The sequence below is a fragment of the Cebidichthys violaceus genome, unplaced genomic scaffold, assembly GCF_023349555.1.
Source record: "Cebidichthys violaceus isolate CVI_PGR_0920_01 unplaced genomic scaffold, fCebVio1.0.p SCAF_15, whole genome shotgun sequence".
NCBI lineage: Eukaryota > Metazoa > Chordata > Actinopteri > Perciformes > Stichaeidae > Cebidichthys > Cebidichthys violaceus.
The window spans coordinates 4306963-4379051 of NW_027176318.1; the positions used below are offsets into that span (position 1 = coordinate 4306963).

At 43.5% G+C, this 72089-nt stretch overlaps 1 protein-coding gene across 5 annotated transcripts; it reads left to right on the forward strand.

Moving 5' to 3' along the window:
* Positions 1 to 26169: 26169 nt before the first annotated feature.
* Positions 26170 to 44077, forward strand: pfkpa (phosphofructokinase, platelet a). Of its 5 annotated transcripts, XM_068709645.1 has the most exons (23): positions 26170 to 26431; positions 28991 to 29064; positions 29792 to 29869; positions 30146 to 30335; positions 30756 to 30921; positions 31153 to 31197; positions 31297 to 31405; positions 32208 to 32303; positions 33010 to 33102; positions 33974 to 34099; positions 34800 to 34864; positions 35176 to 35245; positions 36134 to 36280; positions 37516 to 37586; positions 37687 to 37774; positions 38631 to 38783; positions 39939 to 40091; positions 41048 to 41212; positions 41346 to 41407; positions 41519 to 41630; positions 42120 to 42219; positions 43093 to 43198; positions 43508 to 44077. In XM_068709645.1, the coding sequence occupies exons 1-23, from the start codon at positions 26338 to 26340 to the stop codon at positions 43662 to 43664; spliced, it is 2520 nt and encodes an 839-aa protein (XP_068565746.1). In that variant the 5' UTR covers positions 26170 to 26337; the 3' UTR covers positions 43665 to 44077. The 5 variants fall into 5 exon arrangements, with proteins under 5 accessions (XP_068565746.1, XP_068565743.1, XP_068565742.1 ...); XM_068709642.1 differs by lacking the exon at positions 39939 to 40091; XM_068709641.1 differs by lacking the exons at positions 32208 to 32303; positions 39939 to 40091 and adding an exon at positions 31669 to 31764 and having other exon boundaries at positions 26171 to 26431.
* Positions 44078 to 72089: the final 28012 nt, after the last annotated feature.

The window sequence follows — 72089 nt, forward strand, 5'->3', positions numbered from 1 at the left end:
GTTCAACGTTGTGAATTTAAACTGAAACCAAATGTTTTGGTTAAGGAAAAGATCAGGGTTAGGGTTTAAAAAAGTTTGTTATGCAACGTAAGTTACTTGACATAAGGATAAGGATGTTTATTGTCATTATAAGCGTATGATACCTAAGTTAAGTACGTTACATAAGTAAACTTTGGTTAGTACGGTATAATAAGTCAGCGTTTGTCAGCGGTTTGGTTAAAATACTTAGAAACAAAGAACAAAGCAAATTCAGTCTGACGATCACGTCAACCAAACCGCGTCTGGTTTCCCGTACGTTACATAAGTAAACTTTGGTTCGTACGGTAAAATAAGTCAGCGTTGATGTTTGGTTTCAAAACGGGACACAAACGGTGGTCTCCTGGGTGAAAGTCCTGTGTCAGTTTGATCCATCCCTCCTGCATACATGGACGGTTGTCACTCTTTAAACTACGTCACCTGACTTCCTCCTTTGCTCCATTAATGTTTACTAAAGTCATTAGAGGTCGCCGCCTAAACACAAATATAGGTCATAATAAGCTGCTCGCATAGACGACGGTGTGGTCTGGGTTTATTACAAAGTGACAAAGTTCTGTTGACCTGTGTTGTTTAGTTGTGGAACCATTTCAGAACTTATAAGAATCATATAATGCATGATTAAATGTTCAGCTCATTATTTACCCAACCAATCAAGTGTGATTATGACAGTGTGATGCATGGGGGAAACGTCGAACTTTGATCAACACACAATATAACTTTACCAATTAGTGATGTTCCCTTGTAAGACTTTTATTTTGATACATTCTAGATGTCTAAAGAGGCACAAAACACCAAAAACAAAGTCCCATAAAAACCAGTTAGTGGTGGTTTAAGTTTTGTATAGTATTGTCAGATATAAAGGGAAATACAGGGATGAATGCAGCTGACCCTCCATTGTCTCTGGACGCAAGACTCCAGTGCTGTTGAGGGCCAGTACAGGGGGCCGATCCCTCTCCTTTATGGCCCACTACGGCACAGGCAGATGTGCTGTTAAGTAGCTCTCAATGATTGTTAGTGGAGCCCTAACTTCTCCCTGGTGCTGAGCTATTGATTTTGCATTAGATAAACATGAATCTTGTAAATAAGAGGTGAGCAGGGATCCATTGACCCTCCCATTGTGCTCTGAGAGAGACAGAGGGAGAGATGGAGGGGGAGAGAGGGAGAGAGAGAGAGCTTTAAACATTAGCCGACACAATGAACAGAGCTTCGTTTGAAGCGTAATTATCTTTCCCACTGAAGTGCAGTGAGGGGACAAATGGGAGCGCCAGAGGTGACATAGATTCTCTACTGGTGGACTACAAAAGGTCAAACCTCCGAGCTAAAAGACTAGTGAGGGAAAAAATACACAGTTACGATGACCAACAAATACAATTTTGGTTGAAATGAAACCTCCCCCGAGATGGAAATATTGATTAAGGCTTTTGCCAAAGATCAAGGTCAGAGACTACGTTTGTATCTATTTGAGTGGCCTTTACAGTTTAAGTAGCAGGAATCAGCATTGCATATGGAGATTGTCAATGCATGACAGAACGGCTGTGTTTACTGTTCGCCATCCTCTATAAGCAGATACTCATAGGATGGAGAATAGGTCCTCTGGGCTTTGTTGAATGAATTATAAATCTTTCAGTCTCCCCAGAATGTCAATATATACAAGTTATGGTCCTGATCCGATCCAGTACTCTAAATCTAGTGATATGGACATAAAACAATAGCTTGGTGCTATGACTCTTGGCTTACTACCACAGATTTTCATCAGGGCTTTAATGATACCAATAATGTTCTGAACGCTGCGAGGACAGAAATTCATTTCAGAAAAGAGTAAAAAGAAAAAGAAAAAAAGAAGCCTTGGTGGCGTTTCATCCATCTGTTGAAGCGGCTTTTCTCCGTAGCGAGGAATTTATGAAAAAGTCTCTAACAAGTCTGATTTATGTTTATAGGCTTCTAAACAGACAGGTAGTCAGTGGAGCTCGGGGGAGCGCTAAACAGAAGTACATAAAAACAATGGCGAAGGGATTGGATCAGCTCAGCTGAAACACATTTGTCCTGGGGGAAAAAGCCTCTTCGGCAGCAAAAAAAGGAGCGGCGGCAGGCAGAGACAGTATATCTGGGAAATGGAATCCTTTGACCGTTTATTAATCAATAAACACATTGGGTTGCATCAAAGCATGACGCATTTTGCTCTGTTTTTTAATGTCACTGATTAATTTCACCGTGGTCTTGCGTTGCTGCAGAGGGCTGACAGCTAACAAATTGAGCGTATAAGCCTGTGTGTGGTTGAATCTGGTGTAGTAAATACTTCACCGCCGCACAGGACATGGATCTGAGTGGGCGCCACATTATCGGCCTTCTGCATTCCTCATTCTAGAACGCAGTTATGATTTGAATTCCAGTTGCGTGGATGGTGCACAAAACAAGTGGACTGGTTTTTCTGAGCTCAGTTTCTACAGAGTGCAGAATAAATGCCCATATATGTCGTCGTCCCGCGTGTTGACATCCAAAGCCCCCTCTATCTCCTGAATCTCCCGGTCGAGGCATGTAAGTTGGAGGCTGGATGAGATTGAAAGTGAAAGCCTTCCAGTTTTATTTAACCCCGTCCCTCTGATTCAATATGAAGCCTGCCTGTGTGCACATGATAACTGAGAGCAAAAAGGTTGACATCAATAGGACTGACTTGACTGTCTCTGCTTGTGTGTGTACCAGTCTGTCTACATGCATGCATACGGAGGGGGGGTGCATGACTGCAATTACACATGAGCGTCCAAGTGTGTGTATGTATAATATGTGTGTGTGTGTGTGTGTGGGTGGGTGGGTGTGACAGCAACACCCCAGACAGACGGGGCTGCTGGCACCGAGCCGGCCTGTCAGTGAGTGATTAGCGAAACCTGCTACACTAATAATCCTCCTGTAATAGTTTTCTCAGAAGATGGCCCATTTGATTATTGGAATTCATTGGGGCCTTTAATTACATGCGCCAGGCATTTCCAGGCTAATTTGCACCTCCGTCCCGTTTAGCATTTCAAAGTGGCAAATTGTTCTCGGCACCTTATTAGACATCTCCGATTCCTGGCGCAGTATTCTCTGCACCCTTAGCCGCGTCAACACGGAAGTATTTTAAAGAAAGTTGAAATAAAATAAGGGATTCGCTGCATGACGTATACTTAAGCAAATATACATTGGACTACAACCTCAATAAATTCATTGAATGAGTGGATTATTTACTATTTTTTTAATCCATATGCACAGATGGGTTAGAAGTTATCTGGCTAGTATTATATTTCTCCGTGTTATATTCCAGGTATTCCTCAAAAATCTTGTCTTTGATCCACCAATGGTCGACCTTTTCATCGAATGCATTATAACATAATTTGTCCTTCATTGCCTATTAAAATACTTGGCAATGAAAGGTAATAACATCAAAGCAACAGTCTGGACAATGTCAGAGAGGTTCAAGTTTATGCTAATTGATGGGATATTAAAGCAAACGCAGACGCTCTTTATTTTTGTTCAGCTGTATTGCTTTTGTTGCCAGATGAAAGGAACTCCCATTCTTATGAAAATCTAATAACATTCATCTCCAAGGGAGTTATTGAATTTTGATGTTCTCCCTATGAGTGCCATTTATATAACTTAGCAGGAAATCAAAAGCCGTTTGACAATCCGAGGAATCAAACTGTGCTTTACAGGCTTATCATCGTCATCTGCTCTTGAAATTTTTCTAAAAGTCTGCGATTGTTTCTTCATTTCCTCTTCCTTCTTTTTTTTCCAATCTCAAAAGCCCCCGAGGCATACTTTTGTTATGTGTTTTTTTCCCCCCATCCCGTTTCTTAGACCTTTTTTCTCTAATTGTTGTACCACTGCTATTACAGACATGAATTACTCCTTTTCCTCCCTTCTGGCCGTAGATGCTTGAAATGATTCCTCTGCCTGCCTACACTGATAATGTGAAGGAGCCTATCTGATGCTGCTTGCTGAGGAAGCATGATTAGATCTAAGCTATAAAGTCACTTTAGTCTTTTCTAAAATAGCCACGAGGCAAAAAGTTCTCACCAGAGAAAAATGCAATCTACCAGACAAAATGGTCAAACAATCCTCGAGTCTTCCATGATCTCTGAAACATGGAGATATTTTTCAAGCAATGTAGCTTTTGCTACTTGGAAAGGACCAATTACTTCATCATACATTAACAGAAACAGTTCTTATCAGTCAGAGTCCAACAATTTTAACGTGGAGAACTGGATGTTCAATTGACCCTTCGCTAAGCCCCGCCCCCCAACTGCCACTCCGCCAATGTAGAAAATCGGAAACGATTGCATGACAGTCTATACGGAGCAGAACCGGTTAGTTGTCCGACCCTGGATTAGAGCTGGCTGAAGCTATGCTATGATTGGCCGTACTGCGTTCAGGGGCGGGACTTAGCCAATCATCAGCTGACTAGTTTAACAAGTAACTTGCGCCGCAAAACCACTCGGCCTACTGAAATACGCCTAATAAAGCTTTTTCACAGCAGTCATTTGGTCTTAATAACAGTGCTACAAAAAGCACAGGTTTAATCAACAACATTGAAGGCTCCATTTAATCCACCAGTTCCATGAAGCCATGACTAGTTAGCTAACCAAGACATCTACGGACTAGCATGACTAGTTTAAAAAATGGTAGATCCCCAGCACTGACTTCTTTTAGTAGGCCTATTTGCATCAAGCCTGTGGGGAAACATACTGTACTTTTAGCAACCACTTTAATGGTTTAGCTTCTTACGTATCCGTATTCAAGTCAGCCAATTTACTTCAAGTTTCTTCTTAGTTTTTAGCTTGTTGTTGTTACTGTTAATGCGCCAGGTGCATCTCATTGACTAATTCACTGAATGCCAACTGATTGCAACCACTTGACTGACATTAAACATGCTGAAAAGGGGCTTGGTAGATTGAGAGCCTGCTTTGGCTCATTGTTGTGGCATTCAGAACCACAGATTTCCCTGTTTGGTTCATTCACACAGCTCTCGTTGACCCCTTCTCCGAAGTTAGCCACTAGCTGGTTAAACATTAGCAACTAAAGAGCCAGATATCTTTTTCTCTGGAGTCGGTTGAGACCAAAAGGAAGGTGAATATTGGCCTTTCATTGCTCACAGTTAGTCTCTTACCAATGAATGTGCCATTTAGTAAAAGGAGAAAGTCAAAATGATGAGACTTTTAAGCAGTGGGTCGTGATGATACAGCAAGCATACAGCCACTCATGCTAGCAACTGCACTGTGATTTTCCAGTGACTCGACTTTCAAAACAGGCAAAATCTTTATCTTCACATTTAGCAGCACAGAGCTACACTTTAGCTTTGGCTAAGTTCCAGTTTGTATTTCTGCGAGTGGACACGGTGCGTCTATGTTGAGGCCGTGGGGGGTGGGGGGGAGGTGGAGCAGCCAGACTTTGACTTCTGGTTCAAGGTTAATGCCTGTTGGCTCACCTCTGGACACACACGGCTGTGATTGATGCATGCTCAGTCGCCATGCTCGAGGGATTAACACTACCCGAATAACAGCAGCGTTTACATTCGGTGACCTCTTGCATCACCTTCCCACTCATGGATTACCGTCACCGGCGTGCCCATTCGTGTTGCGCTTTGTTTTCCGATTCGAGAATACAAATTTCCTAAGAAGATGAGGATTGAGAGAGTCTGTGAAAAATGAGAACAAGGGACTGTTTTAAGGGCAACAACTTAAGTTTCTTCTGTCTCTTAACAAACAGTTTAATGTAATACATAAGACTGTAAAACTGTAGATATGTGACTTCAGAATTCAAAATTAGTATGAGATCTTAGTTAGGCCGAATGCAAACTATGACAGATAGACATGTGTTCTCGCTTATTGATCTGTTGAAAGAAATACTGATTCCAGAAAGAGTCACTCGTGTCATGCTGCATTTCTACCACCTTAGAACGCGTGTGAAAAGCAAACTGGGCCCATGGGTGAGGGACGCGCTGCATGTGCACTGCACCACACGAGAGTCGATCAGAGGCCATCTGGTCAGGGCAATGCAACAGCTCTGCCCGCGGCAAACTACACTAGCAAGTCATTTATAAGTGTCGCAGGTGGTCCCCCGTGTCCTCAAACACTGTAATGAGTAATGAGGGTTAGTCCATCGAGGATCTGTCTTCCAGCAGGGGCTGCAAATGCAAGGACACCACATCCACCAGGAGGTAGTAGCTTGATAATGCAGTATGTGAATATGACCAGCAGGCTATGCATTAATGGACACCGTGACCTTCATTTATATGATTTATAATGCATGTCGCCAGAGACGTTTTTTTAATGTTATTGACGATGAAAAGCTGATAAGTAATCATCTGCAACATGTTCATATAAATCAATGTTTGTCTTGCCAACTTAACCATTTTGTTATTGCACGATATCCTTTCAGATGACCAGGACAGTCTTAAACCAGTTTGTTTGTTTTGTTAATTTTTATTTTGCACTTCTTCGTATAAAAAGATGCCTTACACCAGTTTCACACCAAAAACGCGAGGGCTCATAGTTTTGCATCAAGTCCAACACACACTATGATTTTGTCGTCCTGGCTGTTGTAGTGCCAGGCCTGGTGCTCAGTGCCCCTAATGTCAACAAAAAGAAATACAATTAACAACAACAAAATAATCAAATGAAATGTTTGTAATTCTTTTAATCCATCACTTACTGCAGAACTATTTTATCTATCTTCCAAGTAATGTATGTTGGTCTTTTCTGTACAAACGCATGTCTGTCCGTTCGTGATTGTGATATCGGGCCGTATAAATAAAATCGACTTGACTTGACAGTAATGTCACACAGCAGACATTTGTATTGCGTTCATCATGCTTGTGTGTTTGTTTATTTGCCTGGTTTTTGTTGATTTTGTTGTGGTTTGCAATTCATTTGAGTTGTTATTAATATTTACTTTGTTTCACCTTTAACTTGCCATCTCCTCACATTGTATTTGAACGTTAACTCCACTGCTGCATGGCAGGCGTACGGCCAAGAAAGGAATGTCGGAGACAGGGAGCACATTGTGACGCATTAACAGGCATCAGGAGAAAAACTGTATAGTGCTGCTACACCGCCGGAAGGAGGAACTGCAGAATGGACGTCGTTTCCCTCAAAATTACCTGCACATGGACACAGTGTGATGGAGAAGAGGGTTGTGTAGTGAACGGAGGGATGGGAGAAAGTTACCTTTGCAAGGCCGCTGGATTCTCGCCATGACACAAGATCACGAGAGAATTGTAGGATCTCATATATATTGTCAGGCTTCAAGTAATGCGTTTATGGCAAGACAGGAGGACGCTACTGGCACCTATGGCCTTGGTTTAAGTGTGTGAGTGTGTGAGAAGACACAGAGAGGCAACTGTTTGTTCTAAACAACAATGGCGGCTCCTTAAATTGTTAGCATCAGCATCAGTTATATCAGAAGAAGAGAGAAGAAAGGCTTTTCTTGTTGGTAAAGATGGTTTCCATGCTTCTCCTGATTGGCTTAGACAAGACTTGTATTGACAGATGGTCCATCCAATCACCTGCCAAGTATTTTCTTGAAAGTGCCTGCCCCTTTCAAAACAGTTTCCAATGATGGCTTCTCAGATGGCTCTGTGTAACAAACCATCTGGCGGGTCAGGTGAGGAAGAAGGTGGGGGAGCGACTCCACACCTGTCTGCTGACCTTCAGAATGTAAAACGTTGTGTGAGGCACTACAATGCTAAACAGCAACTAAGTACGTAGAGTCAAACAAACTCCAGGAATTCCAAAAATTTGAGCCAAAAAAAATGAACTACAGTCAAATTCCTGAGCCCAAGACGAATCACTACGGCTTTCTCAATTGTTCAAGAGCACAGCCTCACATTGAAAATAAAGAAACACGTGCGAATTTAGTATGACCACAGCATTTCCCATATAAAGTGAGTTGGAAACACTTTTTGGAATAAACGGGTGAAGAAATGCTGCTAATGCGAGCGCAAGTGTGTAAGTGATAGTTCATGGATGAACTGAGAAAGAAAGAAAAAATATAGAAGCTTTTAGAAACTTGGGTGTGATCTACATAAAAAAATCCCTTTGACTGACAGCTGATCTCTGGCAGGTTCAGTGCAGACACACCACAGCGTCCTTGGCTGCTTAACTCCAAAGATGGAGCCAGAAGAGGAGAGAAACATTAACACAGAAATATGTTTTTGATTACTACAACTTCAAGGCCACATAACCACTCAAAAAAAAAAAATCAATTGACAAAAGAAAACCCCTCAGTGCCGCTGCTTTCTGCTAGTGTGCAGAAAGTTCTGCAGCACAGATCATGGCAGCGACTGTAATGGGAGATCACGGTGTCCTTTCCTGCTCTGCCACAGTCTCCCACTCTCCTATATCTGAGGACCTAAAGACTGCTGTCCCAGGCTAATAATTGCTGACACACCAAAGCCAACATAGCCCAGCGAGCCTTTAATAGTTTTCATTTTTCTTCCTTACAGGATGGCCTCTGAGGTGCCATCATGAATGATCAGCACGCAGCGCTGCAGCTCCCTGTGCAGGCTGCAGCTCTCTGTCTCTCACACACACACACACACACACACACACACACACACACACACACACACACACACACACACACACACACACACGCACACTCTCTCTCTCTCTCTCTCTCTCTCTCTCTGATCTTATAGCCGGCCCAGACATCTCTCAGCTCTCTGGCCATTACTCCCTCTGTGTCTTCCTCACCTCTCATCTTCCTCCCCATTCAGAAAATTTATATAGGATTTCTTCTTTGCCCACACCTTTCATCACATGGCCTATTTTCATCATCACAGGGCCCATTTCACAACATTAACTCTCTTTTTTCTTACCAAAACCATCAAAACATGAATTCCTAAACTATTTCCGGGGTACGATTCATCAGGTCCTGACAGAGGATGCTGCACCAACATAAAGACTGGATAGTTTACTGGTGTGTTACACTGACTGTTATTTAGTCCAAGAGACCGCAAAAGTGTGATGGGCAATGATTGGAATGGAATCACTGAAGAACTAAGAGCCCACAAGGCTAAAATAGTCTGTGAGGAATCGGGTCTCTTACATTCGGCCTTGCAACCCCGTTAGCGTAGCGGCATGCATGGGTGGAGAAGAAGCGGAGCATGGAGTCTCAGCCGAAGCAGATATTTCCCACATCGCTACTGAGGAGGAGACCTGCAACGCCTCACCATTTGATGTTAGTCCTGTTATTGCTCTAACTCGAGTCATAGCAAGTTATCAGGATCATCTATATCCATATTGTGGGACGTATGCTGTGCAAACAGCAGATTAAAACACAACCGCATTTATTTTCACAGAAACATTCTTGAGTCCAAAGTCAAGTTCTCTCGATGAAAAGACAACTTTTGTCTTTGTCTTGAATGTGTCCTCTGAATTTGAAATTTTCCGGAAAGGGCCGGAAATCAAATTTCTCTGATATCTGATTAGATGCAGGAATATTCCATATACCGTATTTTCAATGTTTTCTCATCACTGATTCAAACTCACAAGTACTATAAATGTAGTTGTATCTTTGAGTAGATAAGATGTTGTTGCACTAGCTGGGTGCAGCTCTCTAGAACACTAAGGTCAAAATCACCCCCCTCCCCCCTCAACAAATACAATTTTTGCAATTTTGTTGCCAGTGGTCACTAGAAGCTGATTCAAAAATGTTTGTGGGAGTCAGTGATATAACACCCACACTGTAAAGCATCATACAGGAATTCAAATAATCAGTTACTCTTATCAATAACTTTATTTAAATACCTTCGTGCACATTTCATACCTTCTTGCTGAAATCGATGTTTTAAGGTAGTATCCACTTGCGTCCCTAACCCCATGCACTTCTAATTTGATCTGACAAGGTCACTGATGGCAGCTTCGAATGTTGTTGTTACTAACCTGGTTCAAAAATGGTTTGTTTTCTCAACTCATGAGCCAAATTTGAACAAAGAATATATTTTTTTAGGGAACAAACTTTCCCACAAAAGTTAGATTCTCAATAGGTAATTTTTCACTTCTTCTGTGTCATCTTGTTGTTGGTTTTGGAAGTTATTACTCCGTTAAGAGGATACTGGGACTTAAAGAGCGGCATGTTTAGGAGCATGTCTGATTGACTGACAGTCTCTCAAACTGAACCTCAGTCGTCGCTGTCGCTCGCTGCGGCTCGGCTCCCCCCAACATCTGCCACCTAAATTTGGATTTTCAAATCTAATCTCCTGGCTATGAAGCTTCCGTTTAGAGGATGATGAATGTTGCAACAAGATATGTTTCTATAGTTTAGATCCCACCTGCTTTTGCCCAAATTCCTGCCCCTTAAAACCAGAGAGGAAGAAGTAGATGTAAAAAAGAAGTAAATGTGAACAAAAACAATGCTCATGTGGTCTTTGCATGCCTTCCGTTTGCCTTCATTGCTCTTTGTTTATCTGCTTCCCTCCACACTTGTTGTCTCTGATCTGCTTTAATAAAAAAAAAAGTTTCATGTTGCAGCTTTAAACTAAACAATTCTGCTCTGATCCTCTCTGACTCACTCTCACTATCAATCAAACATCTGACTGTCAGCCGTGAGAAGCGTTTGATTGTGTATGATGACAATTTGCATCTTGTTTGTCACGATCGCTTCACATCAGTAATCTACCCTCCAACCCTCCCAGAGCTACGCACTGTGGCTGGCATATTTCCCCCATCAGCCCCGGTTCTGCTGCCTCTCCTTTCGGGGCTTCCTGATCTCGCACTGCCGCCGCCGCTGGCTCTGTTCTGCTTGTGTGCTGGGGCCCCAGCTGTCAAACTTAGAGGGGGTGCGACCAGGAGACAAAACGCCACTCTTTCTTAACACTGGATGTTGGGCTTGTTTTGTTTTTTTAGCCGCTAGGCTTCATGTCTTGTTGGACACAACAGGAATCAACACAAATGTCACTTTTTGGGGACATTTGGGACATAATCTGAAGGATAACACTGAGATTAGTTTGATTTTATGACATATTGGGTTTATCTCGGTGCTTAAAATAACCACAATGGCAGCTCATTTAGGCCTCTATTTCATCCGTCTGCTGTAAGCCCACGAGAAGTCGGGCACATGCTCTGCCAGGCGGGGTTGAACTAATGGGACGGGCAGTGATGCACCTATGATAATTGCTCCACTGAAGTTTTGACGTCACTCTACGTCCTCACCAAACCCATCTCGGAGAATACTGGGGCGTTGCGCGCCGGAGCGCATACTCGTTCGTGATTGATCGCTCTGCTCATAATTTCCTAATTTCCAATTCACTGGGGGACTTAACTGGAAGTAGCCATTTTTCCTGAGCACCGACCAGCTTCCTTTTATTTCCGCACAGGGCTAAATGGGGGAGAATCTTCCAGCCCATTAAGCAGACTTTCTGTGTCATAAAAGTTTGGTGGCAGAGTCTCTCTCTTTCTCTCTCTCTCCCTCTCTCTCAGAAGCAGCAGCAGCAGCATGGAAAAGTCTGTTTGATCCGCAGGCTGCAGGTTAATAGAAATCAGCCTGCTCATCAGCAATAGTGGATTGAACTTAACCACCCACCTCCACCCTGTCAATTCAGATTTGGAAAAAACCCACTAACACTGGCCGTGGTCTCATTTCCCTCTGTCAGGTAATCAGTATTTCCCTATAATCCTTTTAAGGGGTAAAATTACAATGACCCGTCTCTGGTTCCTGAATCAGGACGGGGAGCGTCACGTGTAAACCCCTAAAAATACAGAAACATAATGTGCTGTGTTGCTGATATAGCTACAGATATTAGCCAATCGCATTAAACTAATGGCAGCAGTTTGCTGTGATTTAAAGAACAGACACATGAAGATACACGGCGCAGCACAATTACGGTTCTGGATGGGTAATGCAACATTTTTATCAAATTCTCTAAAGTCACAGATGTTCACGTTGTTATGTCTGATTTGCTGTTTTCCTGCTAAACTTTTACTGCAAGTCCTGCAATGACACTCACAGTACATGTAGACTGATGGATAAACTTTGTCCCTGTATATGCTGTGATTTTTGCGGCGGAACGGCAGGAACTTTATTAAGCCGTTAATAAAGGCTCGTTGGCTTTTTCACACACATTTAGATAAATTCACAACAATGCTTATACGATGTTGTTGAATCATATCGTATTTAAGGAATAATAATTAAAGTTAAAAAAAGAGGGGAGGGCTCCGATTTGTTTTCTCTGGTGACCAGTCTGGAGTGAGCAGGCAATTAGCTTAGCTTAGCATAAAGAATGGAAGCGGGGGGGCGACAGCTAGTCTGGCTGCCTACCAGCAGCTCCAAATTTTAACAAATTAACACTCATTAAGTTTTCAGGATACAGTTTCAAACAAAACATTAAACATGTACCGTGTTAATTACTGAGCTTTGGAAACAAAGCTAGGCAAGCTGTTACCCCAGTCTTTTAGTCTTTATGCTAAGCTAACCTATTTCCCTCCTGGCTCAGGCTTCACTCTTAACATGCAGACAACACAACAAAGTGAATATGCGCATGTCAAACTACTTCTTCACGCTGTATTCAAAGGGATGTAATTAAGGCGGTTTTCACGGAGTGCGCGGCCTTTTCATGCTCAAGACAGAACTCCCGCTCATGACTGGTTTCTCTTGGATGACTACTCATATTTGATATACCACATTCTTTGTAACCGATGTGAACAAGCAATATTTTGTCAAAAGGTACAGAGAGCCATTTGCAAAAGGTGTCACATTCCTTTTCGTGCCCACGCTTCCCCTGCTTCTTTGAGGACTTTTCAATCACGCTTTATGCTCTCAACTTGCCACTGAATTTAGGAGCCTTCCCCCCCCAGTACCAGTCAAGTCTTCTGTTTGTCTGTCTTTCTTTGGGATTCGACACAAAATCCGACGTCGCTCATTTGCATGTCCCAGAATCTGACTTGTGCCACACATTCCTGTGATTCAGGAGTTTGCCCCGCCGCGTGCATCTTTTTGTTGTTCGCAGCGACAAGGAAACATCAGACCCACGAGCACGAGGGGGAAACTGGGAGGCGGTCTTGTATGTGGTGTCAGTTTATCTGAGACCTCCCTGCTCTCTGACCGGCCAATCATTTGCTGAGAAAAAACATCAAGCTTATCAGCTGCGATTATCAGTCTCTAACTTGGTTTAATGTGTTGGCTGACATGAGTGATGGAGCGATGCTGTAGTCTGAATAAAGAGGGGATGCGATTACTGACCTTAACACCATTAACCGATTAATTGAAATAAATGGAGAGATGATTTTAGGATGGGGAAGGGAGCAGAAGGACTACTGTATGTTTGCATGTTATAATCAGGTGTTGATTGCAGAACTAGCTGCTGATTGAAGTCTCTCAATCAGCAACTCCATAAGCAGTCAGGTATGGGAACTTATAAATCATTATTTAATCATTAATTAATAGTGATGAGGAAGAGATGTGACTCCACTGTATCCCATTTTAGATACAAGGGTGAAAAACAAAAAAACAAGAGTGACTGTCTACAAAAGCAGGTTAAAAATATCTACAGAGGGTTTGGAATCTGTTATTCAGTGACGCCGAAGCCAAAACTGGAGCGGAAGAATTTGAACTTTTTTTGTCTTTCTTTCTCTTTTTCCTGTTTAAGGTGTTGTTGACACTGAAGAAAACTTGGCCGATGTCAAAGAGGAGGGGAAACTTGTTTGCTTTACAGAGCAAATTCACTTTGAAGGGAAAGGGGAGCCTGTAGCGGCCCCCAACATAATGGATTGTTGTGTTTGAATCGATCTCCTTGGCATTTTTCTTATTCATCGCCTTTTCTCCTGTGTCAAATTTTCAAACCAGCCTCATTGAACAGAAGAGTGGTTTCATGGATGTGAGGTAAGCAAATGGAATTGTCCTCCTGTCCAATAAAAATAATCCAAAATCCCAAATGTCATTATCTCATTAGTGTTTAGGGAAAATTTACCACCTTTTATGTTGATCTCCAATCAGTGTCGATGGTTATTGTAGTCGATTGAAGCAATATATTCCTCAGTGTGTGCTATATTGACCCAGAGAGCTGAGTTTGCAGCGGGCAAAAACAAAGTCCTTTCATATCTACGTAGGGAGCAGGTCGTCTTCCATGGAGTCTGCCATCTTGCACCACCATGTTTCTACAGCAGCCCAGAACTGAAACTGGCTCTAGCGAGAGCCTTTTGCATTTTACGATATCTGAAAGGTAGGGATGCGTTCAGAAACCCAGGATTAAACAGGCCCTGGTGCTAAATAATGAAAGATTGCAGTATTGATGAGCCCTGACATTACTGTTGCTTTTTATTGGTACTTTTGAATGTTTTTATGTAATTTATTATCACGCTGCAGCACGCATCTGCTCTGTTCTCTCGGTCGGGCTGAGCGCCTCAAAGTCCACACACATACAAACACAGACACACACAAACACGAAGCGCGAGCAGATTGGCCGCTCTGGGGCAGTGAACCAAGAGAAGTGAGGGATACTCGAGTTGACTGCAACTACGCTTGTTGCAATTCAATATTTGCGAGTAAAAAGCCAATACTTTATCAATACATCTGTGAACATGTAAAAGAAAGTGAAAGCCACCGCCGCAAAGCACAACGTGAAAGCTTTTTTTGTAAACTTCTCTACTGGCTGAGACAAAGCAGTCAGGAGGACAGAGGACAGGACGAATGACTGATACTGACGGATGTCTGTGTTCTTCATTCTTTATAAAGTTCACTCAGAAATGTTATTTATTTTATTGCCATTTTACATTTGTTTCCAGTGAGATATGAATGACTTCATATAGTGACTTTGCCATAGTTCTTCGACATGCTTTGAGCCTGAGCTGAAGGGTATTTAGTTGGTTGCAACCTGCCACAAACCACTAGATGCCACTAAAACTTACACACTGTCCATTTAAGACATTTAACCCCAAATTGCTCCCAAAGGTGTGCATACGGTGTGTGAATGTATGTGAATGTTAGACACATTCCTAATAGGCAGGTGGCCCCTTGCATGGTAACACCTGCCAGCCATCAGTGTATAAACGGGTGTGAGCGGGTGAATGACATGTAGTGACATGTAGTGTGTTTGAGTGGTCGACAGTTGACTGTATACACTGCATCCAACATGAGGTTTTGCATTAGTAATGTAATAACCATAATGACGGGAGATTCTGCATTGTACTGTAAATGTGCAGCAGGCACACAGCGGGGATTTCACATCATCACATCACTGTTAACAGTGTCAGTTCCTCCTGCGCTATGAGTCCAAACGTTTGCTGTGGAAAAGGTCTATATCTAATACATATACAGCTAGAAGTGTGCCACCACGTCTAAAACTGTAGCTCCTGGGAACAGAAGTGCTTTATGGACAAACCTAATGAAAACATGCAGATGGTTATGATACAAATAAAAAATATACGCAAACACAAACAGTGACATGTGATAAAATCATCACTATTATAGCTGAGCACATGACATCAAGTACAGCTGGAAACCTCTGCTGCTCACTGTACAACACAGCCTTTACACACAGCTGGGTGGAATAATAACGGTAATGTTGCAGTATTAGAATTATTGTCATGAATTGTTTCCTGTCATATTTTGAGAAACAAATGAACAATGTGAATTATAAACCACATTCTAAAGCAGTAAAAAGCTAATACAGCAACGTCCGTATGACTTTTTCCTCTTTTCTTCATTTTCATGCAGCGTCAGCACAAAGTGCTTGTAGGCAAAATAAAAGAAGCTTATAGTTTGTATATATATATATATATATATATATATATATATATATATATATATATATATATATATATATATATATATATATATACACACATTTTATACAATCAGCCACATAAACACAAAAGTCTCACTGCAGTATTGATACATGTTCTCAGTGTTTTCTGGGTCAGTGTTTAACCCCAAAAGCAGATGGCTGTATCTGCTGTTTTGAATATTTCGAGAGTTGGATTGCTTTTTTTGAATTATATAAGCGTTGGAACTTGAACCTAGATAAATGCCAGCTGTGGAAAAAACAACAACAACACTTTCCACATCTGGAATATAGTGTGTGTGTGTGTGTGTGTGTGTGTGTGTGTGTGTGTGTGTGTGTGTGAGAGAGAGAATGACACGTTGTAGGGAAGTAGACAGGAACACCAGGTGCTGACAAGCAGAGAACTGTGATTGTTCCAGAAGCTTCTCCAAACAAGAAGTCGCGGCAGATGCTGGAGGATGACAGAGCGGTCTGGGTGAGCAGTGACAGACTTCAGCGCGCGTCAAGACCCAGCTGCAGCGCACTGCGCCCGACGTCGAGTCTGCAAGCTGTGCTGAATCTGCACCGACCGACAGAGACGCCTTCCTGGAATTAAAGACCCCCGCCTAAAAATGTTCAGGTGTAGAAAAATTCTGTCTGATGTGTTTTTTTCCTCTATATATGATAAGTTAAATTACCTTGCTAAAATTCAGAAATCCAGAAATTCACGAGTAAATAAAAAGTATTTCCGACACAAGATGTCTCCTACTTCTCCATTGTCAGTGTTTTTGGACCCAAGGTGTTACGTTTCCACATCACACTTGTGTAAGTTGCATACAGGAACTTGGTTGGCATCCAACGTTGTGATATTTGTGTTCACATTGTCATTCTTCTAATTAGGGTTCTAATCAAGTTTTACACCGAATTAACAGACTTTTAAACATGTAAAAGCCTCACGCCTGTGACAAACATTTAGCATCTTTTAAGAAAAAAAAAAAAAAACGCCTATTAGAGAGAATCAGTGCCATCAATGAGGTTATACTACTCTCTAGTGGTCACCTGACAGCAATGCAGGAGTCTGGGTATAAAATGAACTCAAAGCCTTTATGCCTTTTCACATACTTTCTTTCCTCCTTGTATTCCCCAAATTATAATGTTTTAAAAATAATTCTATTTTTAAATACACCTGAGCTCTACAGACAACAGTGCCTGTTCTCAAATGTATTTTTCTCACCCACGGAATGAAAATACTACTGATATTGTACAAATAAAAGAAACAATCTGAACGTTCCGTGCGTCTTTCCTTGAAGGAAACTAGGCTGCATCCGGCAGCCTGGCCCATTATCTTGTCCTAATAGCTTGCTCAATGGTGCAGTGCGTTATGCGGGTTCACTGGTCAACCAAGACACACGCCATTAGCCCGAGCAAACGTTGCCTCGCAGTGCCACACAAAGCACACCTTATTTGTATCACATTAGCTCTTTCATGTGGTATTGCATATTATATCAACAGCTGCAATTTATCAAACTATTTCGGCGCTGATTTGCTCCACTGCCAGCAACCACCACAGCACCCAGCAGCAGAAACCGCCATCGCCACCACCCGTCTCTGACTCCTTTCCTCTATTCCTCCATGAGAAGCTGCAACGGCAAATAAATTAAACATGTGTCATTGAGCATGCTAAATGGCTTGCAACACATAATCATCTAAATAATTATGAGGCTGCCATTAAAGTGAGCTAGATGGATGACACATGAGGCGTTATGGAGAAACTGGAGGTAATGGTGCAGGATTTGATATGGGAGAAAGAAGAGATGGTGGAGGGAAAAATACAAAAAATAAAGGAAATGCAGTTTTTCCTTCTGTCAGTCTTGTCCTCATGCCGGTAAAAAAAAAAAAACAGACTCAAAGTGCTGAGGGACAATGGGGTGATTAGCCCAATCAGAAGACGCAGTGAAGGATTGTGGGTAGGCTACGGCATGGCTCACAGCCGTCTTTTTGTCCTCCCACATTTCATTAATCAGCAACCTGAGGCCTCACGGAATCAGCTCAGCAGATTGGCAGCTCACTCATTTGTTCCCACGTGGCAATCAGGGAGGAAAATAAATCAGTTCGCAACCTTTATGCCATTACCTGACATTATAAACCATCTCTTTATATTCGCTTTCTTACTTTTCTCATCTTTTTTTCCTTTTGTTCTCCACTGTGAGTTGCTGTTGAAAATGCATGTTCCTGACACCAAGTGTGACCTCTATAAACTCTCAGAGAAGGTGGGTTTTTTTTTGGTCTATTGGTAACAATACAGTCAATTTAATCTGCCAGTTAAAGATAGAAATAAATAAAACATAATTAATGCTTATGTTTTGATTTATCAGAGTGGTTAAATACACATGTGCAGCATTTATCATCCGCTGTATAACAGAGTCCGCCACCAAGCATCTCCACATACACTATTTTAATGAGCCTCATGTATCAGCCTAAATGATGCAGCACGTCAGCAGACACGCACGGCAGGCACAATGATATTCTGTTCATGGAGGATATTGTTCACGGCTCCCTACTTTTTACACACCATTACCTCACAGAGTCCGTCCACTGTGTACTTTACATGATCCCACTTTAATGTGCAAGACAGAAATAAACTGTAATCTAAACTGAAGAATATGAGACACACAAACGGGGTTGTGCAATTGAGTGCAAGGGTTACAGAAATGCTTACTGTGCTTTGTGTAGGGTGCAATAATTGTATTTTATTAGCAGCATAACTGTTTTGGGTAACGCTTTAAAAATCGCGATTGCACTTTGCGGTTTGATTATTTACTACATATGGGGTATCATTAAAAGTGCAAACATTGAGGTAAAGGGGAGAAGTGGTGAGGTACAGAAGGACCAAATGTGTGTTGCATGATCAACGAATAAAAAAAAAAAAAAAGATTGATTCATTGAATTAGTTCACAAATGCGTTGTCCCATCGACAAACAAAATACCAACTAGTTTCAACAAATGTGTGACAATTTTACAAATAAATACACTCAGACATCAAGCTTTTTTACGCATTCATGTGGAATTGCAAAGTGGGACAGGTCTATTTCCCAAAACGTATCCTTACAGACAGCTCTTACCAACCTGATATCACTTTAATAATTAATCTAAATTGTCTGTAAACATTACATTATATAGTTCAGGATAGGAATACTTTTTTTTGAGAGTATCACAAAAACCATGCCGGCCACATTTTGGTGGCAGACTTTTTCCTCTGTGGTTGCAGTGAGACTACAGGCAAAAAGCGGATGGGAATCGTAAAATGCATGTTTGAACATTGTATTGTATTTGTGGGTCATGAAACATGTCACAGCATACGTCACCAGTATTGAGAAGTATTCTGTCCAAAGACAAGAGGTGAGGGAATAACACTCTGTGTTAAAATGTGTTGCTGAGGAACCAAACATTAGGCTAAGCCTGGCGCTAAAATGTATGTTTTCAAAATGATAATTAAATACTGCGGAACAATTATGGAGTTTTGAGCCATCTGACGCTCAAAGCTGATGTCGGAGAAGAACCCTGAGCAGCTTTTTTGTCCTGCCACCTTGTGAGATCATACAATGGAGCTGAAAAACATGCAAACTCACAGTGAGAAACAAACTTCATTGTGCATGAGCAATATTCTCTAACAAACCACAATAATTTATCATTTATTTCATTAACGTGCTTCCGTTTTTCAATTGATGAGCGGTTAGACTTTGCAATTCATTTGCATTAACTATGCAGTTCATCCATGAGGCAGCAGTTCATCTCCTGGGACGAAGACAGATTGAGCTCCCTCCTTTTAGGACACAACATCTGCTAAAACTTATCCCAACAGAAAGGGCCAATCTGAGTGACAACCTCCAGCCAATAAGCAAACAATCAATGTGAGCCTATATTGCACAAACTCGCTCAAATTGGGACCTGATTTCCCCGAGGACACTGCTAGCAACTGAGCAATGCAATAAGGGATGAGGTTTTTGGTGTAAAATTGCAAGCAGGAAATGTAATTTGACAGAGATGAGGTCCACCGTTAAGGGATGGAAGACTGCTGGGATTTGAGATAATGTCATGAGTGACCTCTGCTGGTAGGGAAAGGTTACTGTACAACCAGCCTTGTGGGTTTCACTAATGCCTCATAATGTATTAGGATTGAATGTTGTATTGTTATTTTTGTTGTTGGTATATAGTATTGGGTATCACCTATCAGCTGATAAGCATTGTTCAGCTTTCATACAGAATAATGGAGGGTCTTCTCTTCCCTATGCTCCATGGTTGGTAATAGTACAGACATTCCATGGTCCCCAGAGGATAAATTCTATACTGACTTTGGTGATCCCCTGACTTTTCCTCGTGCCACAATGAGGTTGACACATTTGTGGTTAAGCCTGAAATATGGCGATAACTATTGAATGGATTGCCATGAAAATTAAATTTCATACATACATTCATGGTCCTCAGAGGGTAAAGTCTACAGACGTCGGTGATCCCTACCTTTTTCCTAGAGCCACAGTGAGGTTGACATCTGTGGTTAGCTCTGAAATATCTCGATATCTATTAAATGGATTGCCATGAAAATGAAATATAGAACAGACATAATGGTCCAAAGAGAAAATCATTTATTTTTTTTTGATCACTTGACTTTTTCTCGTGCCACAATGAGGTCTCGACAACGATCAATGGACTGCCTTGAAATTCATGATGCCCTTAGAATGAATTGTTATAACTATGGTGATCCCCGACTCTTCCCCTTGCATCATCATCAAGTCAAACATTTAGGTTTAATTAGTTTTTTATGACCAATTATTTCCATCAGCCTTGGTTGGCTGCAAATAATATTAATCCCCACCACCACTGAATGGGTGCGGTGATTGATAGGCTTCTTCTACATATTAAGGATATCACTCTTAGTGAAACAATGAATTCAACAATAACTTCTTTGAATGAAAAAAGTCAATTTTGAAGATGAATATCAGCAGAGAGCATCGACTATTAGCAATTGGCTTAAAAGCATTATTTAGAATCTCATATTGGTTGAGGCTTATACATTCAAAACTCATTATCAGCTGTCCTATGCTTGACAACACACATTTGTGTAAATACTTTTTTTTAATGTTTTGTAATCATTTTTCACTAAAGTATGTGAGGTTTAGTTTTCTGTGGGAGCGCTCCCTTTACAAATTGTGTTCATGTTCAATGTGCATTTTACATCAACTGATACAACGACACTGAATTCACATCCTGCAGTTAGGCACAACTTTACATTTTCTGTTATTAACACCCAGACAGGTAATAATAAATGACATAGAAAAAGTGCTGTGAAGTTGCAACAAGAAAATAGTTTAAAATAAAAAGGCAAAGAGTTCATCCTACTCAAATCTCAGCCACAGCTTTACACTTTGAGAAGTGCAGAGCACAAACACCTCAGCAGTGGCTGCTTAGCAACAACAATGGAGTCCAAAAAAAGGTTTCCCCTCTAAACACAGCCACATATAGATGCAATAACTCAAACTCAAGATTTTCATGCAAGTGTGTGGAAGTGCGAAAACACATCCTTTCACAGAATCTACAGCTTTATACCTGTATAGCTGTGCCTGTGTATATATAGGCTGCCGCAGTGTCTCAACTCAGATGTCACATTTGCACCCTTTTGCAGCTCATGGTCTCTCAACGCACCATTAAATCTCTCCAACACCAGACATAGACGTGAACACATTCTTCTCCCTTCGATGCGGCTTATTCAACCGTCCTCTTCACATTCGGTGTCATTTCCATGGCGGGCTTCTAGGATGAGGTTAACACGGTGGAACAGGCAGAGACTAAGGCTTGGCTTCCCGTGTGAGACAGCTCTACACGGATCTATTTACTGTACAGGTACAGTGTGAAAACAATGCTGGTGGCGACTCACCAGCCAGCAGAGCTCTCTCTCTCTGGGCTGTTAACAACTCTGTAGATGAGAGATAATAGTGGTGTTTCTCACACTCTTCTCTGACTGGGGTTTAATAAGAAGCTTAGAAATTCTACCTGTCACTTAATGCTGAAATGGATATTCACAGTATAATCCTGTCAAACTTGCATGCAATATGTTGCCGCTGCGTAAATCTGAATAACAAAATGACATCAATTTGTAACATGGAGAAAAACTTCTCCGTTCTCAGATGACATACTGTACCAAGGCGGATGACATAATTTAACAGATAGAGCTTTAATGTTGTGTGAAGCAAAAAGCTGAGAGGCCAAAAAAAAAAAAAGTTGACGAGCACAGATGAAATGCAAAATGAAGAGGCTCTACTCGAGTTTCCAGCTGGCAGCGTCGACTCTGAAGTTTCCAGCAAAGCCGTCCTCTCAGCAACCCCATGGAGTGAAACCATATAATTGCTGCGAACGCGTGGGGGGGGGGGGGGGGGTGAGGCTCACAAATGTAAAGGAAGCAATTGCCTCTCCCAGAGGTAAGAGATAAAATAAACGAACACAAGCAAGAGTAAAGTTTCATTTAAGGATAATGGATAACTTAACAAATCTTTTTGCAGATTTTTGTTATATGACAATGCACAAATGTTTGACACAAATTAATTAGATATTCCAGATGACTGACAAAGCCAGCTATAATTCACTAGGTCCTCTGTCCAATCAAAGCATGCTGGACAGACTGTTTCCAGGTCATCAGACAAGGGGAAACAAAGTTATAGCATTCAAACAAAAGGATAACTTTGAAATGACTTGATTTTCCAAATTATGAGTCTAAAGAAACAGTGAATGATTTTACCACTGATCTAATTGACTAGTGGAGCGCCCTGTTCATAACATGCCAGGTTCAGAAAGGGCTGAATGCTTGACCTGTGGTGTTGCTGCTTGCAGCTTTCTGGAGAACAACTCAATACAAACAACTTCACAATCAACACTGCTCTTCCTTGGGTCCTCGGCACCGACACTATTTCAGCATTAATTCTAATACATCTTGACTACTACATGGTCACACCGTTTAGTAATGAATGGAACACAACAGCATTTGCACTGTGTTTCAAGGCAAAAACATGAGACGCTACTTTTGCTTAAAAGAAAGTTGGAAAAGAGGCTATATGAGGAGTGCTGGTAACCAGCTGTCCGAGGGGCATTATTTTAAGAACATTTGTGGGAAGTTGTTCATTATGAACTACTGAGGTGTCTTTCCCGGGAGTGACCTGGTTGACGCGTTGGTTGTAAGCCTACGTGGCCATACTTTATCATTTGATGTGCGTTGCGTTAAGTACAACATCTGCAGACTCGTTCTTCATTTGTAGAATGACAATCCTTTTATTTGCTTTGTCGTGCATGAGCGTGAACCAAGTCCATTCGTTTCCACCGGCAATCAAGCACACCATTCGGAGTACAACAACAAACTCTTACCGCCATAGCTGTCAGAATTTGTATTTCCGGGTTCAAACACCTGACAACAACTGTGATCTATGTACCTGTTTACCTGAGCCCAGGATGTTAGCACAGCACCACCCAGTGTCTACAAAGGAATCACATTTACATGTCTGCTTATTACAACGCCATAACTGTTTCTTCCAGCAACATATGCAGAGAGTTCATATCTTTATTCTTTGTAGTTTACCTGGTTTCCGCACAAGGCAGCAGATGCCAGAACGTTTGCAGAACGTTGTTTTCAGAACGTTGACAAAACGTTCGCGGGAGGTTATTTTCGGAACGGTTGCGAAACGTTGTTTTCCTAACTTTCACAGAACCTTGGCAGGACATGTTTCAAGTGTGGGGTGTAGTGGGGATGACGACGTACGTGTAAATCAACACCCATATGAAAAAAAACATAATAATCAATAATATATGCTGATTGTACACGTTTTCTTTGATGATTCTGTGGCCTTTATTAAAAAAAATAGGTTGTATATGTCAATGAACATTCATATGTCTCAATGATTATTTAGGAAACATATACATAAACAACAGTAGTGTGGGTGGGATGGCTCTCAGCAGCAGGATCAGCACCTCGGAGTGCGCCGCTCACTGCTACAAAAACATACAACAGCGGAATTAAAGACAACAACAATGTCTTTATTTCATTAACAATAGCAAGGGTATTTGTTTTATTTTATTGTTGTACAGCTTGCCAAGTTGGTGCAGAGCTTATTCTGCTGACTTTCTTTTAATAAAATACATTTCTTGGAACTTGGATCATAGCGTTTGTGTTTTGTTCCACGGCAATTTAAAATCATATGATCCTGAAGTTGTTTTATATGGCTGGAATTCTGGAATATTCAGGGTTACATTGACCTAAAAAAAATAACAGTCTGCTCCACAGGCCAAGGGGAGGCGGACTCTGTGTTTGCATCAAGGATGGTTAGTGCACCAAAACAGTCAAAGTTGAAGGAGAAAAATGTGTAATGATGTGTATAAAAAATAAATAATGAACAGCTGTTAAACAGTAACTTAAAGAAAAGATATTCAGCAGAAATATCTGAAAGCATGAGCGCCAAAATAAATAAAAAAGTAAAATGCCCCCTGGTGGAATATTGATGAAAACACAGAGCTTTATTTTCTTGCTTTTAATTCTGGGTTTGATGTTTATGCATTTGCTGCAGAGCACTGATTGTAAACATGTGCAACACCAAGCATGCCTACCGACACAGTAAGGTAAGGTAATGGTAAGGTGTAGTGTGTTGATGTGGCGTATATGTGCATATGAGATTACACGTACAGGCAGGTTGTGGCGCATGTTGCACTAAATCAGGTGTAGCGTATATTATGCGCAAGTGTCCTGCTGCATAAATAACCTTTATTAGTAAATATTATCAACCCCACAAGATCCATTTGTTAACAGATTAAATCTTCGTTGCAACATGAGACTAATAGCAAAAATCTAGCGTTAAATGCTACATGAGGCAAAAATACGATGTTCTAAAAAACGGGGTGTTTGTTGTCAAAACTAAGATTCCCATCATGCCCTGGGTCTTGGAGGCAATGAAGAGCAACTGCGACGTCCTTTTTTGTTTCACTTTTAGTACATAGTATAGCTGCCCAGTACATACTGTTTCATGCAGTATGCATTCAATTTGGACATACAACGCCCTCATAACATAACATGGCACCTTTAACTTTGCCCCCACAGGATTGTGGGTCAGAATAGCCAGAAAAGCATGCTGGCTTGCATACTGTAAAATGTGACTAGGTGAAGTAGAACATCCTGATATGTTTGTCATACTAGATTTGACATACTATGTAGTATATACTTCATAAAGGTAGCTGCAGTATGTACTAAAAGTAAAAATAAAAAAAAGTGTGCGATTTGGAATGCAGCCATAGACTGTATGGTTAGAATGCAGATGCATAGTTGGCGAGATATGTGAAGGGATAACCTGCATACTCACAAACAGACGTACAGACAGACAGACATACAGATAGACAGAGATTCCTTGCGGTATAGATAAGTAAAAAAAAAAAAAGCTATGTCATGTCTTTATGTGCCCATGATACTATTTCAGTTTAAATCTAGACAAGCGCATTTTGCCTTTGGTTGGATGCACCCAAGTGTAATGACTTTGTGCCTGTAATTTGTTCTTCCTGCCACTTGATGGCGACAGAGAAACAACATCTTAATTTAATACAGATATCTGTATTAATATCTGTGATATGCTACAGACTGAAATAAGATCTGTGATATGCTACAGACTGGAATAAGATATGTGAAGAGGATACACCCTCTGATACTCGTGGACAACAGCATCAGCAAACAGTGCAAAAAGAAAAGGGATAAAAGAGGGATAAAATAATAAACATCCCACAGTAGAAACACAGAGATACAGATATGTAGAACAAACTTTTTAAAATGACTACTAGTCAACATGTTCAAGGCAAATTATATTGAGTAACTATAACATCACTAATAAAACCAACAGCAATATTACTGCTACTACTATTACTACTACTAAAACTCTTTTTAAAGGTCACTATAAACACTTTACACACTTATTACATGGATTAATGGTTAAAGGTTTATGGCAGGCTGTGATAATTACTCTACTCCAGCTCTACTGGTAAAAGGAACGGGTAAATAATTGATAATAATGTACACACTGCATTATAATAAAGTTCCATTTAAGTTCTTGCAATGTGATGTGGCCTGCTTCCGGCTGCTTCCAGTAAACGCATTTTGTACTACTTAAGAGTAACTGAGTGAAAAAAACGGAGTTCAGGTGTGTTTACCCCCTCAACAAAATCCCTGAGAACAGGGATCCAAATTGGCATCCGCCTACTCTCTGTCCCGCCCATATATCATCTACGTTTCCTCCCATTGGTTTTAAATCTAAGAAAGGCTTCTTAAACCGAGATCTGGTTGGCTTACGGCAATGTCAATCACTCTTCCCACGGTCAGCCTATGCAAATCGACGAATAGATGCGGAACGGGGAGAAGGAGAGCGCAACGGGCATCAATAGGTAGAGGCAGGGGGCGGACGAGTGTTGCCCTTCATCATTTTAGCACATTTGTATACTGTTGCGGTCCCGTTGCACTGTTCTGTCGGTCGGACCGGGATACACACGGAACCGCTGTGAAAATGGCGCAGCCACAAAGCAAGAAGATATTCTTTGAGAACCTGTCGGGAGCGGGGAAAGCCATCGCGGTGCTCACGAGCGGAGGGGATGCTCAAGGTAAACGGTTGAGTGACACTTTCAAATGACACAGATATGCATCATTGTGTCAGTGTGGACCCGTAGAGGGCGAAAATACACGCATTCAACTGTGTGATGCTGTACTGTCAGCGAGGCGGTGAGGCGTTTCAGGAAAAAGCTTTGCTTCATGTAAAATGTAAAGTGCGGAAATATAGTAACGACCATTCACTCCGAAAGCCCGCCGGTTAGCATGCTAACACGACACATCCTGCTAACCCCATGGAGGCTAACGTTAACTCGCTAACAGCATCACCCTCTGCCGTGGATTTGGCATGTTTGTCGCTCAGCACCGGTAGCGGGCAGTTAAGAGAGCCGTCAAGGTCGAGCCGTGTCGTCTTTCACTATTCACGTACCATTGCAATATAACTGACGAGTTAATGTCATCATTTATATTAACTCAAGTCTAATAAACTTGGATGAAGCAGAACGCCATAAAAGTGCCGGTCACTGCATTGCGGGTGGTGTTGGTTTGAGATGTGACAAGGGGGGTCGAAGCTTAAAATAACATTGTCAACATGTATATTATGAGTGAGATGAGACTTGAGTCTGTGGTTAGTTAGCAGCTACATTGAGGGTCAGCGGCGGAATGCCTGTATCCTGTGTACGTGATGAGCTGCATAGCCTTCATCGCTGCTACGTCTCTCCCAACGGCGCATGCGTCATGGAGGAAACCCTGGTCACGTGCTCACCGGCTCGTCTCTTCATGTGTCTGAGACAGTGGCTACGCGTCTATCAGCACGATGCAAAGCGCTGCATTTCTATAGTCATTAAGTGCCATTATTTAGGCGTTAAACGGTAGTTTATTAAACACAAAATTGCTCCTGAAACTTGAGAACCAATATTGCTTTTCACTTCAAGCCCTGATAGGAATTTATTTGAAGGCATACATGTTATTACATAAGAGCTGCCTCTTATGCCTATGATTATGTAATGGAATAAACTTAATTAAAACCTTCAGAATGCTGACCTTTTTAGATATCTAACGTAGTTAAACACCTAAGACATCGACATAAATCAATCTTAAAGTGGGTTGTCTAAAATAAAAAAGAATACATATCTTATTATTGTATTGATGTGACTGTTAAACTATGGAAAACCACCTGTTATGTTGGATAGTTGACGTACAACCACTTTGACTACCTAGATATTCTAGTGCTTTTTCATAGCAGACATTTTGATGTGTCATAGTAGGAAAAGCACAGGTGTTACTAATGATAATAACGATGGCTTTGTTCTGTTCAAGTGTCCCGGTAAGTCATGACCGCGAACCAAGCAAGCACAATACGAACCAAAGCAGCTAATTGGAATTCAGACATAACACATTTATTATTTACACCTGTGCTCTGCCTACTGCGACCTGTCTAAAGGTCCTTGAAGAAAAAGGCCTGCAGGGAGGTCAACCTGGAGATGTTGATTTAGCCCACACTTAACTTTATTCATCTTCAACAAGAACAGCAGTGCAGTTTTCTGCACTTTACAACAGTTGCCAACCAAGTTTTGTGCATTCTAGCTCTCCCCTGGCTCAGGAGAAATGAGTTGATCTTCGGTGGGTGGCATAATCTTTACATTTCATCTCAGATCTCACTCGCACTCTTTCTCTGTCTGGTTCTCAGTCTCTAAACCTTTTCGGTCCTCCAGGCTGTTCATTTGAACATAGTTATGTAATGAGACAGTAGGTCATGGGCTGTTGCACTGGACAGCATGGTCCCTTTCTAATTGTTACGGGTGCTTTGTTGGTTCTGTGACAGTAGGAATGTAGGAGAAAACACATTTTTGAAGGGTTTTTACTCCCCAGTATATTCACCATATACATTTCACTGTCCTTTCACCTTCATTGCTGTCTTCTCCGCTGCTCCACTGGCCTTAAACCTTTGTGTTGCTTAGTAACAGCACTGCTTGGCTGGCATTAGATCTGCGGCGTTCACTGGTTTGTGCAGAGAAAAGGGAACTCAACCCTTTCTTCTGTTGTTTACACCTCCCACAGTCAGCCAAGTTCCTGTGCTGTGGGTAGAGCATTACCCAGCATTCTCACTGTCAGTGTTTAAGCTAACCTGTCATTGACATTCAAGTCACAGAGCAGCGTCTTATTGGTTTGCAGAGTTCACTTGGGTTAACCACAAATAACTGGGAGGCTGTGTAGGAGGAGCTGGGAAACAGTCTGACCAAAAATGGCAGTGTGCTGTGCTGTAGTGAGAGAGAAAAAAATGTGGCCCAAGCCACAGATAACAGTATAAACACAGCTTAGCTGCACTTAAATACGCTGACACACTGTCTTTCACATTTAAGACACATAAATGCTTAGAGAGGAGGAATTAAAGTTGTACTGCTGCAGTTCTTTGTGACAGAGATGAAATATATATCCAGCAACTGTTAAACAGCCGTGCAAATCAGGATTTTACAATGATTTGCTACAGTTTGACTGTGTTTTCCCCCCTCTTTTCAGTTTATCTCTTGACTCTGCTCATCACTGCAGTGTTGTACCAAGTTGTTTAATTTTTAGGATTACTTTTTGATACTCTATATTTTTTTTTTTTTCAGGGATGAATGCTGCCGTACGTGCCGTGGTTCGAATGGGGTTATATGTGGGAGCAAAAGTTTATTTCATTCATGAGGTGAGCCCATACTTTGTGATGATCATTGTCAAAGGCCCTTTCTGCTCCTGCTCATAGTTCACTGAATGCTATAGAAGTGGGCCCCAAGTAGGGAAATATAACATCACCTACACACTTTAAATGTTTTCTTGCATATCGTTTATGCATAACACATGAAGTAAAATGTGTAATTATTTAACTTTTAAAAAACAGAGCAGAGGTATGACAAAATACATTTTTTAGCAACTCATTTACAGCGATATCTGAAGCAGTGACAAGTGTTTCAGATCAATGCATTTCACGACAGGACGACTGCACTTTGGTTGCACGTTGACAACGCTAGGATCCCGGTCTCCATCTGTGGCCACAGGGAAGTTTGTTTTCACACAGCAGATGTCAGAGGAGCTTTGGCTAGGGCCTGTGCTCTGCTCGCTCAACCTGTCTGTGATCCCTGCACATCTGTGTATGTCATGGACCCCCTCGCTCAGAGTCTTGTTACGTAACTAACATGAGGCTTTAGCAGATGTGTGAAACTCCCCTCCCACTCAGGTACCACAGTACTCTGTGTGGTGACGAACACACTTTAAACCACATATATTCAATTCTTCAGTTTCCCAATTACAAATTTGTACTTTTCTATGGTGTCGCATTAGCTCCACATCACTCCAGCTGTTAATTGTTTGGATTATTGTTTGGTAATCTCTTGTATTTATTTCCTAAGAAGCCTCATCTTTTTTTTTCTTATCAGGGTTATCAGGGTATGGTGGACGGTGGGGAGAACATAGAGGAAGCCTCATGGGAAAGTGTCTCCAGCATGCTACAAGTGGTGAGTAATTATCACCACGCATCTAATGCATTTACTGTACGGGCTCCAGAAGCAGCTCTCTCATATGTGGACTTGTTTGACGGCTAATGAATATTTGCTCACAGAGAACAGGTTATTCAAGAGGAAATTGCAAGCCATGTAGCTAAAAGATAAGGCTGTTTTATGGTCATCCCCTAACATCCCCGGTGTGTGTGTTCCACCAAGCACCATGATACACCAAGTACACGGAACAAAGAGTATCGGAGCTGAAGAGATGTCCACGTTTCTCGTCATTAGGGTGGGACCGTTATCGGCAGCGCCCGCTGTAAGGAGTTCCGCAGCCACGAGGGACGCCTGAAGGCCGCCCACAACCTGGTGCAGCAAGGCATCACCAACCTGTGCGTGATCGGTGGAGATGGCAGTCTGACGGGGGCCAACCTCTTCAGGGAGGAATGGAGCGGCCTGCTGACGGAGTTGGTGGAGCAAGGTACCGAAGAAAGACCAACCCCCTCTCTGCTTTGCACTCATACCCTGTTGCTCCGGCTTATTCTGGCTGTTGTGAAAAAAAGCTTTCTATATGAAACCCCGCCTCTTAATTTTGTTTGATTTGCACACAATGCTCCATCTCATGCCATCTTCTAAGAAGTTCCAACTGTTTATACACCTTAGGTCGGGCTCTGCTGTAAGTCGAAATATGTGAGGCCTTTCTTCAAGCTAGCAGTTGCTCTTCATTAACATTTGTTAAGAGGCCTTCAATTTTTGTTAAAGTGGAGTTAAATAACTCTAGGTTTTTCCCCAAGCTCAGCAGTTCCCATTGCGCCGTTATATTTTGACAACAAGCTGTGGGCTTAACCTGAACGACGGTAGAAACACCACCGGTTCAACCCTAACGTCCTGATCCTCTCAGGCTTGATCGAGGCTGATGCCGTCCAGAAGTATTCGGCCCTGCACATCGTGGGGATGGTCGGCTCCATTGACAACGACTTCTGTGGGACCGACATGACAATCGGCACAGACTCCGCTCTGCACAGGATCATCGAAGTGGTGGATGCAATTATGACAACTGCACAGAGGTGAGGGGGAGATAGAGCAACTACATTTGTTTATTTATTTATATTTGTTGTATTTAGTAATTGGTAGTACATCCTAATCTAGCAAATATAAGTTTGAGCCAATTTAAAGTCCTAAATATTGTAACTACTGTGAGCATCCCATTGCCCTAGCTTGAATATATAATATTTCACTACTTGACATACATTGGTCTAGTGATGTTATATTCATCTTTTTCTGTTCTGATCTTTCAGTCACCAGAGAACATTTGTGTTGGAGGTCATGGGCAGACATTGTGGGTAAGAAAGCGTTTGATAAACAAAAAGATAATACTTGAGGCAGAGGCGTTACCTCCTCTACTTATATTCACAGTGTTCTGTCTGTGTGTTTCCCTCTAGCTACCTGGCCTTGGTGAGCGCCCTGGCTTGTGGTGCAGACTGGGTTTTGATACCTGAGATGCCTCCAGAGGACGGCTGGGAGGACAAGATGTGTCAAAAACTGTCTGCGGTAACACAATCTTATTTGTTCCCCAGACAACCCAACAACCTTTTTCTACCAGTGTCGATTGCTATATAATGCTCCCTTGTTATCTTGTTTTCCATGACGATGCTGATATTAATTTGCACAATTTGTCTTTTCTTCTACAAGGAGTGAATCCTGACTTTTTTTTTAATCAGAGAAGACTGATGTGAAGGGAAGTGTTTAGTGTCAGTCGTCTGGTGTCTCACTGTGTTTATTTCTGTTTTGGAAACCAATGTTCTATGATTCAGACCCGTTCCAGGGGCACAAGGCTGAACATAATCATAGTTGCAGAGGGAGCCATTGACAGGCATGGGAAGCCCATAACTTCTGGTATAGTCAAGGATGTGAGTACCTGAGTTCAAAGAAAGGGGAAACCAGAAGCACGGAACCCGCCTGATGGACATCCACAAATAGCCTAAATGATCTGTATAATGGTTTACTTGCAGTTTGTCTGCCATGATCATTGGCATCAGAATATCTAACAGGCTGCTCATGGGAGTGGGGGATAAAAAAAATCCATCTTGCTCCTAATGAGAGAATCATGATGCTGCGTGCCAAGTCTACAATAACGCAGTGATGGCCAGCAGCAACCTTTGCAGGATATTGCCGATTACAAAGTGCAAACACAAGCTGCCACGACAATCTTTCATCAGGGAATAATATCTTCTGGGCTCCCCCCCCCCCCGGCTGTCGCCGTCGTCCGGCCCCCGTGCTTCTGAAAGCCCATGTCGCAGCCACAGTCTCAGTTTTTCTGTCATGTTGTTTCTCCACCACCCCCTCCCTGTAGAACCGAGCAGGGATGAAAAGGCTGAATATCATAATTGTAGCCGAAGGGGCGATTGATCGTAGCAACAGGCCCATTACCACTGACACTATCAAGGATGTAAGTACAGAGCTGTGTGTACAAACAAAAAGTGTGGCAAGTGCCTGCTTGGACTGCCTCCTGTGTGACCTCTACTACTGTACTGCTGCCCTGGTGTGGCTTTGACTCTGTCGCTGTGTTTCTGGAGTGCTCTGTCAGACACGCCCGCTAGTTTGGTAAGATGGCTGTCACCACACTACTACTGCTGCGGATAACCTCACTAAACCTCACACATTTGTGAAGTCAATACTTTTTCATTTGATATTTTTTGTAGATTTGCTCGTAGAGATAATCACCCTGCACTAACCGTTCTTCGTTTGAAGGCAAATATTTTTGAGCATTTTTTGTTTTCTTGTACAGTACCTGAGTGTCCCCATTATATTGAGCACCCTCCCGTATTTGGGATCTTTAGTTATAAGCTAAGAGCTCCCCCGCAAACATGACTGAAAAATTAGAATGGCTTGCTTGTGCTTTGCTGTTTCCCCTTCTCTTCAGCTTTTCTACCGTGTTTGTGTTTCAGTGTGTGAAGTGCCTGTTCCTGTACTTATGAATGTTTGTCATTTGTTTCCATACAGAATTTCACATTTAGCCGTATTACTGATATGCATGAGATGCATTTGTATCATTTCACATGGGCCATCCATCCAAGTCAAATTTACAGAAGTATTTCTTGTTCGAAGTATTTTGCCACAGTATTTGCTAAGACCTGCACACTGTATACTCCTAGCTCGTCGTCAAATGCTTGGGCTTCGACACGCGAGTGACAATCCTGGGGCACGTGCAGAGAGGAGGGACCCCCTCTGCTTTTGACCGCATCCTGGTAGGCCACCACTTTATGATCATCCAGTCATGATTTTAGTCATTTTTCATGTGCTGGTTAGCTTCTGAAATATCAGGAATATTATATTTATTATTATGAATTTATTATTCTTAATAATATTTGGGTTTTGGACTGTTGGTGGAATAAAATGTCTATTATCTATATAGATCATCTTAGGCTTTGGGAAGTTTTAACGGGAATATGTCATCTTCTGATATTTTATAGACTAATCATTAGTTTATTATACCCAAATTATAGAACCATACTATTTGTCAGATGGGATTCATCTGTCTTTATTTGGTAACAATTTACATGGTCGACCTTTTACAAGTTGTACTATTTTCTAATATAAATTCTCTATATAAGTGTCAACACTTTTAACCTATTGTACATGCTATTGTACATTGCTGCATGCTCTATTTGAGGTATTTTGGTAGGACCAGTTCAGCTGCCTCGAGCATTTCCTGTTTAATCCTGTGTGTGTCTGAGGAGAAATGGCTCCAGGTTTTAGGTTAAGCACATTATCAGATTTATGGCTCAGCACATGTAGCATTGCATGACAAACAGCGAGGGACATGTCTCTTCATGTTTACAACAAACCGGGTAAAAAAAATTAGGTGGAGAAAAAGATGTGGCGGAGAATTTTGTGTCCAGTGTGAAAAAAAGGAAATCACTGGATTTAGGGAAGAAGGTGTTGGTAAATAAACCATTACGTGTTTACAGGAGAAACAGGAGGTATGACGATACCTGTGTGTGTGTGTGTGTGTGTGTGTGTGTGTGTGTGTGTGTGTGTGTGTGTGTGTGTGTGTGTGTGTGTGTGTGTGTGTGTGTGTGTGTGTGTGTGTGTGTGTGTGTGTGTGTGTTCCCACAGGCCAGTCGGATGGGTGTGGAGGCCGTCCTTGCACTTCTGGAGACCACAGCTAACACGCCAGCCTGTGTGGTCTCTCTGTGCGGTAACCAATCGGTGCGCCTGCCTCTGATGGAGTGTGTACAGATGGTAGGCACCGAAACCGCGCTGGAAACATGCCACACATTCAATATACACACACACACACACACACACACACACACACACACACTCAAGCACGTATTTACAAAAGTACGGAAGCTGTGGAGAGAGGGGAAGCTGCAAAGCACACACAAACACTGTGAAATGACTCAGCCCGGACTCAGAGAGGCCGGGTCAAGGGGGACGGGTTGGAGGAGCTTAAAGTAATGATGCCAGCCCATTGGGACTGGAGTGGCACTAATGTTCACAAGAGAGTTTTATTGTTTGAGAGGCAGTTGTGTCGGGTTAATGATTATCTGAAGCATTTGGCAGGGTTGGTGATGACTGCCCCGCTGGGTGGTGATGTAATAGCAACCCACAAAGAGGCTTTGATGCTGTGCTCGCACACCATGTTCAGATTTTAAAAGAACTAAAGGGAAGGTTTTTCTACTATTTTCAGATTTTGTGAAGTAGTTCAAGAAATGTAGGTCAATATAAGTTTACATATGTTATCCGTTTTGAGCTGGAACAGATGATGACATTTTTTCTTGTGTTCTCTCTCTTTAAGATAGAAATTAATACCTACAGATATTTAATCTCAGCTGATTTAAATTACACAAATGGCCTCTGTTTTTGTACATACAGAGAGTACTCTGTATGAAATAGTACTGACTTCAGACAGTGAAAGTACTCCTCTCTTTTCCCTCAGACTCAAGAGGTCCAGAGGGCCATGGATGGGAAGCGGTTTGAGGAGGCCGTTAAGCTCCGGGGCAGGTATGACTGACGGCCCGCTGGGACCACTCTGATACACCAAAGCCACCACTGCACTCAAGATCAAGACATCAGTTTGATGTTGTTTACTGTAGACAGGTGTAATACGGGGGAAAAGTGTGTCATGGTGCTACTTAGAACACCAGTAGTCAGTTGTTTATACACATGGATACAGTCAACCCTCGTTGGAAATAACCATGCAGAAATTTCAACCCTCAGTATTTCAGCCTGTTTTGTGCCATGCTCATGTAGGTGGCGCTGAGAATGTCCCACACTGTTGTTTTAACAATATTGTTGCACATGTTTTACTGCAGGAGTTTTGAAAACAACCTGAAGACGTACAAACTGCTGGCTCATCGTAAACCAGAATCCGAACTGCCAATTGTAAGTCACCTCCCGAAATCTTGACGGGATTGTCAGCTCTGTTTCCCTAACACAAGTCAGAAAATACACACACACACACACACACACACACACACACACACACACACACACACACACACACACACACACACACACTGAGCAAGAGTTGTTGTTTTATTATTTTTTATTTCACACGTACAGTAGCAGTCCCAAACCATGCCTGGAGTGCAGGTTGTTTTTAGGAGAGTTGAATCAACCTCCCCAAGCCACTTTCATTTTGTATAACTCTGTCTTTAGGATCTGCCAACAAATAATGACTCAGCTACTACAGTCATGATGCTGCTATTTTTAGAGGTATTCTTTGCAAAAAAACCCCATATCATGTAATGATTATTCCTGTTTGGCCAAATAATGTGAGCATTTCTCGGACAACAGGTGCATCTAATAATGCTAGTCATGCTGCTATCCATCACATATGGTAATAACGGTGACCAGCTAATGACAACCAGTTTTTACCTTCTTCTAGCTGTGTAGCCTATAGTTGCTGTACCATGCTTCACATGAGGCCCAGGTGGCTCAGTGTTGGTCTGTAGTGCAGTGTTATCAAATAACACCTGGCTCCCCAGCTAAGGGATGACTAGCTCAGCCCTGCCAGGGGGGAGGACAGCTCAGACCGAAAATCAGTGAAGTGTAGCTGTGGAGCTCGCCTCAGGGTCTGGGCCCCCCCCCCCCCCTGCAATCTGTGATAACGACCACTGTAGGCACAGCGTGTCGGCGGGACCAGGGCAGGAACCTTTTATTGATTCACTCTGCAGAGCTTGATCAACATGCTCTCTTTGTTTTCGTGTGATGATTAGACAGTTGAAGTCACATGTGATGTCTGTTCTCTGTGTGTTTTCTGCCCCTCAGAGCAACTTCAACGTGGCGGTGCTGAACGTCGGCGCCCCTTCAGCGGGCATGAATGCCGCCGTGCGCTCAGCCGTCAGGGTGGGCATCTCTGAGGGGCACAAGATGTTTGCCGTCAGCGATGGGTTTGAGGGATTCTCCAAAGGACAGGTGGGTACTACATCACTGACATACTGGTGCATGTGCTGCGCTGTTGCCCGCGTACACCGCTCTGCAATCTCACTCCTTCTGATTAAAAAATCTCACAGGGAAGTCATCACATTAAGGAGATTTAATGTTATGATGAAATATTGTGTGTACTACTTTCATATTTTAATCAACAACTCGAAGAGAATTGGCGGAGAAAGTACGCAATCACTGTTAGCTGCCTGACTGAATAATAATCAGGGAGAGCCAGGGAATAATCTGTCCAGATTATTGTAAACCTATTTCCCACACCGACTCTCCCTCCTCTGGCCTGCTCAGTCAGAATTGATGCAATGCCACAATATATTGATAGAGAGCGACAGACTACACAGACTGTAAAGCACAGTTTAGTCAGTAGTATGATTCTCACCTGATCTAACTATAGGGGAAGTCTTAACTTTTGAATGAGAGGTAAAGATATTTGAGTCTTTAAGTAGAGCCAGACTGTACTGTAATTTGAGGCGCTGCTTTTATCCTCCTCCGTGAACTGGTAGAAGTGCTTTCTCACTTCTCTCCCTTATCCTCTGCTGACCTTTTCCCGGTTAAAAGAAAAACATAAATCCTCCTTTAAAGGACAGCGTTTAACAAACGACCTGATCATTTATCTTCATTGAAATGTCCCCAATATCACCGCTTAGTTAAACATCCTGTGTGTGCCCTGGCCTGGCCAGCTGAAATCAGGCTGCGCCAACTGACCCCAAGAAGATTAGACCAGCAGGAGTAATGGATTTCTATACCTCAGTGCTCTGGGACTCTCTGCAACACACCTCTGTGTTTTCCCTGCTCCAGCTCCTCTGTTATATATCAGAGAGTGTAGCCAGGAGGAATGAACTCTCCTTCTAACGATCCTCTGCACCGAGACCCCAGAACGACACATAATACAGAATAATACAGGACTGTAACTGACACAGGAGGTCCTAAGTGTATTAAGGTGTGTGGTAAATAGACCAACAACAATATGAAATCTCCAAACTGGCCTGGGAGCGCCTCGGGATCCCCCAGTCAGAGCTGGCTGATGTGGCCCGGGAACAGGAAGTTTGGGGTCCCCTGCTGGAGCTGTTGCCCCCGCGACCCGATCCCGGATAAGAGGTTGAAGATGAGATGAGATGAGACAATCGCACATAGATTGGAAATGCTGAAGGAAGGAAGTATTTAAAGTAGGACGGAGTAAGATTCCACTTATTGTCTTGTCCCCTCAGATTAAGGAGATTAAATGGGCTGATGTCGGAGGATGGACGGGACAAGGTGGCTCTCTGTTGGGAACCAAAAGGTAAAGGACAGCATTCACAGTCATATATACACTGTACTGCACAGAAACTGTTCCTACCTCCATAATTAAGGAACACGGTTTGTTCTTTCCTTCCCTTCAGAACACTTCCTGCAAAGCACGTTGATAAAATTGCCGAGCAGATGCGAGAGCACAACATTAACGCTCTGCTAATTGTTGGTGGATTTGAGGTACATTTAAAACTGTTTTTTCCTGTCTCTGCTAACACATTTTGCTGAAGATGCTACATTCTCATTTATACTTTCCATAAGCTTTTATTTTTTACCTCTTAACTTTTTGAAAATGCAAGTTAGTAGCGCTAATGCTATCTTTCATAATCAGCAACATTGCGAGCATGCTCACACACTTAAAGATGACAAAGTAAGCGCTGAAGCGTTGCTAATGATATCGTCAGATGTCCATGTGTACAGTATATATGACAGTGAACACTGTGATGTTGATCCTCTCCATCAGTCTTCTCCCTTTTTATGTCAGCGCACCACCATCTGGCTCCTTGCATAGTGGTGTGCATAATCGTGCTTCTTTGAATTGTAGCATAAAGCTGGTCACTGATGTAACCGATATTAAATAACATGATGATTTGGTTTTAATTGGAAACACAGAGCACCTGCTTTTTTTTCTCCAGCCATTTCACGCACTCCCGTTTAGATGCTCACCAGCTTTATTTTCCTGTGATCTATGCAAGTAAATGAGTTTCATGTGTACGAGTGTGTGTGAGTGTGTGTGTGTGTGAGAGTGTGTGTGTGAGTGAGTGAGTGAGTGAGTGAGTGAGTGAGTGAGTGAGTGAGTGAGTGAGAGAGAGAGAGAGAGAGAGAGAGAGAGAGTGTGTGTGTGTGTGAGAGAGTGAGAGAGATGTTTGAGTGGTACCTGTCTGTTTCGCTGCTGTCCGTTGTGATAGACCTGGCTCCTCCCCTTGGCACCACCCACTTTTGTCTCTCCCCCTCCCTTGTGGCAAGTAGCACCTTTCATCCAAACCCCCCCCCCCCCCCTTCCGCAGACACTAAAGCCCTTGGCTCTGCCCTGCAGGCCTTCCTGTCACTGCTGGAATTGTTAACGGCGCGTGGGAAATATGACGAGTTCTGTGTGCCGATGGTCATGGTCCCGGCCACCGTCTCCAACAATGTGCCGGGCTCAGACCTCAGCATCGGCGCTGACACGGCTCTGAACGCCATCACCACTGTAAGTGATGGGGCTGGCGACCAGAATGTCAAACTTGCTTTATGCTCACAGGGAGAAAAGGGAGAAGTCGCTCACTCTAGTCGTTTTACCGGCCTGTCAGTGAAGTATTTGTGAACATCTGTTAACCAAAAAAAACACAAAAAAACCACCTCAGGTAGACGAGATAAATTGAGTCGCGTCTGTGCTGCGAGGCATGACTGGTAAAGGTAAAACCGAGTCACAGAGTAGCGTCCCCCCCTTTTCCTATCAGGTGAGTGAGTGAGTGAGTGAGTGAGTGGCAACATGGAGGCATGCTGTGAGGTGCCCGAGTGTCGTGACCGGCCGCCATGTTTGCGCTGCCCGCCCTTCTCCCTGTCTGTGTGTTTGTGTCCTAACCTCAAGATGACTGGTCAACAGCATGCAGGTTTGATGTTGTCTACTTAGCTCACACAAATAGCTGCAGAGCACAAACTAACACCTCGTAGAACAAGGCGTGCATCTGCTTGAGATGATAACGAAGCCGCCACACTAACTTTGTTCCGTATCAATGCGACATTAAAGAATGCTCTTGTTGTTTTGTTTAAAGCATCTTGATAACTCAAATTGACATAAACATGACTTAAGCGCAACTATAAAGAGAATAACATCTCAGTGCCTGGATCTTTGCCACCATCTCCTTCATCCTCCTATGTATGCAGACTCGACCGGCGCTTGTCTTGCCTGCGCATAACCTTCTGAGCTGCCAGGGCTCACAAACTTCACAGACCTCTGTCCCATCGCCATCTTCATCGGCCTTTCTTCCCTCTGCTCTATCCGTTCCACCACCTCCCTTTGACAATGCCCATTCCTCCCTTCATTCTCTTCATGTTCCCATCTCCCCTTTCTTCTCCGTCTCTCTGTTCACACTTCCGTCCTCCCGTCCTCTCCGCCAAAAGGGAAGCCATTGCCGCTATCACACGGAAAGAGCTGGAAATGGCAGGATAGCCCTCTAAGCAAAGCGAGAGAGAGAGAGAGAGAGATTCTCTCTCTCTCTCTCTCTCTCTCTCTCTCTCTCTCTCTCTCTCTCTCTCTCTCTCTCTCTCTCTCTCTCTCGCGCGCGCGCGCGCGCGCACTCTCTCTCCCGGTGGCCCGTCGTTCAAGCGGCTTTTAACACGTTTTCACATGCTGCTGCTTCAGGCCTTTGAGAGTCTGCTGCAGCTGTACGAGGCTCGCTCTACCCACGAGGACTTTTGCATCCCGATGTGTATGCTGCCCGCCACCATAAGTAACAATGTGCCGGGCACAGACCTAAGTATCGGGGCAGACACAGCCCTCAATGCCATCGTGGAGGTAAGGCAGTCGAAAACCACCGCCGGCACATCTTTGACCGCTTTGTTCCCCATGCCAATGATGAAAATGACACATGATATCATGCACCAGTGGAGTTAATAGTCCACTGCTTATATTCAACAAAACTGTCAGCCAAAAGCAGTAAAGTGTTGCCGCAGCTCTATAGATTTCTGTAGTCGTTAACATGATGTAACCCTTATTTTGTATCCCAGCTCAAAAGTTAACCCTGACTGTAGTTCTAACATCACACGTATAGGATTAACTTTAACCCAAACACTAAATGTTAAAGGGGCAGTCCACCGATTTTACACATCAATTTGAGTTGTACTCGTCATGAGGAGTTCAAATCGGCCTGTGAGTTGCTTCTAACAGAAAGACTGCATTACCACCTGCAGGTGTGACGTTCTAGAGACGTTGGCATTTAGAAGGCAAGGTGCTATTGAGTTGCATTATGGGAAATGTAGGATCCAGGTTTGAGCCACACTAGGGACTACAAATCAGAATATCTTTGCCTCTGCTGCCTCGATTTAAACCATTCTTTCATTAAATCACTGGAAAGCCCCTTTAACATTGTTGTAAGTGTGGAGTTTTTACTGACCTCACAGTCACCTGATATCAAACTGATTAGCAGCATCGGGCTAAGATTCGTTTCCCCTCTAAATATAATTCTAACCAAGTGCTTCACATTTGAACTGTAAATGAGATCTGAAGTTTGATTTGCTCTCTCATCCTGACGCAGGACACCACTTTACTGGTGAAAGCGACATTTGAGCCTGAATCTGCCTGAATTGTTTAAATGTAGCAAGTTGCAGATTGAGAAATGAGCATGCCTGCTGTGAAACTAGTGTCTGTTTATCTCCAGCATGTGGAATGTATTACTTGACCTGTAATCATCGCACTCCTGACCATGTTTTTTTTGACTCTTTGTTATGCTAAACATGAAATACATGTGTCAGACTTGCGACCGCATCAAGCAGTCGGCCAGCGGGACCAAGAGGCGCGTGTTCATTATTGAGACCATGGGAGGCTACTGCGGCTACCTGGCCAGTGTGGGAGGCCTGGCTGCCGGAGCCGACGCCGCCTACATATACGAGGAGCCCTTTGACATCAGAGACCTGCAGGTATCTCTGCCTCCGCTGTTTGAGTCTCCTCTTTGATTTCCACAACCCACTTCGTCCACAAGAGGGCATTCGGACGGCCTCTGCGGTACAATGCCGTCTGCTGGTCACTCACATTTCTTGTGTGTACCCACAGGCCAACGTTGAGCATTTGACTGAGAAAATGAAGACCAGCATTCAAAGAGGACTGGTCCTCAGGTAACAACCATTTTCATTTTAAAAAGTCATTGGTGCACTGCTGCTGCGTGTGTTCTTGGTGCATGTGGACTTAGACGTCTAACTGTTTCCTTTCACTACATCTGTGTGTAGGAATGAGAACTGTAACGAGAACTACACCACAGACTTCATCTACCAGCTGTACTCTGAAGAAGGGAGGGGGGTGTTCGACTCCAGGAAGAATGTGCTGGGACACATGCAGCAGGTAGCCACGCCGGTTCCCCTTTCACACCGACTAAAGCGTCAGGGGTAACAGTTCATCCAGGTTTAGGAAGATTTAACAAACCATTTTTTATATGTGTATCATGAATATGCATGTCCCCATTTCACATGGACGGGCTTTGTTGTGTTTTGGCTTTGAGTGCCTTGAGATTAGCGCGGATAAAACAGGATCAAACAAAACTTTGATGGTCCCAAAGGGGGAAATGGGTTGTGCCTGCAGCAAGTAAAGGGATACAGAAAGAAAAAATGAAAGTATATTTTAAACTTAGCACAATGTTTTAATATTTAAAAAAGTTTGGTGACTCTGGGTTGGAATCTGGTCTTAGATGCATATTCCTTATTTTTATCATTTCCTTTTTCTTCACTGTAAATGTGCAATCTTTAAAACATGAAAAGAAAGATGTATCACCCGTCATGTTTTGTGTTAAAAAGAAAAATGCAACAAAGTGAAACATTTTTATTCTTTGGAAAGGGAGGAGCGCCGTCTCCGTTTGACCGTAACTTTGGGACCAAGATCTCCGCCAAGGCGATGCAGTGGGTCACCAAAAAGCTGGTGGAGACATTCAGACATGGTAAGGTCGACTCCATCTCAGCGTTAGTGAAAGGACCCGTGGTAGCCGATCCTCCCTCCCTACAGAGGCGTGACCGTTGTGAAGCGGACCTTTACCCACATCCGTCATGGAGTCACTGTCTGATGTTCTGATGTATTTTGAGGAAATTATTTATTGATCCTTTAAATCCATCAGCATAACTACTTGATGAGAAATTGATTTGAATGTACTTACAGATGGAAAACAACTGTGAGAGATGTGTGATACTTCTGAGCAATAATTTGTCTTAAAAGCACACAGAATGTGTACAAAGGTTACAATTAAAGTTAAAACTCCTCTTTGTTTTTTATGTCTATTTCCCATACACATGGATGACATAAGATGAAGGTAAATCTTTATTTTTCCGCTGGCTCCATGACCATCTCCTTTATATTTAGCTCCATGTCCCTGTCTTGTCTTTTCCATTAGTCTTATAGATCCACTCAGGCAGTCTGGGCACTTGTGGGGTACAGCTGTGACCAGTCTGTGTCCTCACAAATTTAGCAGTAGCCACCATGCTACACTATTTCCAGTTCACAAGTCTTCTGAATTTATAAGACCGGAAACTAACGGACACCGTTTCCTGCTTTGCCCCGCATCTTTCTCGTTCACCTGTGAAGCTTTATGTCGCCTCAGTTGCTTTCTGTGTTTAGACTTTCAGCCCATCTCCATCCTCCCGTAGATCCACGCAGAACTGTTGTGTTAATAGCTAGAAGAAAAGAAAAGCCACCACCGCTCCGCACAACCCCTCACACTCACTGCCAAACGTCTGTTCCGTGCTGCTGTCCGTTTGCAAGCCTCTAAAGTACGTTTCCCGTGTTTCCACCTCTTGACTGCTCCGGTGTTTCCCCGCAGGCCGAGTGTTTGCTAACACCGAGGACAGCTGCTGCCTGCTGGGGATGCGGCGCAGAGCTCTGGTCTTCCAGCCCGTTGTACAACTCAAGGGAGAGACCGACTTTGTGTACGTATGGAGCCACGTGGACTTAAAGGCACACTCCACTAATTTCCGCTGACAATTCTTTCTTCTTCTTGCTAGTTGTGGTACATGTTAATGCCAGCTCACCCAAGCTGCTGTGATGCCAAAGCTAAATGCTAAAACCGGTATTTTTATCTTGAAGTCACGCTGGTCCAGATGGGAATTTGATATTTTTCTCTTCCTCATTCATTAGAATACATTAGATTTGTGCCACATGGGACCAGAAGTGACCATTAGATTTAGAACATTTCTGTTATTGTGAAAAAAAGCTGAGATCTGCCCGTCTGTCTGCAGTCACAGGATCCCCAAGGAGCAGTGGTGGTTGAAGCTGCGTCCTCTGATGAAGATCCTGGCTAAGTACAAGACGAGCTACGACGTGTCGGACTCCGGACAGCTGGAGCACGTTGTGCGCAACCGGCCCAAAGAGTCGGATGCTTCGGTCGCCATGTGAGGGCCAGGGGACCACGGTGGCTCCCCAAAGTCCAGTCTGTGTGCAGGACCGGAAGGTCTGCGAGGCGTCGGTGTGCGTGTGTCGTTAAAAAAAACAAAAAAAACAGCTTCAGTAACAACGTCAACAGCCGTCTCTGTTTGGCCACATTCTGTGTTCATTTCCTGTCTGTGTCATTTCCTTCATTGTCATGAACTGTAACCTAGCCTCTGCAGTGCTCCTAATAACACACACACACACACACACACACACACACACACACACACACACACACACACACACACACGTGCGCGCTCTCGCACATAGCTGTCCCGCCATGCATCTTGTGTGTCGTTGTCGCCCTGGATGTTTAGTGTCACTGATTTAAAAAAAAAAAAAAAATGCACTTTCTCTGTCTCCGGTTGCGTAGGCAGGCTCTGAGCCCAGAGCTGCACGAGGACAGAATAGACCCTGTATGTATCTGCTGTAAAAATGTGTGTGTGTGTGTGTGTGTGTGTGTGTGTGTGTGTGTGTGTGTGTGTGTGTGTGTGTGTGTGTGTGTGTGTGTGTGTGTGGGGGGGGGGGGGGGGGGGGGGGGGGGGTGCGTGTGCGTGTGCGTGTGCGCGCGCGTGTGCGCGCGCGCGCGTGTATCTGCCTAGACCCAGTGTGAGGTTCAGCATATTTATGTGAGACTGATGCAATACAGTTCTACTGCTGCAAGTCAAGAGAACTGCGTGTTGTGCTTTAAACTGAAACTAATATTTATCTTTTTAACATTGTTTATTATTTTGCTCGTCAACATGGATATCTTATTAACTGTAGGCAGTGCTGTACTGGGTAGCTGTCTGTCATGTTGCACCAACAAGTTAGATGTGTAAGAGACTAAATGTTTCCCACGGAATAAAAATCAGTCTTGAGAAGTGTAACCTATTGAGTAGTGTCCCTGGATTTATTTATTTATCCACTGAACATCCAGATTTCGGCTTTTATTTCCCTTTAAGGAGCTTTCAAGTTGGAAAATTCATCGTATTCCACCCTAGCAGTATCATTCTTTATGGCATTGTTCCAGCTCTTCAGTAAAACTGTATAATATTAATATAATAATGAATTTATCCAGCAGCAAGAGCAAAACTAAACAACAGACCTGAATGCAGACGTCAAGCTAAAAACACAGAAGACTGAAAAACTGAAAAAACCCTAAACAAAAGCAACTCAAAACAAATGAGTCTTGATGCTGCTTTCTAAAAGTGTCCACAGATCTGAAGTCCAGAGAGAGAGAGAGAGAGATAGAGTTCTAAAGCTCAGTCTTCTTTTTGTCTTGAGCCTGGAGCGAGGAACAGCCAATAAACCCCGATCAGAGGACCTCAGAGACCTGCTGCTAATGACGGGCTCTTTAATGTAAGCAGGCGTCTAGTGAGCACGAGAATCTTGAACTGGATTCTACTTTTGATGGGAAGCCAGCGGAAAGAAATCAAACCGTTAAGACACATGAGGAGGTCTAAAGCTCGGCAGCAGCGGTGTGGACCACTTGTAGGCGATTTAAGGAAGTCTCGCTGGGACCGGTTAAAAGAGAATCGTGATTGGTCAAGATGGGAGGAAATGAACGCATGAATAATCATTTCAAACCCAGCTGTTGAAACAATGTACCTGAGTAGGATGTTAACACTCAGTGAAGTATATAATAACACTCCATGTTTTTATGGCTGCACCATTCCATCTAATGGAAATATAATAAAGGTCTTGATCTTCTCTTGAATTTGAACAAATTTCCCAATTCTATTAGAAAAGGGTTTTTAATGACTAACCAGCAACAAGTTAGTGGCGATGGCAGGATTGCAGGCCTACAGAGCACAGGCTCAGGGGCCTCAAGGGGTCAGGGGGCCACTGCACCAGAGCCTCCGTTTGAAGTGACTGGTTGAGTTTCAAACTAGAAATGCTAACAGACAACCATAGACAAAATGACCGCAAAGAGACACAAAAGGACCACACTGTTTGTGGTGATTTGGGGTTTCCCTTTGCACGACAATTGTATCATAATCTGTCCATGTTAGTGTGTTTTTAAGAAAAATACTCAGTGATGGTGGTCTGTTGGCATTCAATTTGGTCATTATATAAACCTAGTACAGAAATACATAAAGGCAGCACACGAAAATAAAACCATGAATATTATATTTAAGAACATTTTTTTTTTTTAAAGAAAAATAAATTGCAGGATTTGTCATCCAAAGCAAGGTGCTGTTCGAACAGAAAATCAATACTAAATTAAAATAAAAACATCTCCATTATATATATATATATATATATATATATATATATATATATATATATATATATATATATATATATACCCTTTTCAATAATAAATCTAAAGATGGGGATGAAGTGCGGAAACAGAATACACAAGAAGCATCTTGTGATAGTGGTGGTTTGATTAAGAACCGACCAAGCGTCAGACAGTTGACCACATAAAACTAGGTTTAAAAAAAGACTCCCAGACTGCACTGGTGCTGGTGTTCTCATGCTCTGCCTTAAAGCCAGCAGGTGGCGGCAGAGCACCGCCACGTCCCCGGTGTCCCCGGGTTCATTGGGTGCATTATGACACGGATTCCCTCCATCACTCGCTGTCCACTTCTGCTCTCCACAACTCCACTATACGGTGGCTTTCTCTGAAAGCAGATTAGGCGCGTGAGGCCTTGTGTGAGCGTGTGTGTGTCTGTAGCCATAATTAGGAATTAATCTTATCATTTGAAAGAAAATTTCAATTTCCCATGGGTGTATTAATTGTGTATACATGTAATTGGGCTGCTTTTTCCTGCCTAAATGGACCTCTTTTTTTTTTTTTTTACTTTCTCTGTCTTAACTGCGAGTAATTACATGCATATATGGCCGGGCTGAGGCCATCGCTTAGCGACAGCGCGGTGACGTAAAATGTAATTTGAAGCAAAAGCTACCTGAATCACCTTTACTCCCCACGGACCCTCCTGGAATAATTATCACCCTCGACTTAAACCAGTGCGGTTAATTCAGCCTTTACAACCCACGCCTCCGCACAAAAAGATGCCTCCCATCACTGTAATTTCCTCGGACCCCAATGGGCCCATGGTTCATCGTGGAGGTATTTTCATGTTGCCTGCTACTTCTCTCTGAGCATGAAATTAGTAAATCCAATAATTTGGGTTGATTTAAGAATGCGAGGGGAGACCGCGGGGCCACGTGCCCATAGGTAATCAATACTAATTACCATTTCATTTCCTCCCCCCTACTTATTTTTCCTCCAGAATCACATGTGAATCTCATCTCTTTGGACTGATTAAAGGTTGCAAATGAAGGGTCCTCACTCCCCTATTCTCATCAAAGGCCAAGCACACGCTCGGTAACTTTGTCTTCATTTAATTCTACATTGTCTTCAGACAAGGCCCCCAATTATAAGCTTGCAGTGAATCTCCAAAATAGACACTGACCTTTTTCAGATTAAAAGCACATTCTCCTCTCATGGAGTCCCATACGGTCCGATTTCCCTCCTAATGAACCGCAGTGGTTGGAATTTCTAGCGCTGTAATAACTAGTGGAGAGCAGCAACGCTAAAATAAGATTACTATAAAGGTATTGTGATAACAACAGCGACGAGAGCCAATATACCCTGGGCTGGCTGAAATTGGAAAAGCAATATTTTTTTTTTATTTCAAATGAATCACACATATGACATTCAGAATGAATATTTATGAATAGATAAATCCATGCAAAAACAAATGAACACATAATACATTCCAGGAGAGAGATGAAAAAGGCGCAGACCAGCAGAAGTTATAGATTTCAGATACTGCAGTCCCTGCCGGCTGAAAACGTATACTTTGCAGGAGCTGGTTCCCAAATACACGAGTGATTCACGTGACCTGTTTCCAGACATTGGACAAGGGATTTGATCCACCTCTCTCTCTCACACACACACACACACACACACACACACACACACACACACATATACACACAAGAGAAGATCTGGCTTAAAACAAGCCCAGCGAGTCGCACTTCAATTTAGACTTCCCACAATCCAGCAGACCAAGTGTAGAAATGCTCGTATGAGAGTTTTCCTCTGACAATTAAGACACCCATGGAGGCATGGAAAGCTCTCAATTCCATTAGCCTCTGTGCTGTTTTCACTCTATCTGTCCACTGAGCCTTAACTTACTTATTAGTACAAGTCTGCCGTATTTTGTTGGGGAAGCGATTAACGGAAATCTACATGAAAAGGCAATTTCCCTCGTCTTTTCTTTGCCCTCACTCTCACACTTCATTGGGATCAGACAGATCTAAAGAATGGCATTTGCGCACTAATGAAATTGGCTCTGCATCATTTCTGATGTTGCTCTTTGGACAGAAGCCACTTGTGTCTTTATTTACTTGTTTCTGTGAGGCGGTGAACGGACAGCGTTGGCTAAAATTGCACCGGCGCTGGTGCCCCCCCCCAGTTTCACCAAAGGCTGGGAGCATCGGCTGGCAGTCAGCTTAGAGACTGCAGCTCCACTTTGATGTATTGGAGTTAATATCTTTCTGACATTTCTCAGGACAGATTTTCATCACTGGATTCATCTGTACTTTTGGGGCTATGTGATGAATGAGTCAGGACATTCATTTTCCTCCCTCGTCTCTCTCTTCTGCAGAGGAAAGATGTGTGTGTGTGTGTGTGCGTGTAAATATGTATCTACTGTGGAGATGCAGGCGTGTGAATCTTTTCATGAGGTTGGTTGTGCATTGGTGTGTGTGTGTGTGTGTGTGTGCGTTCCTTTGTGTGTTTCCATATTCAGCCCCAGTGTGCCTGAGCAAGCGGCAGTCTGAAGCGAGCGTATACTTGTGACACGAAATAGACGGCGGCATTAATGGAACTGACATTAATTTGACAGAGCGCTCACTAACATGCGAAGTCACTCGCAGTTCATAATAATAATATTAACTCTGCATTAACATGCAAGGCTGTCTGTTGCGCCAGATGCTAGACAGCTTTGAATGGGGGGTGTTGATATCAGTGTTCTTTAGGATTGAAAGCTGGAACGCGCACTATTTTATGTTTTTTTATCTGAAGCTATCTCCCAACGAGTACAGGTAGGCTGTGTACAGTAATCAAGTGGCTTTCCACATTACATGGAGTAGCTGTGGGACAGTAGTTAGTTAGTTTTATAATTTTGGTTGGCATCTCTCTTCTTCCTTTTCTTCTCTATTGATATACTCCACACCTACTACATCTTTCTGCCAGGAACATCGCTGGTCTCATAGCTCTGAAACAACAGTGACAATCACAGTTTAATGCAGTGGTGGACTCAGGCTGACTGAGTGACACTGGCAAAAAAAAAAATACATTGGGTACAAGCGGAAAAAGTTGTCTAGCTTGTAAGGCAGCCTATATGGCACTGAATTGTGTTTTCTTCATTTAAGGGCACCTTTTTGTGGACTGCATTTCGTTTTCTCCACTAGAAGGGCACCCTAGAAGGCACTTTATCTTGTTTTCTTGTCTGGATAGGCATTCAAGAAGCCACTTCACATGTTTTCTCCACTTAAAGGGCATCAAAGAAGCCCCTTCATCATGTTTTCTCCACTGAAAGAGTATCAAAGGAGACACTTTATCATGTTTTCTCCACTGGAAGAGCATCAAAGGAGACACTTTATCATGTTTTCCCCACTGGAAGAGCATCAAAGGAGACACTTTATCATGTTTTCTCCACTGGAAGAGCATCAAAGGAGACATTTTATCATGTTTTCTCCACTGGAAGAGCATCAAAGGAGACATTTTATCTTGTTTTCTCCACTGGAAGAGCATCAAAGGAGCCCCTTTATCATGTTTCTCCAATGGAAGGGAACCCTAAAGGGCGCTTTATCATGATTATCCACTTGAAGGGCATCTAAGACGCTACTTCATCATGTTTTCTCCACTAGAGCTACCCAGGTAACAGAAAACCTGATAAAGGGCCCTCTAGGCCCTATCAGGTTTTCTGTTCTGGAAGGGCAACCTAGGACACCCCTGGCTGTCATGATCTCGGCAGTGACGTCACAACCAAACTCCAAGAATGGGCACAAATAGGTGGATGGACGATGGAGCTGAGGCGGCCCCGGGTGACGCAGCAGAGCAGACAGCTAGCAGCTAGCAACCTGGTACAGCACCCACCTTGGAGGGGGTGAGCGTAGAGGTATTCGGTTGGTTGCAATTTACAATGTCACCAGAGATGCGTCTCAATCTTACACACTGGTCTTTTAAGGCAAAATATATATATATTTGATCCAAACCAAATTTCAGTGGTTGAACCTCCCTTGGACCCCAGTTTGGACCTAACAGACGGACCTTGGTCCGATGACAAGGGGTGGTTTCAGTCCGGTTTGTTTTGTGTAAACATTTTTTAGATGGTTGGACTTTTGGACGAATTGCGAGAAGTTCTGGGAGGCTGTCACGTTCTAAGAGTAGGGAAGCTCCTGTAACAAACGGTTCAGAGCTTAATGTGTATAGGCCGACGTAGCGTCTGGGCGGCGCCCTGGACACGAGTGTGGATCGTGTATGCGCAACAAGAAAAGCCTCATTCTTACCGTCTGTACATTGCCATCGTAGTGGTGCTGAAACTCCTCTGCTGTAGCTGCAGGGAGACACGGCAGCATTCTCAAAATAGCTAGAAGCCAGCCAGACAGTGCAAAGGTTATAGTTTAGGGAGCAGGCTTAGACATAAAACCCGTTTGTCACTGCATGGAGGATATAGCTTTTTCAACTTGATGAATTGCTAGCGTGCCCTTGAGCGGAGCAGTGCACACACACAGACACACACACACACACACACACACACACACACACACACACACACACACACACACGCACACACGCACACATATAATAGGTGTAGCCAGTGGAAAAGCTGAAGGCTATTTAGGCGCAGCCATTAACACTAATCAAAAACCACTTTACCTGATAAGAACTGCAGTGGCAATCTTACCAACTACCACCACATCCCTCTTTGCTAATATTGACCGGGCTTAAACAAGGTGCCACTAGTAGGGACCATGAAGGTGATGAAGAGATTCGGGCGAGAGCGTTAATTCGTAGCAAACTGAGAGAGGGACCACTTAATCGCTGACCTGGATGATTAGTCCATTACAGATTGTGTCCCAAACAGGTAAGTGCGCAACTATAACACACATATAAAACATGCCCTCACATGGGTAGACACAAAAACATTAATGCAAGACACGGTGAGACATAATATGTAGTGCCAGAACGGGGAAATAACATGCAGGGTTACACACACACACACACACACACACACACACACACACACACACAGAGGCCTATGCAGTATGGATCGGGCATTGACCAAAGCTCATGAAATATGCAGTTATGCAGATGGAGTCAGCGTGAGTGAATGCAGGCCATAGGGGGCTGATGTGGAGCAGCCCAAAGCTTCCCCCTCAGCTGAACGGTCAGCTTTTTCAGGCGACAGAAACCTTCTGGTGTCACATTGAATCACTAAAATACAATAGTGCATGGTGTTCATTTTGTAAGCAACAAATTTGGATGAAATACTCTATAGCCTTTTTATTTTTCTCCAAGAGGAGGAGGGGGACAAAAATGGCCCGATTAAACAATAACTGTGACTAAATTTCCATGTGATTTTATTGACAAAAAAGAGAAACTTAAAAGCTGCCATAATCAACATACTCTTATTAACATTGGATCATATGGATACTTGTGTGTCAAAGGACTCTGAGTGATGAATCCAAAGAGAAATATTATCCACAGTTGGTTGAGACCAAAAACAGAGCGAGAAGAAGATTGAAAATTTGATTTATCTGGAGGCCATGACTCAGAATGAATGCATGAATGAATTGTCTTTGAGTGTAAATAGCAGGTGTTTGCTAACAAGTTATCTGTTATTACCTAAATGGTGATAATGATGTCAGTGTTGACAGCCTGTTGCTCCCAAGTGGCCAAAAATCCAGTTTACTGAAATCTTGTTCAGGTCTAAGAAAATCTCAAAAAAGATATTCTAGCATATAACCAATTGCTGTATTTATGCCTCGGTTTTTACAGATTAACATGCTAATTAGTGAGCTTTTAAAGTGCTGGAAGGCGTTTTTTGTTACCTTTGGGCAGAACCGGGCTTTATCCTTGTTTCCAGTCTTTATGCTAAGCTAACAAAACAGGCTACAGGCTCCAACTAAACATTTACCATACAGACATGAGAGAGGTACCAATCTTCCAACTATAGGCAAGAAAGCACTTTAGCTTTTTCTCAAATTGTAATGACACCCTTTTGCAAAGCTGCATTCTTTACTCCATACGTCCGTCATTTTGTGGCCGAATTTCAATTGCAGTTATTTTAGCCTTAAATCAATTTCACTAAAATGCTTTCACCCAGAAGGATGTTGACAAAAATAAGACAAAACATGTTTTCTTTGACTAAGTCGAGATTAAATTCAACTACAGAGGGTGAAACTGACTAAGCACGACTAAAACTGGACTAAGACTGAATCTAAAAATGGCTGACAGAATTAAAACCAAGAGTAAAAGATGGTGTCACTCTGGTGGTACATCTGTAAGTCAACAACGTCTTGGAAGGCCATTCAGAGAAACCATCTTTCCACCTCTGTGTTTTATTTCTTAAAGCCGTTCTCGTTTTATCCTTCAACTCATGTTGGCGTCACCTCCTACACAACCTGCTCAACCAGCCCGTTCGTGTCTGCCATGCGTTTGATGTTCTTCACTCTTCACACAGTCTTCGCTGAGGAGCGCCTGCAATCCACCGCCCAGCGGGAACGGCAGCGGTGTAACAGCACCCACATACGTGCTCAAGTCTGGAGTCTGAGGGTCGCTGAGGCCACGGATCAGCAGAAATGAGCGATGTTGCAGAAAAAGTGTAGCAGTGTCCTACTGCAGATTTCCATTGCTTCATACATGCATAATTCAATGTATTCTTTTCCTGTTCTATGGTCCTAAATATTCATGGAGGGGGGGTAAGAGCTCAGGGCAAACTTGCTCAAAACTTGGCAAATCTATGAAAACTGGCTCCCTGCAACGTGCATTATGGCCGGCGTTGTTTTCGCCCCCCCCCCCCCCCTTTTGCCTTAACAAGATCTACATCGCATATTGTGTTATGCTACACCATCACCGGTGAATGAAATAATGAAGTCGCGGCTTGACACAGAGGCGGATGAAGGCATATTTGAACATTCAAGAGGGAGAGCGAGGGGGAGAACGAGGGAGAGAACATTCCCCAAAATTAATTTTCATCTCCAGGGTTCATGCATATTTAATAGAGAGCGCTTGAATATCATAGGGTAATACTAGCCCGGCGTGCATACAGAGGCTGGGGCTGCGGAGAGAAAATAAACGACCGTGATCGTTGTCATGAGCAATAACTCTCTGTAGAGCTGGGAAACAAAATAGCCAGAAATGCTTTGATGAAGGAGAGCCGGAGAGGAGCAGGAGGGAGGGAAGAGGGAGAGAGAGAGACAGAGACAGAGAGAGAGAGAGAGAGAGAGAGAGAGGAGAGAGAGAGAGAGAGAGAGAGAGAGGAAAGTGGCAAAGGAAAGCGAGTGAGACAGAAAGAAGCTGTAGTGGAGGTTAAATACTGGTGGAGCGATGGTCCCTTTGGATGCAGCTGCTGTGGCTGCCGCTGTCTTTGTTTTGCAGAGAGGGGGGATTGAAGTGGGGGAGTATGAGATATGGAGAGGGTTGAGGGGGGGGGGGGGTGGGGGGTGACTGAGTGGCAGTAGTTGACAAGCCCCGTGGACGGCATCCCAGGAGGCTCTGTGCCCCCCCCAACCCTACACCCCTCCAACCCTCTTTTCAATGAGTAAACACATCACAGCATCAGCACAAGGAGGCATGCTGTGCAAGTGTGTACTACACACACACATATGCATGTTCTCACACTCATACACAAGTTTGCAGTAGTCAGCGAGGGACGGAGTGAATACAAAGCCCTTTTTTTCTCTTTTTTTTTTAAAACGCACATTAAACATTAAAAAAGCTGCTATTACCAATGGTAACGCATGCGGCGGTGTTGCTGGGGTTTGCGCGCGTGTTTTCCACCTGTGCGCTGGAGGTAGCGTGGCGTGCACTTTAAGCACAGACCGGCAGCTTCTGCTCGCCTATTAATGCCTCTGATGTGCTCATCCCGCATTCATCCCACGTTCGCCAAAAAAAAAAAAAAAAAAAAAGAGGCATGAAACAGCATCGTCATGCTGAACAAAATTTTAATTACCGACCCTCTACCTCCCTTCCACGCGCACCGCGCTCTCCCAATTGGTCTGAAGAAGAGGGGGGGGGGGGGCTCCTCTGCGGGGTAGACGGTGCCATTAACGCGGCACTACCAGCGCGCGGGAAAAAGCCAATATCAGCGTGCAATATTAACAGCACATGGAGCAATTCAGCCACCTGAATGCAATACAAAAAACTGAAGAAAAATGTGTCCATCACTTTTCTAAAAAGGACTAAAAAGGTCTGCCTTGTTCCACTGGAGAATTAAAAGCATTTAGAACTTAACGGGAGACACAGTGAGTATGTTAGATTTACAAGAGCAGAACCCACGGTAAATAACACTGAGAGTAGGCTCAGCACCCGCTCAGACTTCAAGTAGCTGAGATGTGAGGCGAAGTTAAAGACTGACGTCGATCTGAATAAACTTGCTTGATTAGGGTGGCTCTGCCCCCCCCCCCTCCCCCATCCTCATCCCTCCCTCTGATCCCCAACCCCCTCACCGCCACACCGAGCTCTCTGACAGCTCGGGGAGCCCCAGTAACTCATCTCAGCCCCAGGAGCTCCGACACCCTGCTTGTTTTATTTCCCATCCGCTAAATTGAGTCGTAAAGACTTGTAAAAATAACGACGGGCGCGGAGGGGCCGCGTTCCGTTTTTTTTTTTTAATTCCTCTCCCCCCTCCCCTCCTCTGCCACCCACTCCCCTCCCCTACCACCCACTCCCTTTCTCTTTCCCATGACTCCCAGGTGGGCCGTTTGACGATCCATTTAAAAAGCCGTGACACGTTAACAAGACCGATAGGGTATTTACGGGAACGCTGACCCCCTGCCCCCCAAAGCACGGCCGAATTCGACGGTTTGATGCAGGTGTGTGCCACACTTAAATTTATGCCCCTCGATCCGTCTCGGGGGAAGGAAGTCGAGGCGGATCTGAGACGTGCAGACAGATGTGTGGGATGTGCTTATGTGCCGTCCTCCTGGACTGCAGACCGAACACAGGGAACATGAACCTCGACCTCCACCAACACAGCAGCACAGAGCATGGGGTTAATCTTTAGGCCCAGTGTGAGAACACAAACACACACACTATAAATCCCACTCAGGGCAAATCAATCTTTCATATTCTCCATTTCACACCTTTTACTCATTAACCATTTCAGCATTGATTGCTATTCCTGTGGCAGTTAACCCATGTTTAACAAAGGCAGTAAAATGAAGGGGGGGTGTTAAACGCAGTCGGTGGCAATGCAATCCATTAGGTGCAATTTGGTGAGCGTGTACCTCATAAATCATACTCTGTTGGGTGGTAGCACTGCACCACTGTACAGTATTGGGGGGGGGGGGGGGGGGGGGGGGGGGGGGGGGGTATGGCATAGGCAGAATAATGTAGCCTGATCTGCAAAATCCTTTATCCCTGAAGCACGCTATTGCTCCGAGCAACCGGGGTACAATAGAGCCACGATGAGAGGACGTGAGTTATACAACCCTGTTAACATGCATAAAAAATGGATGCATTAAAAAATGTATAAGTCCTGCAGCATTTAATCACGCCCCCTTATTGAAGTTTTTTTTCTACTCAACTAGGATTTCTGCACTTGGAGGGGGTATAGTCCAGGCGAAAAAAAAACCGTCCATTAAACTTATTGTTCAGGAGAGACAAATTCCACCGGACAAGTTTGACGCAGAGTGAGGTGGACTGCTCCTACTCAGATGGTCCCCTTGTGGACTGATGGAGCGTGCTTTTCTTCCTTGTAAAGGCTGATGTCCAGGACTCCAGCTTCTCTCCCGGGATTAAGCCACAACTTTCTTGTGAATGTGTGTGTGTGTGTGTGTGTGCACACGTGTGCTCTTGCACATGCATACATGCCTGACCCCCCAGTCAGGTATAACTCGCACTTTTATCTCCTTCAGGACTCGGCCATGTGTGAAGGAGGGACACGCTCAGTCTGCTGCTGGTAAAAGCTTTACGTGCCGGAGGTGTCACTATGGATCTCTTGTCACGGATCGGCACTGAGCGAGAGGGACGACTGACAGTCGTTTCCATGGAGAAGGTTTGAGGTGACGTACGAAAGCACTCTCTCTTGCAGCCATATCGGAGGTCAGCTACTGGCAGCAACAGCTGGGATTAGTTTATCGCGTGTCCAACGGCGTGTTCCATTCACCACCCGAGTTGACCGCCTTCCAGTACACAGAGTCGAAAAAGTTAGCATTGCCACTCCTTTGGGACAGTGTTGTGTGTGCGACTGATTTAAAGAGACACTAATAGGAGAGAAGTGCAAATCATAGTATATTGCTACAGCTTTCACTATGGTTGATGCCTGCAGCAGCCATCTTTTCTGAATCTAATATATACACATATCTTTTTTTTTATTTCCCTGCCATGATAACACAGCCCACATTGATGTTCGTTTTTGGTTCAGACTAGTTTGATTTGTGGGTAGAATCTCTGAATGCTTTATCATATCACTTGAATTCCTTACAGACTGTTCGCTCTGTATGTTTATCCGTGACTCCATATCTGTGTTACTTTTCAAATCACAGAGTATCTCTGCGGTAAAACTTCATCTGTTCTGAGGTAGAGTTAGACTTATACAAGTTCAAAAGACATTGTATAACCCAGACTTAAGTCTGTCAAACACTGAACATCAACAATATTTGATGATAGTCTTCATTCTTCATTGATTATGTTGTCTTCCTTGTCTTCTTCTTTAATATTCTCTTCTTGTTTTGTTCTTCAGTGACAATGTCCTCCATGCACAGAGGTAGATAGCTCCTTTTCTTTGTTTCTTTAAGCGCATCGTCTGCTCTCCCACATGCATTTTCATTGTCCTTTGCAGACGCGTTTTTTCCTTCAGTTTCTAGGGAGATTGGATCAGATGTTATATTTTCAAATTCATTAGATGAAAATCAGAGCACAATGCTTAGATCGCAGCTCAGAAAGTACAGTATAGTTGGACTCAATGCTAACTTGCGCAGGCTAACACAAACACAAACTCATTTTGAATGTTGTAGATTCATACTTTCAGGCTTTACTCACTAACATCAGTTCATTAATAATCGTAATTATTATAATATATACAGAGCATTTCATAATACAACACCATAAAATATTGGTGCAAAGATAGCTAATCATGAAACGCAAAAAATGTAAAAGAACAACATACACAGAAAATGGAATAAAAACAGGGATTTAAAGAAGTGGTCAAACAAAGAGAGATAAAACAAAATGCAAAAGAACTGGTTGTGTTTCATGCCTTTGCCTTACTCGGGACAAATATTGCTCCTGGGAAGGTGATGAAGTCACTCTGCATAATAATTAGCCATGTGCTTCTGTTTGTTGCAGGGACAGTGTGTGTTTTCGAAGCAATGGGAGTTTGTTTTCAGGGTAACTGGCTGTCAGACAAATGGTCTTTTGCTCCATTGGGACATTTTTCAGACTATTGTTTTTTTTTGGGCTGCTGGAACAATGGCATCAGTCCACTACCCGAGGCTTAAAGCTTAAATGCAGTTTCCACAAAAAAATGTACAAAAACAGTTTTAACTAAAAAAAATTAAATAAATAACGAAGACATTTGCAGCTGCAGTGTGATCATTATTTCTTACAAAATAAGTCAGAAGAACTCAAATCTTAGTTTGACTTCATGCAAAAGTTCGGCTGCTGCTTCTTCTGTCATTGTCTTTGTATATGATATGAACTCCCAGCAAACATCTCTAGTGGTGATCGGTGGGCTAAGTGGAGTCATTTGCTCTCCTCGTTTGCCTGCCGGCTAGTAAGCTCGGCACCAAAGCAAAAAGCCACTGTTTACTTAAGATAAGTGAGCTGACGCTTCCAGCTATGCATTGTCGTGCACTGAAGTGGTAATCAGGATCAAAGAGACATGTGGCTAAAACACTACACAGTTTACAGTAACCTACAGTATGTCTGAAGACAGGCAACCTTATCAGACTGCAGTATCCTACAGCAACATCACAAGAATCCGTTTTTTTTTCTTCAGGTTTTGTTCTTTTTCCTTGTTTGGATATTCTATTATGCACAAAATTTTCCTCTGGACCTCCAAGATGCTGGCTGACAGACTGGCTAAGTAGATTTGTGGGACACCTACAAAGCCCTGAAATAAAAAGCAGGAAGAAAGAAAAGCTGTCAACTTCATTGGTCCCATAGAGACAGACAGGTCTGGTTTGCTCCAGTGAGTGAATAAGCTGTGCTGCTTGTCTTTTTTTTCTTTCTCTTTTCTTACAGTGAATAAAAGGGACACACATGCGCTATCTGCAAAGAGAAAATAGAGTATCATCCTGAACTCGAGGAACACGACTCAAAAGAGCTTGTAAAATTTTCGGCACTTCAGAAAAATCTTTGATTTAATCGGGAAGTAACTCTTTTTTATCCTGTGTTTCCATGGAAACAAGTGAAGTTGGGGCAGGGGCATAGGCAGGGGGGCCTGATAAGGGGAGGAAGCGAGAGGAGTGGAAGGGGGGAGGAGTGATGAGGGAGGGGTAGTTTCATTTAGGAATTGAGGGGAGGGATGAAGGGATGAGGATTAGCTGTCACAATGAAGAAAAGGTGTCCGTCCTGTAGCTCCCCCCCCCCCCCCCCCCCCCCCCCCACCCCCCCCCTCTCTCTCTCTCTCTCTCGTGAGCACTCCGGGTCTCGGGCTCCCTCCCGTCACTTCCATGTCCTTGACGAGCCTGCTCACAAAGGTATTTATCGGCCTCCATTCCATTAATTACCATCCAATTAGCTGCTCCCGCAGTGGAACTGCTGCAATACTGCACAGTGTCAAGTCGGTTCACTAAGCGAGCCCTGACACCTCTGCGTTTGCAGCTTTCTTCGAACTCGTGGCGGAGAAAAGTTTCCACAAAGAACCCCTCTGCGTGCTAACGCATCCATCAGGAGCGCATTCATCTCGTCACTTTGTGCATTCGACGTGGTTTCATTCGCGGCTGAGAAGATTTGTCACTAAATAGCTATTTTAGCTAATTGGCAGGGCAGCTTAGCACTTGTGTATTTGATGTTTTTCGCTGGATGTCTTTCATGTCAGTGATACAGGCTTATTAATGCGCAGCCCCTTTACACTCCTCATTCATTCAAAAGCCTTCCGAGGGGGGAAAAAAAAAAGTTTGGAGTGACTTTTCAGGGGGGAGGGGTGGGGGGTTGATGGACCCAGAGCGAGCCTGGCTAATTGGTTTGCTTTGAGATTGGCCCACTGGGCTGTGGGCAAGGACGAGCATGTGGCATCGCTGACTTGTTAGCATGGAATTAGCCTCAGCGAGTGAATTAGGCCGAGCGCCTCCAGCCAGCGGCCGTCACACGAGCGCGTTGCACTTTCGAGAGCGCTCCCCTCTTTGACGAGTGCAAAGCAAACACGCACGCACAAACGTTGAGGCGCGGGTCGCACACATCAGTGCAGCGCACACACACACAACTCATTAAGCCTATAGCCGGAGACTAAATACCCCGAGAGCTTTTTAGCTGTGTGTTCTGCATTCATAACAAATCAAATTCCAGTTTCTCGTAACGAGCTGCCGCACTCCCCAATCTTAACCCTGTTAAATAAAATAAATAAATAAAAGAAATACCCGTCCTCGTGGGTAACGAGCACATTTGCTGGATGAATTCAGACAGTAAGCATGTTAATGTGTGTACAGTCGGGTCCATGATGATGATGATGATGATGTGTGTTTGTGTGGAGGGGATGGGGGGGCACGCTGGGCCAAGAGGCTGAGTCTGCAGCACATCATCCCACACACCAAGCACAGCGCCTGGGGTTGTTGATGAGTTCTTTAGCCATGCTGTGTGGACCCCCCCCCCCCCCCACCCCCTGGACTGAGAGTTTGCTGACAGAGCAGCTGCTGAGATGAACTCTCTCTCTCACACACACATATACACACACACACACACACACACACACACACACACACACACACACACACACACACACACACTGAAGCCTAATGTTTTCCCCTTTGATCAGGCCGGCGTACACTATGTGAGTTCAGGAAAGATGAGACGTTGGTGTTTGAGGTGATTACGAGTGTGCGCACCCATGTGGGTGTGTGAGAGGGAGCAGTCTGCCTGCTTTCATTCAGATATAGGTCATTGTTGATGTGTGTGCCCGATGCATCACACTTCAACTAAGTGTCTTCGGCTGATTAGCCTCAGCCCAATAAGATCAGGAAAACAACTTTACCTAAAGTTCTATCTTTAATAACTGACGCGTGAGAAAGTCAGATGCATGGTATAAAAAGCCATCCACATACGGAAGCTTGTAGGACTGGCCTTGTAATCGGTTGCCAGACATGTCCGTACCAAATGTTATGGATATTCATCCAATAGCTGTGACATGACATTTCACTCAAAAACCACAAGGGATCATCAAAGTCATTAGGATACACCACCAGGGAACCATGCATGTCCGTACAAAATGTTGTTCCAATCCATCCTGTGGATGTTGAGACATTTTACTGGATATGTAAAAAGTTTGACCTACTGGCAGCACTAGATGAAAGCCAGAGGATCACCAATGTGGTGACGGATTCATTCTCCGGTCACCAACTTTCATGGCAAATTGCTCCAATAAGTTGTCAAGTCACTAAAAAACAAAAAACATCAACTTCATTGTGATGCTAGAGAGGAAAAGTCAGGGGTCTCCAAAGTCTTTAGGCTTCATCTCCTCGGGATCATGCACTTCTAAACACAATTCTAAAGGCAATCCATTCAATAGCTGTTTAGATGTTTAAGTCTGGACCGAGGTGGTGGACTGACTGGTGCAGCCACACAACAGCTAAATGTCAGAACCACAATGAAATCAAAGTAGTTGGAAAACTGTAGTTTCAACTACATGAGCGCGAATTCCACAAACCCAAATGTTTGTGGGACATGCAAATCATGGCAATACCTGTGTAGTCTGCACCATGGCTTAAGCTGCCTTGCAGCATGTAGCTACTGTATTTGGATGTGAATTGTGTGTCCAGGATTGGATTACTAATGGTTTAAAAGCAATCTGTGCATACCTGTGCACAGCAGATATCAAACCACAGTGCCATTCAGCAGATGCAGCATGGAAGATAAAGCAACAATCACTGTGCACATTAGCACGAAGACCTAAATTGACTGCAGCCTGCCATCCCGACGCCAGCTTGGATATTGCACACACTTTGCAGCAGGCTGGATTTGCTTCTATCCATTTGAGAGGACATTTTGAAATCAGGAAATGCGGTCCTGATAAAGCGCTAATTGGACGAGTGCGCAAATGAAGCCAGGTCGCTTTTCTGCATTTCCGTCCGATTCTGTGCAAACTTTTCTGCGCTCGAGGTTCTCACAGCCGCATGTTCTGCTGAGGTTACTGCCGTTGGTTCAAAAGTGCAAGGTCATTAGCCACCCTTAGATGTAACAGTGGAAAGGTGCAAAGAAAGAAAAAGAGAGAGGAGAAAAAAAAAAAAAAAGTTCTCAAAGGACTGATTACAGCCTTGACCTTTTATCTGATAGCTCACTAATTGAATCATGTAGTAAATAGATGATGATGGTGGCTGTGGCGATGACGATGATAATGAAGAAAATTACTTTTTCTTTTTTTTCCACCAGAGGAGTGGAGAGGTGGTAATAGTAGTAATTGCGCTTTAAATGGAGGGCGCTGTAGGAAAAGTCAAAGACACGAGGATGACATGAATAATACAAGAAGTAGCAAGATAAAACCAGAAGCCCTGAGCTTGCACTAAAATAGAACTAACCTCACAATTATTACTGACAGAGAGCGAAAATGATCATTACGGGGACCATATACAGGCCGTTAGTAATTTAGAATGAGCTACCCAGCTCAAAGGTAATGGCGCTAGAGGCGAACAGAGCATGAATTTTTAAAAAGTTTTCCTACTGTAAAAAGAGAGAATGTACCTCAAACAGCCATCAGACACATGAGGAGGAACGGGAAAGCTCGAGCTGCCGCGACGCGATGCCACGTGGAGCAGGGAGTGAAATGATTGACATAATCAGAATCATAATAATTGCCACGGAAATAACACTGCCAATCAGGCAATCATGTTGGTGTGCAGGCTATGGTAATTGGAAAACATGGTGACTGACAGTATCAGTGTGAGCCGTCCCCACCGACACCTGCTAAATTGCAATTGGCACAACACAGACGTAGTAGGAGTTGAGTCACGCAAGACAGACGGACCAGCCCTTTTACAATCACATGGACGGGAAGTGCTGCTTGTGGACAGGGAAACACAAAAGCATGAGGCTGATTAGACTTGTTGATGTTCTGTCTCTGGTTCTACATCAACCTCTTCCTTGCAAGTCTAAATTGTCCGGCTGACAGAGGTGCAGATACCGTGCAGGTGCTCAGGCACACACAGGCAATAGTGAGCATCCACGGGGAAACCAATGAGGCGTCCGGAGAAGGATAGGACAGAGCAGAGCTTTTATCTGTGAAGGAAACCTGTGGCTATAACAAGTGCACAATCATGATTCAACCAAGGCTGTTGCAACTAGTTTAACACTTTCCTCCATTAACAACTACTGTACATTTTGCCATTTTTGCCTTTGTTTGACAAAAGGACATTCTAGAAATTTGGGAGAGAGAGAAAGAGTGAGGGGTGTGACATGCAACAAAGGTCTCAAGGCCGGAATTGAACCCTTGACATTGCTGTGATGTGGCATGAGCTGTAACCACTCAAACACCAATGTGCTCCACTAAAACGTTTCAAATACAAGTTCTCATCTGGTACCAAAACATCTCACTTAGTGTACTTTTACGAGCCAACATTTGGTCCGTTTTAATCAAACTCTGGTGAGGTTCAACCGTGCGGTGCGTTTCGTTCGGGCAGTTTTGATTGACCGAAACAACCGCTCCGAGGCTGCTTGCGAGAGGTCGGTCTCCGACTGTTCAAAGCGACCTCTTGTGCGGTTCAATTGCAGAGAGGACACGAATGCAAGAAGTGAACCAAAACGCAGGCTGCCATGTTCGGGCAAATGGATACGTGGCAAATGACAGGTTAACATGAGTGGGAGAAGGCTGACTTTGATCAAAAAACTTCAACAGCAATGTTTCAAAGTCCCAGATTCCCCGTGTAGACGTGGCAGCTCCCCAGACGAAAAAGATAAATTCACTCCTTCAAAAAAATGCCCATAAGCAAATTCTTTTTTGTATTTGGTCTGCTTTAATTCGTGCACTGTGAAGCCAAACCAGACTAAACTGAAAACAAACCAAAAGTATCGTCCCTGTCCCTCCAAGTCGTCACATACCGACCCTTTTGGTTAGGGCTCCTGAGCTTCAAACTATGACTATCTCTCTCTTTATGCTACATCAGTTGCTATGAGTGTCCAATAATGATGCGTTGGGTTTACATTGGAGTTTGCTGAAGGTGTTGTGCATATCAGAGGAGTTGGGAGTGAGACCGTGTCGGTCACCTGAGAAATGAATTTGGCGCCTGTATCTACTGAAGTCATTATAGAAATACTACGTAATACTTTTTTTTTTACAACCACAGCATGTTGACACAGAATTTTAGTGAGGTTCATTTGCATATGAAGTCAATGCAAAGACAGAAGGTTTGTGTTTGATCTGGGGTTGTGGGACTCCACTTCATAAACGTACAGAGACATGAGGGAAAAGGGAGGAAACGGGAGAAAAATACAACAGGAAACAGTAGTCTTCCTGGTAATTATAAGAACACTAAGATTCTAAGGTTTCAGATTAACACACACACACACACACACACACACACACACACACACACACACACACACACACTAGGGCGATCCCAAAATCACAATTATCGTGGCCAAAACAATTCATGATCACAAACTTGCATCTATAGAATCTATATCAAGCTATATATCTATAGAACATTTTAAAAATAAGAAAATTTTATCAATCAAATTCAGCTTTATTTCTTTTGGCAAATGGATTACACCAAAATTTGAGTGTAGGGAGGTGGAGAGATAGCCTGTAACAATAACTGTACTAACGTGTGATTTAAGAGGCGCTTGATCATTCATTTACACCATATTATCATATGATTAAATACACAATATCAATATTTCATTTTTTTTTTTTTAATCACAGTTATCGCCAATACTGGTTTATCACAACCCCCCCATAGAGCACACACATTCAGTGTGCAGGCTAGCTAGCTGCAGCTAACACCTGTAGATTTGGTGTCAAACACAAACAGCAAAAACATATACAGTATTTGAATGAATAAAACAAAAAGGTGAAAACTGACTTTTAGCCTGAATCTTGTTGAAAATGTGTGAAACATTGATCCGGCACTATTAAAAAAAAATTGTTCTGTGTTTGGACGTCGGGATTGCATCCTCTGTGTGTCGTGCAAATAAGTCACCATACTGTGCTGTCCTCTGGGGTAAATTGTATGATACTTTAAAATAATGCTTTCCTGTACTTTCTTTATCGAATTACATAAAATGGTCCTCTATAACATTACCCCACCGCCCCCTCCCCTTTTGTCCCCCCCCCCCGACACTAAAAGCCTGGTTGGAAATCGCCTTTCCACAACAGCCTAATGTGGCCTCAGGTTGACTCAACCTTAAGTTCACCCCTCTTACACACCCCGATTTCCTCGCCGCGCTAATCTCCCGGGTGCATTTTGCCGCACACGGCTCGCTGTTTGTCTCGGGCTTCGACTTCCAACCCCGGGGGCAGGCAGCAGTAATGGGCTGTACAGGAAACAACACCGAAGCAGGGCCCTGTAGTGTAGAGCCCTAATGAGAACAGGAACAGACAGACACGCGGGCACACACACTTCTTACTCAAGCCACGGGGGAATTTGATTATTAAAAATGGTTCCTGCGCAGCGACATGCCAGTCACTGGATTCTCAGAGCTTTTTTTAATGTAAAGTGGTACTCTCAGCCCACCCATCACAGAGGAACACTCAGTCGACAGACCAGGGTGTCTAAACACAAACACAAGCTTTCATTTATTTTCATCTAAGTGAAAGCAATAGCTACAAAAGACGCTGATGAATAAGCCTTAATAGACTTAATAATATGTGCAGAAACACGTCCGTATGCTTTTTATACTGATGGCTTTTGTAGTGTATCTTAAAAAGCAATGCATCATTTTTTTTTTATAATCACTGCAATATAATCTGAGAACACAGTTGGACTACAAAACACCTACATTGGCTTCATGATGGTATCGCAGATTCCAACAATCATATTCCAGGCAGGTACTTGTAACAAAATTTAAGTGACTCCATCTGCTGTGACAGCCTTCAGTGAGTGTGCATTTGTGAATGTGTGTGTGTGTGTGTGTGTGTGTGTGTGTGTGTGTGTATGTGTGGGCGTGTTTGCCCACATGAGTGATTGAGTGTGTTCACCAGACTCTGTCATCACATGCTTTCATGGCTTTGTGAGCTCTTGAAGAAACCCACATTTTTCCAGTCAGCAGTTTCAAGCACACGCACACACAAACGTGCACGCTCGCGCTCACACTTTGTTTCCTCATGTCGGTGGCTGGCCGGCTGGCCAGCCGCTCCATCACCTCACCAAGTCCACCAAAAAGATCTGGCACATTTTTTCTTTCCAAATGTGTTGCCTTTTTTTTCTTTTACCATGTTGCCATGACGATCTAACACACGGCATGAAGATGCCACCGTCTCCTGTTTCCAAATGAGCAGACTTGCATGACTTGAAAGAGACGCGCAAGTCTCTGATTCTGTTGTAAAAGCAGTCATTATCATTCATATCTTTGTTCCTGGCACTATCTTCACCATCAACACGATGCACAAGTATGCTTGCCGTTGAATTATGATACCATTAAAGCTACCTTATACCCTCATTTTTATATTGCACAAGGAATGATAATAAAAAAATTTGGTATTTAAGATGTCAGGTCCTAACAGCTTCGTGCCCACATTTTCTGCAGCAACATAATAACGTATTACTCTGTCAATAGACGAGGAAAGTTTGAAAGGAGTTTTGTAAACTCTTCAACAGATGGGAGTTATGGGAATAGAATATTAATGCTAGCTGTGTTTTAGGGATGTATTTCTAAACGGGACAGGCAATTTGGAAGAAAAATAAAAAATACACCCCAGACACTTTCATGTGTTTATGTCCTTGGTGATCAGTGGGCTAAATGTAATTTATGGGAATAATTACAGATAATCGTATTCAATTATGCACTTAATGCTAATATGACAAAGAATATAATTTAATGAAGACAGCCATGACAATTTATAATCTACCAAAAGTGGACTGCTTTGCATTGTAATTGAAAATCTGCTTTAGCACCAAATGTGTGAGAAACCATTCAGCGTCACTGCAGCTGTTGACAGCACACTGGAAATACAGGTGGTCCGTTTCAGGTGGAGAGGGTAATAACACACTCAGATGTTATTATCATAAATATTGATGTTGCAATGTTACCTCGACCTCAAGCTTGTGCATTTCAGGGCCTGCAAAGGTCATGTCATGCCACGCAATCAAATTCACCACAAAACTGATTATCCCCATCACTGACCACATTATTATTTGTGGAGAGGTCCAAATATGACATACTGTACTTTGATACCTCTGCGGTTTGTTTCATTCATCCGCCGGTACGCAGACGGTTAATGCAGTGAGCAGTGATTGGTTGAAATGTAGACGGTGACCTTTGCTAAGGAGTGCCAGCCGCCATTAGCGAAAAGGTCAAACCAGACGACACATTTAACATTAGCCACGGCTCCACCGGCAGTGACATGTAACCACACAGGACCACAGACCCAACGCTGGTCATGGTTCAAGTGGATTGATCTGCCTTTGTAGCCCATGTGCTTCACTTCAGTGAGGGACACTGACAATGATTCACTGTTTCCCTATATGCCTGTATTAGATAAAAGGTATATGGTCAAAAGACTAAACCAATAGGAATGTGTTATGAAAGGCTGTTGTGGCAAATGACTGTAGGCGACTCTCTCGGTTTGACCTTGTATAATACTGAAGTCATTCAGACGGTTATCACAAGCAACCGGGAGAAACTTTATGTTAGCTTAGTTGTAATTACTTTAATTCGTAATGACTTTGTGAATGAATTTGTTACAGGCATTACATAATGACATTCAAGGACTTTCAAGTGCTTTCTCAAGCAGTATTTCTTTTAATATTCAATCCACTCAAAGCAATTAAACATAAATAAATGATGTGATCAATGTCCATTTCTCTTACAACTAGTCATGTACATATATTTCGTTCACCATTTTGGACTTTTTTTACTCTGAGATCTTGTTTTTGTAATCTAGTAGCTTGTAGGCTACTACATTAGCGAGTCCCTGTCTCTCTAGTCAGATCAATTAATCACGTTCAGACAAAGCACGAAGCATTGCTTACATTTAGTTTTCAGTAACAGGCTCATCAAGATGAGGAAGAAGGGAGAGAGCGCGGGGGGGCTATGATACTTCAGAATTTAGAAAAAGAAAAAGCAGAGCGATTTCTGGACGAGCTGCGGCTTGTCCAGAAAGCCGCAGCTCGCCTGGTGTTCAATCGCCCCAAGTTCTCCCACACAACTTCCTTTCTCCGTTCTCTACACTGGCTACCTGTAAGAGCTCATCCAGTTTAAGACTCTGGTGCTAGCCTACAGGGCAGTGAAAGGAACAGCTCCTTCCTATCTTCAGGTCAAGCCTTACACCCCCGCCCGACCACTTCGCTCTGCTGCCTCGGGGCGATCGGTCGCCCCGTCGCTCAGAGGTCCTGGCGGCCGATCGACTCGGTCAAGGCTGTTTTCTGTCCTGGCCCCACAGCGGTGGAATGAAGTTCCCACTGACGTCAGGACAGCGGAGTCGCTGCCCATCTTTCATCATGCTGAAGACCCACCTCTTCAGGAAGTGCTACCCTGAGCCTTCCACTTAGCACTTATTGTATTCATACTAGCTTGTTGCACTTATTGTATTCGTACTACTTATAGCACTAACTGTTTTTCTTGTTTCTGCACTGTACTTTGGCTCTGAGTTATGCTCTGCTTCATGCTCTTAGATGCTTGTTTGGAAAAGGAGATGTACTTATGACTTCTGGTGACTAGTAGTTCTTTTGATTACCAATGTTGAATGCACTTATTGTAAGTCGCTTTGGATAAAAGCGTCTGCTAAATGACTGTAATGTAATGTAATGTAATGTAATGTAATGTAATGATTTCTGATTCTGAGCAATTACATTATAATGATTTGATGAAAAGACATTTGGTCAAAATTTAAGACAGCGTTATGTGGTTCATTTGAATTCCAAGGACTTTTTAACCATTGTAAGATAGAAAGGGGGCCATTTTCAAGGCAGGCCCAATCCAATGCCTGTTTCCCCCCCTTCAAAATTCAAGCACTTCTAGGGGATTTCTAGCTTAGTGAAAAGAACTGCAGATATGTCAACAGTCCTGTGACAAAGTGGCTACAGAGTTATCATTACTGATTACATTCCAATTAAAACAATATCAAAGACTTTGTTTGTATAGGATTTCACTCTAACAAATCACATCAAATACGTAGTCACTGCAAAGTGATCAATGTTTTAATGCTGAATATTTTTCCACTATAGTTCTAGTGTCCAGCCATTAAGTCTCACTGCTCTGTGTTAGCTTTAAAATAGCTAAGAAATTAGGTTCTCTCTAAAGAGTACGATGAGGTTCGAAAACAGCCGGAAGAGTAGGCTGAGGTCAATGAAATTCTCATTTTAACCTTTTAATACAATGTTACCCCATTCTGAAATATTAAAACTTCACAGCCCTCATTAATTATACACACATATAATTCCTAACCAGTCTGACGGTAAGAGGAGTCGGGCCGAGTCTTCTGCAGTGTGCATAGCGTTCGTCTGTGTCTGGGTGGGTTTTTGACCTGAAGGCCCTGTTAACACTCGTGACATTGGCATGCTCAGACTGGTGTGGATAATGGAGCAAAGGGACGACCTTTATGATGAATTAATAATTGATAGAGTAATTGGGTTGGACTCTTACTGGGCCGAAGGAGCCCAAGGTTTTGCCTCGCGCCCCTCAAAGAGGGCCATTATTCTGCACTGTGTGGCCAGCAAAGGGCAAACAGCAGATCAAATATTCACCATGGAGAACACACACACAATTATCCCTGACTTAATGGGGCTGACTTCACAAAAAAAAAGGTCTTCGCTAAATGCAGCAGACTGGAGCTGACCGCCCGTTATTGGCGGTCACCTTGGAGGAGTTGGTCAATATTGCCACTAATATGGCCGGTAGAACTTCATCCGGCTTTGTCAACAGAATGGCAGTGGTCTGATTAAATATAAAAAGGGGAGGGCGGGTGGGGGTATTCACTGCAATTAGACTAGAAAGCAGAGAATTGCTTGATGGGAGATGATCTTACAGTGGGTGGTGCCATCTAAAGCATGTCACTCGTCCGTCAATCCCCCCCGCCCCCCTCTGTCTCTCTTTGACGTGGAGACAAATGCGCTCTGCCATCTCCGCCTTAAACGCCGCAGAGGCCCCACATATCAATGTTTTTGACAACGTGGCTTCTCCGTCCATTACAGCGTAATTATGTTAAAGATCCTCCATCTATTATTTGGTGCTTAGCTGCGCACGCAAATCGCAGTGAGGTCAAGCTCTAATCGAAGTCTGCCGTTTAGTGACTCTGAGTGCCTTGTAGGTTTTTGTAATTGGCCTTTTTGAACACTAATGATATGTCATGACTGATGAGCTCTTCAGTTTGAGGCCCAACGTATGCTTTTCTTTGCCCATCAAGGCCAGAAGACATTAAAGAAAGCACACAGGGAAAGAGCATTTTGACTTGTGAGCCCGTTCCTCCAACTGTTCTTACAATAAAACCTATTTGTTGTGAGAATGGAAGGTGGGGGGGAGGAAAGATATAGGGAAAGCTAAAGAGAGGTGGGTTCAGACAGTTTTCTCAGGCACCAAAGGTGAGGTGCCCTGCCTGACTTATGGAGAACACTGCAAATTAACCGGCTCACACATACTCGGTGAGCATATAATGAATAATTCCTATTTGTGTCGGCAGCGGTGCTCCCCCTCTGCTGGCCCCTCATGCATTATTTGTTGTGGTATTGTTTTCCAGCTGTGAGAGTACTCAACACTTCTCTTCTCCACTCACATCAGGACAGAACGGAGTTAAGGCTGTCTGCAGCTTCGCAAGAGGCGACTTAACTCAACGCTTTTGTTTAATTTATATAAATAATATATATATATATATATATATATATATATATATCACAGCTGTGGTAAAATAAACCCCCCTCCCTGCTTTTGCATGAACAGAACCTGGAATAATCGCTAAAAATGGATTGCTTTTTAACAAAAAAAGTATAAGCAAAGAGCCTTGCAGCTGAGACACATTCTTTGAAGTGCACTTCCTGCAGCTCAAAGCCGTGTAGCTGCTCAGCCGATCACCTCCTGAATATTCTCTCAACAACATGACAACGGATGAGCGCAGACGAGTCCACCATTTACAAAAAACAAAACAAAAAAAAAACATTTTGATGTCCCAGTCCAACACCCCTCCCCCGCTTTCCCCCTCTTTCCCCCCCTTGCTCCCTGAGCAGGACTGCAGTTGAAAAGCACGGCGTGCGACGTGCACAGCAGGTGCCTGCAAACTACAGTGAAACTGTTAAAACAAACCAAAAATGCTCCTCTGTCTGCACTGACGAGGGATCAAAAGCGAGAATGCTGACACATGAAGAAAAAAATCCCGGCGAGGCTTGATGACGAGATCAAGTGGAATTTTTACTGTATTGGTTTGGCGTTGAGTGTCCTGAGCTGCAGCAGTGCTGCCTAATTAGCTATTCAAGACCATCTCTGAGACAGCGCTTGGGGCAGGTGGGCTGTGAGGAGCCGTCTGGATCCCTGCTGGGATGAAAGGCGTCGGGTTGTCACACAAATTTGATTGGACAGTGTTTAATTGCTGCACTCTGGTTGGATGGAGCATTGGTTAATTGTAACCAAAGCTGGTCCGCGCATATCATATATCAGAGTAAAAGCATGTGGACGTGTAACATATGGCGCGGGAGCAATAAATGAGATTTGTGCGGGGCGCCGCGCGCACGACCGCGATGTTTCAGCATCGGAATGAGCATCCTCTGCTTACTTGACAAGCGGGAGCTGCAGCCACCGTGAGGCGAATGCCTCAGAGCATCATTTCACAGCCTGGTTTTTATTATTCCTAAAGTTCTGTCTCACTACCTCCACACCAAAGAGGAGAACGCAACGCAGCTTCAAACCGAGCTGAAGCGCAGAGAGGCGTGAGCAATCAGAAAAACAAAATCATAAAAGGAGGCCCAGAGACAATTGACTAATCCGGTGTGAACCCAGGATCTGGGTCTTATTGACTTACTGTCAGTGTAATCCATATCATAACCATCTGCTCCAGTGCTGCGAAACACCAAGGGCATATTAGCTGCATGTCTCCAGCGAGGGTTTCGGCTGACAGTAGCCTGAAGGGCTCCATGGAGTCATTTGGAAGAGTACCTGTAAAGCCACGCTACATGAATCCTAATTCTGTTATTGTGTCTGTCTGCTGAAAGCTCAATACTTGTCTCTCCTCGGTTAACACGGGAACTCTCCACAGGAGTGTGCTGCCAGCAGAGTGACACGTAGTGAAGTCTGTGGAGGCTGATCATCTTTTGTGAGACATTTTCATCTGAATGCAATGAACTGTGTGCTAAAATCAAGCTCTAGAAGTGAGGCATTTGCTGGATCCAAAGTTTCCGATTGACTGCCGCTCAAGCACTATTTTGGACTGGCTCGCTGGTTCGCTGAGGACCCTGGGTGGCTCTGTTTACATCAGCTCGGCCCATAATAAACCGATAGACCGAGCTTCAGTCCAGGCTGGCCTCCTTTGTGAACAATGTGCAACAACACAGGGCCAAAACACACACAGAGGTCATTCTCTGTCAGCCACCTCCAATAACCCCCTATTCAGCTTTCCCCACAATCCCCAGACCAACCAGTCAACTGAACGACTGACTGCGCGGCCGAGCGGCCGACTGTGGGGTTTTAATGGAACCTGCTGAGTTCTCCCATTCCACTGTGACATGAGCTGGAATAATGACCAGTGTGACGAGTCCGTCCGTGTGCAGGCCCAGTCGGTTCCCCTCCTCCTCCTCCTCCTCCTCTGGCCTTGACTTTGACCTCGGCCCTTTAGAACCCTCGAGCGCTGCCGATTCCACACGACGCGGCTCACTTTCGGCAGCTCGGAAGACGGAACATTTCTCTGTGACTGCTTGTGCGTCGCGGGGTTG

Coding starts and splice junctions, on each gene's coding strand:
- pfkpa (XM_068709645.1), top strand. CDS start 26,338: ATGGCGCAGCCACAAAGCAAGAAGATATTCTTTGAGAACCTGTCGGGA. Junction 26,432..28,990: donor GAGCGGAGGGGATGCTCAAG/GTAAACGGTTGA, acceptor TTTTTTTTTCAG/GGATGAATGCTGCCGTACGT. Junction 34,865..35,175: donor GCCGTTAAGCTCCGGGGCAG/GTATGACTGACG, acceptor GTTTTACTGCAG/GAGTTTTGAAAACAACCTGA.